At 50.3% G+C, this 71,266-nt stretch overlaps 1 protein-coding gene across 2 annotated transcripts; it reads left to right on the forward strand.

Moving 5' to 3' along the window:
* The first annotated feature begins 26,315 nt into the window (after positions 1 to 26,315).
* On the forward strand, positions 26,316 to 59,272 carry CALY (calcyon neuron specific vesicular protein). 2 transcript variants are annotated; one of them, XM_032796447.2, is made up of 5 exons: positions 26,316 to 26,583; positions 44,412 to 44,564; positions 51,871 to 51,990; positions 56,152 to 56,265; positions 57,996 to 59,272. In XM_032796447.2, the coding sequence occupies exons 2-5, from the start codon at positions 44,427 to 44,429 to the stop codon at positions 58,197 to 58,199; spliced, it is 576 nt and encodes a 191-aa protein (XP_032652338.1). In that variant the 5' UTR covers positions 26,316 to 26,583; positions 44,412 to 44,426; the 3' UTR covers positions 58,200 to 59,272. The 2 variants fall into 2 exon arrangements, with proteins under 2 accessions (XP_032652338.1, XP_032652339.1); XM_032796448.2 differs by having other exon boundaries at positions 44,415 to 44,564.
* The last annotated feature ends 11,994 nt before the right edge of the window (positions 59,273 to 71,266 follow it).

Below are 71,266 nucleotides of genomic sequence, written 5' to 3' on the forward strand. Positions count from 1 at the left end.
CGTCTGTCCACGCTGAGGGGAATGATGTGATGTATAAGGCAGGAGTGCTGCCAGCGTTCAGATGAGCACCTGCTGGGGCAGAGCCAGGCCTTACTGTGACAAGTGCTGGTTTGGTATTAAGTAGAGGGACGGCAGGCGACTGGCACATTCCCGTGCTCTCGACCTAGCACAGAGCCTACAGTCGCTCCACAGTGGTGGTGAATGGCCCTGCTCCCACCGCTTGCGGCTGAGTTGAGGTGAGGAGCTAGCACACCCCCTGCATCCTCTCTGGACTGCAGCACATGAAGTGAGAGGGTCCCAATGCATTGGCTGCACCCACCTTCTCTCTGTGCCCCTCCCCCAGACTTCTGTCCCCTGTCCCCATGACTCACTATCCCAATGAGCTCTCTGAACCCCATGACTCCTTAGAACTCCCTTGCTCCCTTCTCTCTGCACCCTCCAATGGGCAGCCACCCTATCCTGCACCCCCCCACACACACCTCCTTTCGTGAGACATGGCAGCTTTGCAGGCCCCTGACTGCTCCTGCTCCAAGCACATACTGAGCCGCAGCCCCAGAACTCCTCCCTTTTAATTCATCTGCTAGCAGGGCCTGCAGAATGCTTGCTGTGGGAAACTGGGACCAGCAGTAAGTCTGTGGCACAGGAAACGGGGTGGAGGTGATTACAAGGGCCCAGAGCAGGGAGGTTCAGGTGGCACTGGGCATCACAGACTTTTGGACAAATATCTGAGCCAAACCTCCAGCTGTACAGTAGTTAGCCCTCATCCTGCCTCCCATTCTCCTGGGATGGGCACTCATTTTGGAGGGGAAGAACCTGCTTTTGAAGCACTTGCTGCTGAGAGCCAAAATACCTGGCCATTTGCAAGTCTGGTTACAAACTCAACCCTGTGAGGAATCCCCTCCTGATGGGCAGTCTCTTCCGGAGCAGAAGTCATTGGGAAGAGTTTTCTTTCTCCTCCTTTCAGTAAGGAAGTAAAGTAGCTGGGGTACAATTTCCAAACATACCTAAGTGCACATGTATGACTTGCTGTGACACTCTGGTTCCAAAGTGCCTTTTGAAAAACAGGGCTTGATGTTCCTAAGTCAGTTAGGTGCTTTTGAAAACGTTCCTCTTGATCTCCTCCACAGAGGATCCTCACGTCCTTGGCGTCAGGGATCTGTGTTCCTTCCAGAGATTTGCATTATTTGGGGTGTCATTATTTCCACTGGGCAATGAGATGACTTTCTGGTCTCTGAGCTCATTGGCAGCTGGGCTTTTGTGGGAAAAAGAAATGATGCACAAGTAAAGATCAAAGCCCTGATCCAGCAAAGGAAAGACTCCACTGTTGTTCTAACATGATGAACTCCAACCATGTTGATGTCTTCGCCCAGCACTTCCACCTGGGGCCAGAGTTCAGAAGGTCCTAAGAGGGACATTTCTGGGCAGGGACTGCAAGGACTGGCCAACCCATATGGGATCTCATGGTGGGTAACAACTGACCGCAGAGGACACCGCTCCAAAAATCTGTGTCTGCTGAATGAGTTTCCTCTTGCCTTGAGAGCCCATCATGGCTCAAGGTCTCACTCATAAACACCACTGTGCTGTGAAAATTCCCATCAGGGGTTTGGTGGGAGATGGAAAGCTTAAGAGATGAGAAGCGCTCTCTCTTACTGACTAGAATGGGCTAGGTACACTTAATCCTGCCTCAGCATAGAGGAGAGGACTAGGTGACCTCTTGAGTCCCTTCCAGCCCTACATTTTGATGATTCCACTAGGAAGGTACCTTGCATTCATGACTTGCTAGGGAACTCAGCTTCACCCTACGCAGAGAAAATTTCTGTTTCTTTTGGTGTCTCTTTGTGGTCTCCTATCTGTCCATTGAACCCCTGGCTGCAAAGCCTGGAGTTTTCTGTTGTGCAGACTGTGTGGGGAGTGCATAAAACCTAAGTGGTACCATGTCCCAGATAATGGATGGACTTGATTCTGTGCACTCCTAAAACCTTAAAGAACAGGCACCTAATAGATTTAGAAATGGCAGTGTTAATTCTAGTGCTTAACTGACGCTGTTGGTTTTGTTTTCCTCAATCAACAAACCTCACTGCTTTGCTGAGCTGCTATCTCCTCTGTGAGTGGCGAGGAGATGTTTGCCCTGAATATTCCGGTGTTGTGGAGACAGGCTCATGTGCACTGGCTACATGATTTCACTACCTCCCAATGTCGAGCAACATGACCCACTATTACTGGGCTCCATATCTGTGGGACTGTCATGATTTTACTCTGCACCACACGGTTACACTGATAGGTGTCTGCTGTTTGCAGGGGCTACAGCCATTTGGTGGGGCAGGGTCAGTGCAGCCTGTTGCTGAGCACAGTTGCACTGTGTTGTATTTCAGAACCACATTTTCAGCTACCACAGCTATCTCTGCACCTCATACTGGGGGACTCAGCCGTCTGGCTAGCAGACAATGCCATTTGTGACACAGGTACTCTAATGTCACGCTGGAAACTAGTTTCTAACCAAGTTTGATACTGGTATAAGAATGAGGAGGAATATTTTTGTTTAATTTGTAAGGACTTGTCTACACTACCGTGTGGGGTTGATCTAAGATGTGCAACTTCAGCTACGTGAATAGCATAGCTGAAGTCGATGTACTTAGATCTACTTACCGCGGTGTATTCACTGTGATAAGTTGACAGCTGATGCTCTCCCGTTGACTCCGCTTGCACTTCTCATTCTGGGGAGTACCAGAGTCAATGGGAGAGTGCTCAGCGGTCATTTTATTGTGTCTATATTCGACGTGATAAATTGACCCTCCACTGGATCAATCGCTGCCTGCCAATCTGGCCAGTAGTGTAGACCAGCCCTAAGTCAGGGTATGATGAGGTGGACTAGGCCCAGATGCCCCCTGCTGGAGGCCTCAGGGTCCTGCCATATCCATCCCAGGAAAGGAGCAGTAGAGGAGTCTTCCAGGCAGCCTAGAGTGGTGGTAGGGGAAGCAGCCAATCAGAGCCCAAGAGGGCCATATAAAAAGGAGCTGCAGTGCAGTGCATAGGCAGTTTGTTGCTGGAGTTAGTGGAATGCAGGAAGTGCTCCTGGCTGGCCAAAGGGAACTGCATGACCAGGGACAGCTCAGTTCTGACAGGGATGGGGGTATGGGAAAGAAGACCTTCTGGCTGGCTGCTGGGCTTGACACATAAGAGCCCTGAGGTAAGGGAGAAACACTGAAGAAGGCTCAGGCTGTGGGGAAGTGGCCTAGGGAACTGAAAGCAGTTTTTTAAAAGGACATGGTGGCACATAGCTGCTATTCTTAGGGCCCTTGGGCTGGGACCCCCATAGGCCACTGGGGAAGTGTCCTATAATTGGACAGCATAAACCCCTAGAAGGGGATATGAACTAATCAGTGGACCAGCTGAAGAGATGGGGCCAGAAGGGCCCAGAGAGGGCAAAACCATTGCCTCCAGTGAGGAAGTCCTGGGGGTGAGGCCTGGATACCAGGGCTGGGAGTGAGACTGTTTAAAGACTGCAAACACACCCAACCAGAAGGGGCACTTGCTGTTACACAGGTTCCCAGGCTGGTGTCTCTCTGGGCCAAGTACACTGATGGTTCAAGTAACGCATGGGGCATGATTCTCATTTGCACCATGGACCCTTACTGCTCTGGCTGTGTAATGGGGTCTTTCAGCGGGTGTATGTTACCTTTACATGCACTGTAAGGCCCAGTGAAGGGGCTTCCGTGTAAATGAGAATCTCCCCCACTGGATGTTAGTGGGGGGACTAGGGAAGGTGTGTTGCTCATACATTCAGTGGGTGAGCAAGGGGCAAGGGCCAGGAGAAGCAGCTACCAGTGGGCTGTTATTCAGCAGTCATCCTGCCCACCTTCCCTGGTTAGGAGAACTCCCCTCCAGTTTCAGCTTCCCAGACTCTGGCATGGGCAGGATGCTGCTGCCCCTTCACACACACAAATGTGGACCTGGGACCACATTTGTGCCTTCTGCATGCAGTGCCCCTGGCTCCCCACTCACTGCAGGATCCTCTGCAAAACTGCTTCTGGTTTCTCACTCCTCTTTGTTTGCTGTGGGCCTTTGGTTAGGAAATTCTAACCGTGCAGAAGCTGCCCTTGTTTGCAGTATAGTGTCAGAGGGGCTTTGTCTCACAGGACAGCGAGTGCCAATGGGCTGGCAAAGAACAGTAGGCCCAAACCAAAGCGCTGTTGCTAAAAATGCTAGGGTGGATTGAAAGCGGAACCCAGATCATAACTTCACATGTGGTTCCTACCGCTCCAGTGGGTGGAACCAAGCACTTGGGCCTGAACCGTGGGGACATTTCATTCTGGGTTCAAACTTTGCAGCTTGCCTTCATCTAGGGTGACCAGCCATCTCTAATTGGGCAGGACAGTCCCAAAATGTACATTTCAGTCCCAGTCCCGGACTGAATGACTTCAGGACAGCATTTGTCCTGGATTCCCTGTGGTGCTGCTCTACATCTGCCCAAGGTGGTGCCAGCCTCTTCCTGGTGGGGGACTGAGGAGGGCCTTAGCCCCCCTCGCATGAGGCCTCACTCCATGCTCCTTCTCTTCCCCTCAAGGCCCCGCCCCTGGCCAGGCCAGAAGTCACAGCCAAGCAATAGTAAGAGCCACCCAGGGAGCCTGGGCTGCTATGGGGAGCTGTGGATCCTCCACCTGCCCTGGGCAGCAAGCCCCGGGGCGCAGGGAGGGGAGTGAGGCTCATAGCTGCTCTGACGGGCTGGAGCATTGGTGGTAATATTACAAGTGAATTCAGCAAGGGGGGTCTTGCCCACATGCTCAGGGTCTAAACAATCACCATATTTGGCACTAGGAAGGAATTTCCCCCAGGTCTGACTGATAGAGACCCTGTGGGGTTTTCACCTTCCTCTGCAGCATGGGTCACTTGCAGGTTTGCACTAGTGTAAATGGTGGATTCTCTGTAAATTGAAATCTTTAAATCAAGACTTCATTAACTCAGCCAGAGGTTAGGAGCCTAATACAGGTGAGGGTGAGCGAGGTTCTGTGGCCTGTGATATGCAGGAGGTCAGACAAGATGATCATGACAGTCTCTTCTGGCCTGACAGTCTATGAGAGCAAGAGCTAAGGTCGTTCTGCTTCTCACAGCTGCCTTGAGCCCTGCTCTGCAAGGCAGTGCAGGCTGGGGCCCTGTGACTCTCAGCACTCTCACACATGCTTGGTAATTCAGAGTGACAGAGGTGTTAAGGGGAGCATCAAGCATTCAGTGGTGCACTGCTTGCACAACATGCTTCAGCAGAATTATTTGAGCTGAACTACAAATGCACTATGGATGTCAGCATTGGCTGTGGGGCCCTCAGAGCAGGAAAGGGGTGACCAATGTTGCCTTCCCACGTGAACCAGGGGATGTATCAGTGCAGGATCCTATTAGGGTTTGGCACAGAGGATATTATTATAGCCACTGCATCACCTTGAGCCAGCTAGATGGAGAATGAATTGCAGATCCTCCTGAGCTATTGTGTGGGCTTGAAGGGAAGTTCCTGCAAAGCAGTGCCCATGCCTATTGCAAGCACATGGAAGGGCCATGATCATGGAGTGCAACAGACAGAACTGAGAGGAGTTTGGTGCAGACCTACCTGGGATGTGCTGTCAACTCGCAGAAGAACAGCCAAGCTGATACCAGTGAGGAGCCTGGAAGGAAAAGATTAATTTTGAAAAACAAATCCATTGGTGCTGCACCTGCCGTAAGACTGTGTCTATCTGTGTGCTCCACTGGCTTCCACTAAACAGGTTCAGAAGTTCTAGGGCTATTGCTATTTCAAGCAGAGCTCCCCAGGATGGCTGGCACCAGTAATATATAATTCTCCACGTGTGTCTGCGGAGACTGCCTGTCACTGAGAGAGGTTCGCTATATGCGCAACTCCAAAGTGAAGGTTGTGTTGACTTTCCATTTTAAACCGGGGCTGACCCTCTTTGTGTTTATAGTCTGGGAGGGAAGATGGACTCTAAATAACTTTGCCGTAACTCTAGTAAGTGGTGAGTTGCTATTCCTCTGAAATGGACCCTTTGGGAAAACTGTCCTGGTGCATCAGCCCACTTTTGTGTCATGCTAGCTAAAAAAGCATAGCCATGCCCCCTCCTACCCATAGTGTGTGAACTGCTCAGACACAGGACCACCACCCTGAGGGAAGTTTAGCGTGAGCACTCAGGGGAGCAGTTTGTGGAGAGTACCATGGGGGACAACCCAGGGGACAGAGGCAGGAGCTTAGCAGTGGCGACTGAAGGTACAACAGTGTAAAATTGTTGCTGCTGCCCCAAGGGAGGTGGGGTCAGAGGGGCAGGGTGGAGGCTGGCTGCCCTATGCAATACCACTAACCACATGGCTGGCAAGAGATCACATTGCTGCTGCTGCTAAAGGCTCTGGGCCACCCAACAGCTTGACAGAGGGAGTCCAGAGGCTGAGGGACACTCTGGCCATGAGCTCCATGCCATGGGAGGTGGCAGTGTTTCTAATGAGAGCTTTCTGTCTGAAAGAGGGGAGAGGAAGCCTTTGCCATGGGCATGGCTGTGTGTGTGCTCACACCTGCCCTTTGTAACTGCAGACGCAATGGGACGCCAGTCACCAGATCAAAGTGCTAAAGCAACTGGCTGGGTAAGGGTGGAGGCACGCCCACGGCTCAGGTATGCAGCTCCTGTCTCTGCTGTAGGAATGGCTGCAGGGCCTGCCAATGGCTGCATAGCCCGGCTGCCAGACAGGGACGTTGGATGGCAAATAGCGCTTGCCAGCACCTCGCCACTGGTTGCCTTGCAGATTCAGGGACACTCATCTGGCCAGGTGCTAATGACTCTCACACTGTTAGGGAGATGGGTCCAAGCAGCAAAGTACCCCCAGTTCAGGGCCCCTCTCCAATTACCACCAGGGCAACTGCCTGTCCATGTGCCATCAGGGCAGGCAGACCATGCTGTCCCCTGCTGGGGCTGGGGGTGGGGAGGGTTGGGGGTGGGCAGAGATGCACATTCCCACTGAGCCTGGCCCCAAATGCTGCATGGGACTGAGCCTGGGGGGAGGGATGGTGACACAGCAATAGAGGCTCTGAATCTCCAGGACACCGGGCACCAGCAGCTCCAGAAATTGGCAGGTAACTAAGTGCTGCTCAGCTGTCAGTATCGGCTCATCCCATCTTCCCTCCACAGACTGAGACACCTCCCCAGGGGGGCAGGTCTGGGGCATGGCAGCATGGGGGCATGGAGTCTAGTGTGAGTGGTCTTGGCTCCCTGGGCTGAGCCCCCTCCCTCCACAGGAGAGCCAAGCCCCCTGAGGGAGCAACTTCCCTGTCCCAGCATGGGTCTGGCGTCACAGACCCAGAGAGGTTAGGACCAGAAGAGCCCATTCTGATCATCCTGTGTGAGCTCCTGCAAGATAGGGCTGGCTGCAGGGGTCATGGGGTGGGCTCGTGGGAGGACTGCTGTCACCCAGGCACGGAACCACCCCATTGTGGAACCCAGCTCTAAGCAGGGCTACAGGCAAGGCAGGAGTGGGGCTGGGAGGCCCTGGATTAACTCTAGTGGGGCTGGGGGGGAAGGCACTGAATTAAGGTGGGGCTGGCGGCTGGGCAGGCCTGGGCACAGCTGGACTCAGGGACACCCTGACACCATCCACAGGGCTGTACCCCACTGGGTGTCAGTTGATCTCAGGTGAGGGGCCGAGATCGCATCCTCCGCTGCACAGGGGGAACTGGCGATGTTGTGACCATCACTCACACTGGGGTGGAGGGCAGGGGGTCAACAAGGAGGAGACTCCAACCCCCCTGATTTCATCATTAACAAATAAATCTCCTGATTTTGGAGTCTGGCTTGTGATTTCTGAGTACTTGAGGGGGTGGGGAGGCTGCTATGGTCATGGGGGAATTATGGCTCATGAGGCCAAGGGCCCCCAGACCCGGATGCCACCTAGTAAGCAAGGGAAGGATCTTACCAGGTCATGTCTGTTTTCCCTACAGCAGCATGGGCAGAGAACTCCTGTGGCTGGGGCTGATGTGCTGTGGCCACTTCCTGCCTTTTATGGTGCTGAGGCCTGTGCAGACTGTCCAGAGTCCAGGAGCTGATTACAGGCCCTGATCTGTGTGCGCTGAGCTCCCTTTGCTCCCAGGAAGGGCATGGGGGCTGAAGGTGCAGAAGCCTCTTCACAGGCACATAGCACCATGCAGGATCCGGCCTGCTACTTTGCCCCGTAGACTGGGCTCTGCATAGGGGCCCAATCTGATCCCTATGGATATTCTCCCTGCCCTGCCTTCCTGACACCCTGAGCAGCTGCTTGCCCCTTCGCTCACAACCACTCCTTTGCAGAGTCAGCTGTGCAGCACAAAGCAGTCCAAGGCAAATCTCCCAGCTGGGGAGGGTAGTGGCTGGCTCCCAAGGAGGCAGCTGTCTCTTCAGAGCGCCCCAGCTGAAATGGAAGGGCCCATTCTGACTGTCAGACCAGCCTGGGCACAGGGAGCTCCCGCCCATGCACAGCTCCCACTCAGAACAGGACACTGGCCTGGGGATCTGCTGCCTGGCTCTAAGAGCAGAGCTGGGCCTGGGCACCTGGCTATGTTATGTGAAGATGGGAGGGAGATGCAGTTTTGCTTCCATTAATTATTCCACAATTAATTTGCATCTGTTCTTGAAGAGCAATTTCTCATCTTACAAGAAGTGAGGTGTAGATTTTTCTGGCTGTCCAGTTAGCAGTTCACACACTGCAGGGCAAGATGGAGCACAGGTTTGAAAGGGGCCAACGGTCACATTGTCATGGAATAATCTGATCCAGGGGCAGGATCTGGGGATCGGGATGTGGGGGATAGAAGATGTGTAGGAGAGGAAAGAGGGCAGAAGCAGAGTAGAAGGGGAGGGGCAGGCGCCTGGGGGAGTGGATAGTAGCAGGAGTGGGGGTGGGCAGGTGCTGGGGAGATAGGAGCGGAAGGCAACTGGGGCAAAAGGGAAAGAATAGCATGTGATCATATAATTACAGACTATCTCATAATGCAGCTGCCCAAGGGGGCAGAGTTAAGGTTGCAGCACTGGGCAGTTGCTAATGGGGCATGGCTGCTCCAGGTGATAGCATGGACTGGGACGGTGGAGGCGGGATTTGATGACCAGTCAGGGCCTCTCTTTGTTTCCTCTACTCATTCTCCCCTCACCCTCGCCATGTGAGCATGGCTTTGCTGATTGACATGGACAGTCTTGGGGGGATTATCTAACATTCTTGGGGAGGGCCTCTCGTCACCATGGGACCACGCATTCAAATGGACATTAGAATCCAACAAGCCACAGAGTTGGAGATGGTAAGGCCAGAGGGGACAGTTCTGCTCATCCAATCTGAGCTCCTGCCTAGCACAGGCCAGAGAGCTCCCTGACTCTGCATGGGCCGGAATACATCACGTTTGGCCCGTACGTGATGCTGCTCAGCTACAGCTCTCCAAAGCAGGGAGCTTTTCAGCAGTGGCCACTAGGGGGAGTGTTCCCTGTCTCTGGGCCTGTAGCCCAGTATCTCGACCCAGGCACAAAGTGGATGCTACTGAGAACTTTGGCTTCAGTGACTTGTTGTCCAAGGTCACACAGTGAGTCAGCAGGACTGAAGACTAGGGCAGGGAATCTTGGTGTCCCGGCTCTCACGCTGACGTACTCCCTGCTGTGAGCGCTGCAAGGCAGCTGTCCTGTGATATTTCTGCCTGCTGGGACAAATCGTGTGCAAAAGTTCATGACATCCGGCGCCACTGAACCCTGACACCAAGTCGAATCATCACATTTAACCCTAATGTGGCTACAGAGCCCTCTCCCCCTTGCCTCCCATCTCGCCTTGTCATTCCAACACCTCAGGGTTAATTCCTGGGCACAAGTGCCCCTTGCAGGGGAGCTCCTGCAGGGTGGGGATAGCTGGCATTTGAGGAAGCAGCACATTTCCTTATACGCAGATGACCTCACCTCGGCCTTCTCTCATAACAAGCTGCTTTTGAGATTTTCAGCCAGAGCTGGGTCAGGGACTAGAGGGTTTGGATTCAGAATAGTGGTTCTCCCCCTTATGGAGATACTGTTAGATCCATTCCAAATGTTGCCGCTAAATTCACCTGAGCCAGTAGCTGCAGGCAGCATTTGCAAAGAGGTGGACTCCGGCGTAAGCTACCATGTTCAGGTTCATGTACCCCTGGGGAGCTCCAGGCATGGAGAGATCAGGTGATAAGCTCAAGGTCATGTGGCAAGTCAGTGTCAGAGATAGGAACTGAACACAGAGCCCCTGGTGCCCAGCTAGCCCTGTGCAGGGGCTGGAATTTCCATCCTGTGGAAAATTTCACACTTCCACATTTAGCAACAAAACATTGGCAATATGAAATTTTCCATGGAGGAGGAATTTTCGAAGAAGGCAGGTGTTTTGGTCAAGCGCAGTATGGTGTGGTGGGGTGTGACAGAGCATAGTGGTGTGTAACTAGTGCGATGGAGTGCAGCAGCCTGATATCGTGTATGGTATCAGAGGGTGGGATAGAGCGCAATAGGGTTTGAGAGGGTGTGATGAGGTGCACAGATTCTTGATTATTCCAACAACAGGAAACTGCGGATCGACAGTGTTGGAGGTTTGGCCCAGCCAGCTCTTTGTTATGGATTGCTTTCTTGCTGAAAAGCCCTGGTTTTCCAGCCCAGGAGCAGAGACAAGGCAACCAATTAGACATCAAGAGAGGGAATGATGGGCAATCACAGCAAGCGACTAGCCAGCTATTCCTGAGTGACTGTTAGCCTGAGGGCTTGTCTACACTTACAGTTTTGCAGCGCTGGCCGTTACAGCTGTGGTCGTACAGCTGTGTACGGCCAGCGCTGCAGTGTGTCCACACTGACAGCGACCAGCGCTGCAGTGTGTCCACACTTGCACCAGTTGCAGCGCTGTTTGGAGTGGTGCATTTGGGCAGCTATCCCACAGAGCACCTCGTCCCAATTTGCTGCTGGGGGTTTGGAAGGGGACAAAGGGTGCGGTCATTCCGCTTCCTGTTCCAACGACCCGTGGTGCATCGCTTCCCTTTTCAGCGATTTGGTGCCCATTGTGATTTTTCTGCTGCGCTGTATTTCAGAAGAATGGAGCCCGAGCTGACTTTAGGATGTTGCTGCTGAATGTTGCCAGCACAATCCCGTCTGGCAGTTGATCTATTCCTTATGCTCCAAAGTGACAGTTGAGACTCAGATGATGAATTAGATGCTGCTGACACTGCTACACTAGATTGCTTGTGGCGAGTAACGCGTTGCTCTGCACGTTGGAACGCGCCTTTGGCCTCGGGAAACAAGTACTGAGTGTGGGATCACATCGTCCTGCAGTCTAGGATGACGAGCTGGCTGCAGAACTTGTAGGATGCGAAAAGCCACTTTCCTGGACTGTGTGCTGGCTGCCCCAACCCTCGGCGCATGACACGAGACTGAGAGCTGCCCTTCATGGAGAGCGGGTGGCTATTGAACAGTCTGGAAGCTGGCAATTCCAGACAGCTACCTCGGTCGCAACCAGTTTGGAGGGGAAAGCGCACCGTTGGATGTGGTGATGCAAGATGCGAGGCATTTTAATTCGCATCCTGTTCAGACGAAACCGTGATCTGGGGAATGTTGCCAGGACAGTCTGGATGGCTTATTGCCCAAATGGTTTCCCTAACTGTAGGGGCCAATCGAGAACGCATATTCCTTATCCGCGCACCACCCCCTGCGCATCCAGTTACATTAATCGGAAGGGTATTCTCAATGGTTGCTCGCGTTCGTTTGGATCACGTGGGCGTTTCACTGACATTTACACAGGATGCCGAAAGTGCATGATCACGCTCTTTCGAACAGTGGCCTGTTGCAGGAAGCTGCAGGCAGGACTTTTTTCCAGACCGTAAGATCACAGTGGGGACGTCGAAATGCCCATTGTGATCCTTGAGACCCCACTACCCGTTAATTGCTTGGCTCATGAAACCTATACAGGAAGCTGGACAGGAGCAAAACGCTTCAACTACAGGCTGAGGCCGGTGCCAGAATGACTGTGGAGGTGCTTTTGCCGTTTGAAGGGAGATGGAGAAGTCTCTACTGGAAGGCTACACGTGTTGGAAAGCGCATCCATCATTATAACCGCGTGCTGTAGTCCTCCATAATATTTGTAAGGAAGTGAAACCTTCGTGACGAATGGCCTCCGCGGTTAGACTTCCTGGAGCTGAATTTGCCAGGCAGAGAGCAGGGCTAATAGAAGCCAGCACAGTGCTTTAAGATAAGGATGCCTAAAGAGACTTTAGGCTGAAGCCAAACAGTATTTGGCCTTCACTGCAGGTTAAGAGCATTGCTCACAGCAGTTACTTCAGTGGTTTCATATTTGCATTCCTATTTTACTTGGTAGTAGATTTACGTTTCTGTAATAATTAAACAGTGAATAAAGACAAGAAGTCCTTTATTAAAAAATTACAATACATAAAACAGGGAAAGGGGGGACGATTTAGCATACACTCACAGGTTTGAATATGTTCTTCCTGAGGCTCCTGCACTGCCGGCTCTGCACTTGGGCACTGCCTGCGAGCCTGCACTTGGGGAATTAAATGCTGCATGGTTGATGGGTGTTGAGTGCAATTTGGAACGTGCGTAGTTTCAGGCTGTGAGGTGAACGTACTGTGTTGGAGCAGTTGTGTAACACAGGATGCTGGAGAAGGGTGTTTTGAGAAACATGGGCACAATGCTGAGTTTTTGGGATGACTAGCGTCACTGTAGTGTCTGCGCTGCATGTCTACCATGTCTGAACACATCTTGAACACGGCTTCGTGGGGAGGGGTCGGCGGTCCCCCCTTCTGGCTTTGTCCAGTACCTGTCTGCCAGGGGTTAAGGCAGACCAGGTGCATGGGGAAAAATCACAGAGGAAATTCACCCAGGCCCCCAGGAGCAGAGCAGCCATTGGCCACTGATCCAGAAAAGCGTTAGGACAGGCTGTTAGCCCACCAGGACACTCAGCAAAGTGCATTGGGGTGGGCGGCAGAAGCCCAGGGCCTTCCCCGGAGTCTCAGGAGACTGACCCCTTCCAGCTGCCCCGCTTTGTTCTCTTTCCCTGGCCAGCAGGGCATCTGGTCTGTTCTCAGCACGTCTGGCTGATCCGCTGCAGTGCAGGGCCCGCATTACCACCCTGCCGCTACAGGCTGTCGTCCTGTTTCTCTTGGCCAGACGTCGCCTCACCCCTGCCCTCTAGGGGTCGCGCACCTTATCCTGACACTAGCTATCGATCCGCACAAGGGAAAAACTGGCACACACCACTATTGCAGAGAAACGTTGGAACATCATTCGTCTTGGGATTGATGCCTCCCCCAGGGGCGGAATTGAAGACATGTTTTGCTGGGGGCACTTGGAGCACTGAAGACTCTGACCACCGAGCCTCCAACCTCCAGGCCCTGCGCAGCCCCCCTGGCAGCTCCGCTTTGGGTTGCCTCAGCTGAGAAAAAGAGGGACTGTCAGCCGGCGCCAAGCACCGGGGCACGCCCTTAGCTGGGAACACCCCCGAACCCAACTGGGATGGAGAAAGCCGTGGGGCTGCTCCACTCTGGGTGGGGCTGCAGCGCGTCAGCCCCGTTAGTCACACTGCTTAGTTGGGGGAGCCCCCGGCCTCCTCGGCTGCTGGAGTGAACCTCAGAGCCGCCGCCCCTGCAACAGTCCAGCTGGACGGCACCTGGGGCGAGACTGAGTGACCACAGCCTACTGAGGCACCCTGGTGTCACGGGCAAGAAAGTTACAGCCTGGGTCCTCGGGTCACTTCGAGCCCAGAGCTCGCTCGACCCCCACTTGAGCCCCATCCGTGAGCTCGGCAAGCCCCGCTCTCCGGCCTCTCCCGCCGGAGCTGCGGCAAGCCCCGCTCTCCGCCGGAGCTGCGGCAAGCCCCGCTCTTCCTGCGGAGCTCCGTCAAAACCCCTCTCCCGCTCTTCTGCCGGAGCTTTGTCAGCAACCCCGCTCTCCCCGCTTCCCAGCCAGGGCCGCAAGCCCCCATCTCCGGCCGGAGCTGGCAAGCCCCGCTCTCCCCGCTCTCCCGCTGGGCTCGGCAACGCCGCTCTCCCGCTCTCCCGGCCGGAGTGCGGCAACCCCTCTCCCCGCGTCCTTGGCCGGAGCTCCGCAAACCCCGCTCTCCCCGTCTCGCCGGCCGAGCTCCGGCAAGCCCCGCGCTTCCCGCCGCGAGCTCCGACAAGCCCCGCTCTTCCCCGCTCTCCCGGCGTGCGAGCTGGCCAAAGCCCCGCTCCTCCTAGCCGGAGCTGCTGGCAAGCCCCCTTCCCCGGCTCTCCCGACCGGAGCTGCGGACAACCTGCTCTCCCGGCCGGCTGACCGCAAGCCCCGCTCTCCTCCGCCTCTCCTGGCCGGAGCTCCGGCCAACCCGCTCTCCCGCTCTCCCGGCCGGAGCTGCGGCAGCCGCCGCTCTCCCCGTCTCCCGGCCGCGAGCTGCGGCAAGCCCCCTCTCCCGCTCTCCCGCGGAGCTGCGGCAAGCCCCGCTCTCCGGCCGAGCTCCGCAAGCCCGTCTCCCCGTCTCCCGTCCGGACTCCGGCAACCCGCTCTCCCGGCCGGAGCTGCGCAAGCCCCCTCTCGCCGGCGAGCTCCGGCAAGCCCCGCTTGCCCGCTCTCCCGCCGCGAGCTCCGGCAAGCCCCGCTCTCCCTCCTCTCCAGCTCTGAGCCCAGGGCAGTGGGTGCTAAGCCTTGACAGAGGGCTGAAAACGGAAGCTGGATAATCCTAATCCTGGAGGCCAAAAAACGCTGTGACGTTCCACACCTGATGACCGCACGTGCATCACCAGCCTGCGTCTCGCTACACTGGAAGCAGACCCAGGTGTACAGCCAGCGCTGCAAACAGGGAGTTGCAGCGCTGGCTGATCTTTTAAGTGTAGACACCTGCTAAGTTGCAGCGCTGTAACCCCCTCACCAGCGCTGCAACTTGCAAGTGTAGACAAGGCCTGATAGTCATCCATCTGAGCTGAATGAATGGACTGCCAGCAAATAGGCCTGGCTAGCACATGATCTGGGATCCCCAGGCCAGACAGAATCCTTCAGGTAGTTTGCTCATTTGCCAGCTCCTCTCAAGGGGCACAGGCGGAACCAACGCAGTCAGTTTTAGCTGGTTGTTAGCCATGCTGAGCAGGGACTGCTCAGCATCAGGAATGAGCCCTAGTTTGGGATCTAAGGCTGAGATGAACAACGTCTCTGCTTTTGTGGCCTGCCTTGCTGCGTGTTGCACATGTCGTGTTGGGCGTTCAATGACCTCGCCGTTTGATTGCTCTGCACTGGCTTCCTACATAGAGAGCATCACTTATTGTCAATTACATTCCCCAGCCAGGATTCCATCTTTCTAGTTACAAGATGCCCCTATGAATACTTTATGAGCTTCACTAACCAAAGGGGATAGAGGCATTAACTTGAAAGCTTGAGAACTTGATCAAAGAATATCATATGCCTGTGACCGTACTTCAAACACGACCTGACCCCAGGGTAGCTGCGCATAAATATGTGCACAGAAATCCCAGTTCCTGTTTACTGCACATTTCAATATTTATATTTAGCTGCTAACAGCCGTAACGTTTGAGGATTTAAAAATACTTTGCATTCTGGAGAGATGAATGACTGTAAAAGAGTTGCAGTTATGAAATGCTATTGGTATTTTTATCTATTCTAGAGGCATCATAAGTGGCTCCATAGTTAAGGTTGAATTGAGGTTTGCACTTGAAGCAGGAGATAACTGTCTTTATTTTGTGCAACAAATACAGTGTATTTCCCCCAAATTCACAGCACATAATCGGAGAGTAAAGACTACATTTTCTAAGGCTACTCAAGTGAATCTGTTAATTAGTTTCTGAGTAAAAATTAAATAAAAAGGGCCCTTTAAGACTTATTTTTGGGCTGTTTTTTAACAGTCCCTAAAGAGGCAAAAATTCACCATCTGTGATGAACAGCCAGGCCAAGATTCTACAAAGATCTATGAACGCAGTTAATTTTACACTCTATGATAGTCCCATTGATTTCAATAGGACAGCTCATGGGGTGAAGTCCTGCCCCACTGAAGTCGGTGACGAAACTCCCGTGGTTTGTGGTGTGTAAAGTTACACACATGCATAAGTCTTTGCAGGAGCAGATACACAGTCATTGCTGGCACAAGCCATAAGTTTCCTTTGAAGAAAATAGGCTGTAATTAAAGCTGGTTGGAAAACAACATTTGTAATGAAAAATATTGAAATTTCACATTTATTTCCATTCCACTAGGTAGGAAGCACTTAGAGGAGAGGAAAGTTATCAGGAACAGTCAGCATGGATTCACCAAGGGCAAGTCATGCCTGACTAACCTAATTGCCTTCTATGAGGAGATAACTGGTTGATCATATAGCTTGTGGACGCACAAAGCACCACGAATCCCGTGCCAGTACCCATCCAAAGCAGCTCATGTTCTCAGTGGTGTTGAATTTAGACACACAGAGGAATGTGCCAAAAAAGGGAGTACTCTCCAATTGTACCTGAGCTGAATCACCCCTAATAGCAGTCAATCATTAGACATTTTTCCAAGACATGTGGAACATTCTTGAATCACTACCTCTCACAAAAGCTACTGGCAAACCTCCCACGCTAGGTACGTCCCACAAACTTATAAGTGATGACTACCCTATTATCTAAATCATGGAAGATATTTGAACAGAACCGGACCCAGAATTCGATCCCGTGCGTACCCACATAACGCGTTATGACCTTCCAGCAAGTGCAACGTGAACCCACGACAACTACGCTTGGGAACAGGTCCTACCAGGATTAGCATCCACCTGTACGTAGCTCTATCTAGTGCATTCTCGTATGTGGATAAGAGGCGCATTGAGACACGACCACACTTACGAAGTCAAGATAACACATCTACCAACTCCTCCCACCTCACAATGGCTTTACCGTCAAAGCGAAAAAAGAAAAGCCATAATGTTGACACAAAATTTGTTTTTGACAAGTGATGCGACTGTTACTTAATCGCTATAGCTACCAGAGGTGGTTAGCAACACGCTGATGCCAATCATTTGACCTCCACTATCTCGTACGAGGAGAAATTGACAGCTGACTAGGTCTGTATTCCCTGTGTGTACGCACATTTTCCCTGTTCTAGATAGGACCGCCCATCTACATGCCATTTCCAATCTCGGAATCCTGTCTCATGACTTTTCAAGAATCATTTCGCTGATGGCGCAGACTCTCCCAGCTCTTCAGTATCAGGATCATTCAAGCTCTGGTGGATTGAAACATCTGAGAATGTCTACCTGACACCAGGCCAGGCCCAACAAATGAGAAGATTAACAAGAACGCACCGGAATCCTAACCCCGACAACAAACTACGTCACGCTGGCTATCCAATAAAGGGATCTACAACCTATCCTGAGATGACCACTCATCTAACAGATTTGGAGGACAAGCCATTCTCACTTATCAGGATAGCGCCGCCCACAACGAGACGCAAAGAGATACTCGAGCAGCAACGACACGATGCCAGTACACAAAACACAAACACAAACCAGAGGCACCATAACTTGGCAACAAAGCCATTCGCAGACGCGCTCAACCCATGATACAAGTGCAAGAACACCAGCGATAGACGATCTCAATTCACATCAGCCACACATCAGAGCCATGCACCTGCAGACATTCTATCAAGCTGCGATACTGCCTCGATGTCCACAAATGCCCCACAGCCACGTATCAGGCGATGAGTGTGAACAGATGGAAGTATGGGCGGATAATTGGAATCAGGCCGGGGGACACTATGAGGAGGTGGAGATCACTGAAGTCTGGCCTGTAGAGTTGAGGGTGTCTCAAGCAGAAGGATAGTCCTCCAACAGGGTAAGTGATGTACACGCCGACATCAGGATTGTTGGGAAAGGGTCACGTGCCGGAGGGTTGAGTAGTGGGTTCTGGTCTAATCCCAGATTGTTCAGCACTACGCCGGTAGTGCCCAAGGGGTTCGAAGGTCTCTTTTGTTGGTGTAGGACACCACCTTTTGTTCAGCCAGCTTATTGGTCCATTACACATTAGCCTAATTATGATAGACTGCCAGAAGGGAGAACGTGGGCTGGGTATAGGACCCCCTGGACAAACTCCCACTCAAGCCAGAAGTTTGCGATGACAACCTAGCTAAACTGGGAGGAAGCGATGTAAGACTAATTGGGTTAGCAGAAACCCACAGGCAAGGGGAAGCCAAACATAGGGATAAATGAAAGGTGGAATGCTAGATCCGCCAATAAGCATAGGGGACTTTTCAAAAAAAAAAAAATTTAAGCGACGCCTGAAGGAACACTGGGAGTCAAACAGATAACTTGAGATGTTCAACATAGACATTCCCCAGTTACAGTCCAGTCCCATTGTGGCGCTCCAACAATGTAGAACTTTCGAGAAACACGAGAGGGCCCCGCCGGTTTTCTGCAACCCAGCTTCATCAATTTTCCATTCACTTTACAGACTAGGGCGACTGAATGGCTAGGCGGAGGTTACTGCAAGAAAGGACCTGAGGGGGTGTACAGTTGGACTGAGAAGCTGGATATGAGTCAAACAGTGTGAACAGCCACTTGGGCTGTATAAGGAGGGGCATTGCAGCAGATCAAAGAGATGTGGATCGTTCCCCTATGGTTCGGAACACATGTGTGAGGCCTAATCTAGAGTACTGTGTTTCTATGGGTTGGGCCCCACACTAGCAAAAAGTGATGTGCGAAAAATCGCGCAAAGAGTCCAGACAGGAGGGCAACAACAAATGATTAGACCGGCTGGTAGTCACATGACTTAATGAGGAGTCAGGGCGCAGGGAACTGGGCGTTATTTGCTCCTGCACACAAGAGAAGACATGTGGGAGGATTATATAGCCTGCTTCGCAAAACTACCCTGAAAGTATCGGGTTACAAAGAGGATGGACCTAGATGTTCTCAGTATACGTGAGACAGAACAAAGGAGTAATGGTCTCAAGTTTGCCAGTGCGGGGAGTTTTTAGGTTGTGTACTATTAGGAAAAACTTTTCCACGTCAGAAAGTGGTGAAGCACTGAAGTTGTTACCTGTAGGAGGTTTGGGAGTTTTAAGGGGGAATCCTTTCACTTCCTAGAGGTTTTAGGTCAGCTTGACAAAGCCCTGGCTGGGATGATTTAGTTGGGAATTGGTCCTGCTTTGAGAAGGGGGTTGGACTAGATGACCTCCTGAGGTCCCTTCCAACCCTGATATTCTATGATTCTATGAAACAGAGCTGGCCTTTGTTTTTTCAAAATTGTAGTGAATTTTTTAAAATAAAAATATTTATTGAAATAACAAAAACAACGAGGAGTCTGGTGGCAGCTTAAAGACTAAAAGATTTATTTGGGCATAAGCTTTCATGGGAAAAAAACCCACTTTGTCAGATGCATGGAGTGAAAATTACAGATACAGGCATAAATATCATATTATCATAAATTATCATAAAATATCATAATTATCAAATATTTATGCCTGTATCTGTAATTTTCACTCCATGCATCTGACAAAGTGGGTTTTTTACCCACAAAAGCTTATGCCCAAATAAATCTGTTAGTCTTTAAGGTGTCACCGGACTCCTCGTTGTTTTTGTGGATACAGACTAACATGGCTACCCCTCTGATTATTGAAATAACGTTGTTTACTGGAAAAATGTGGCTTTCAATAAATAAGACATGTCAATAACCATGTAGAGAATGTTTTTGTACAAAAATTTCAATAAAAATATAATGAAAAATTTATTTTTTTTTAAAAAGCCATTTGCGCGTAAGCAATTCCCAATAGTCTGTTGTAACCAAGCCAATCTATTAATGATTCTTGTATGTGGTTGTTGTGATTATAATCAGGGCTAGGTCAATAGTTCAGGTCATTCTTAAGCAGTGTCATTGCTTGTGACATCAGAAGTCACTCAGCCAAACCTCGCAGTTCTTCTCTAGTTAATTTACATGCTCTCCTTTTCACTCGCTTGTATGCTGCAGGGGGGTGCGGGAAGGAGAGGCCCCGTGACAAGCCAAAGTACCCAAAGTTCCAAACTCATCTAGGAGCTACTGAACTCACTGGCACCGGACAACAGCCCTTTCTGCAATCGCTTTAACGTCAGCTACACTTTCACAGCATTGTGATCAACGTAATGATGATTTCACAGTGCAAATGGAACCAGACATCATGGGTTAAACATTCATATGCCCAGTGGCATAATGTGTAAAATGTGGAGCAATGAAAATATGAAAAAAATCTGGCCTTTATGATTTTGCAGATCACTCCTCCCTCCCCATGTGTAGAGCCAGGGGCCAGCTGCAAACCAGCCACAGCAACCACCAGCTTTATCTGGCCTAAAGTCACAGCAGACCCAGACCACTATGTATTTCAGCACACGCTCCACTGTCTCGCCTTGACTGGTAACATTTCCAGTGTTCCTTTCACAATTCCTTAGTCCCTCTAAGCCCACACCTATTTTTTCCTCCTATTTAACAAATTTTCCCTCTCTGTGTCTCAGCCATTGTATGCAGTGTACATTCTCATTGTTCCTGCAGACTGGGGGCATCTGGATCTGACTCTGTTTGGATAAGGACAAAAAAATGGATGGAACAGAATGGAATGCTCATATTTCAATATCAAAGGCTGGCTAGCAACCCCTGTCCTTAGCTAACCAAGGCCTGTCAGTAGTTTACTCATGGGACATCTTTAGTTTAGAGTGTGCATTTGTTTGTCTTTATCATTAACTTTACCTAGTGTCCTTCCAATTAGAACATTTAGAACATTAACCTTTGAGCATGTGGGAGGCCTACGTTGCAATGACATGGAACTTTCCAGTCTGAAATTCATAATGACACAATGAATACCAGGCTGCTGTTTCAACTCCAGCATTAATTATTTCATTTTAGAAATGATCAATTTTCAAATGAAATGTCTGAAGTAACATCAAGCTTCCATGCAACAAACTCTCCCAGTGCCTGACCTCTTGCATCACAACGTCCACTGCCCTGTGTGACTAATGGGAGGTTGGTGTCCTGCTGGGTTGTCTCACTAGTCAGCTCCCAGTGCACCATTGCATCCAAACCTGGCCCCCCTCGTCCAGCCTGTTGCCTAGACATGAAGCCCCAGCGTACACATGGTGCTGATCCACATGCGGGTATTTGTCCTTTTGTTGCTTTCTCATCATATCGCCCAGGATGTTACTTTCCATTCTGGTTCCTAGTCCTGTTGCTTGCGGCATGACTGGAAGATGCTCCAATATTACAGCGCTGAGGAGAATGGAGACTAAATTAGCCTGTGATAAACGGAGCATGTAGTTTTGCGAATAAACATACTGAACTTAGTTCAGATCCAGAAAGTTCCCCGAATTTGTACCAAAAGTTCATTTTTTGTTGTTGTTGCTCTTCTCCTGTTTCAAACAGAATTGAGGAAGCAGATGCAATATCACGTGAGCTGGGTAACCAATTGTACGACAGCAGTCTAAACGAGGGATACTCAGTGTGACCCGTTTACAAACAGTTACTGTCTGGTGAAAGTGACTGGATGAAACTTCCTGGGGAATCCTCACAAATGATGAAGCTGGTTGCAGAAACCAGGGCCGTCTCCTGAATCATTTGGAGCCCAAGAAAGGGACTCCTGTCAGGCGGGTTATTTTTTGAAACATGTATTGGGATCAGCTCCATTTCTGTGCTTCCTTTGCCTGTGGTTTGTCCATGTGTTATGCTGTGATTGTGGGGTTCACCGTCCCTGTCTAGAGCTTTTGGCCAAGCTGGGGTGTCTAAAAAAATTCAGTAGGCATTGGATACCTACCTACCCCCTGACTTCCCAACAATTCCTGATGTCGCAGGACTATTCTGCTTAGACCCCCACAGCTCCTCTGTCCCGGCTGAAGTACAACATTTCCTGCACTCTGGCCTGGATTAACCAATCCACATTCAGTGCACTTGCACGAGGCCCATGTTTCAGGGGGCCTGCGACCACCAGATTTGGGTGGGAGGTGGTGTGATGGCCAATCCTGAGTGGTGCTGTGACCCCATATGCCAGGTCACAATGCCACTCACTCAGATTTGATCTGGCTGCCCCTCCGTGTGGGGCGGGTGATGGGAGCAAGTGGAGCTGCTGGGTCGGGCATAGAAGAAAATTATCTTGAATGTATATGTATCAGAGTTATCAGTGTCTCAGAAACAACCCCCATTGATGCTGTATGCAAAGGGACCTCCATGGTGCCAATTTACAATGCTTAGTTTACATGGCTGATCGAAAGACAGGTGAATATACACCTTTTGTCTGGCAGAAACCTGTTTGTTCTGTATCTGAAGATAACTTGTTACACAGTATCTGTACATACCTGTCACAACATTAATGGCCAGCATGACCCCAGCTTTCATTTGAGACCTCAACCACATTCTGTGGTGAGCCAGCATATACAGACAGAGATCAGGGCATTCCTGTAACCCCCTTGCTAGCAGGCATTGGGGGCTTCTCAGGGTCACATACAGGGACAGGTCTGAGACAGACACATAGCCCTGAACAGCCCCAATGTTGGGTGTGTGAGAGTGGGCACAGGCATATGTGCCTGTGTATATAAGCAGGTATTTGCATATATTTGTGTGTGCTCGTGTGTGTGTGTGTGTGTGTAGGTGTATATCTACTCCACCAGGACCCAGCCCAGGGCCCTAATAGCGGCAGATGGTTCCACCACTGAGTCAGCGGGGATCCCACCAAAACACACTGACTCGTTTTCTGGCAGCACAACCAGACTGAAGCCTGGTTTCCCTGGACTACTTCCATCTGGGATCAGGGCTCCTTAGTCCAAGGGTCTGCCATCTCCTTAGGCTACACTGCTGGTGGCAGTCCTGGCAACTCCTCTCCATGGACGGTCTCCTCCGGGGGCAGAGTGTTGCACAGCGCAATTTTGTCCCCAGAGTTCTGCAGCAGGCTAGAGATGTCTACTTTCTTCCCAGGCTCCAACTCGACTGAGCTGCAGGGCCTGCCTTTTATACTTCTTGCCATGCCCCTCTGCTTTCGCATAGGGGGCAGGGCTGGTTTGGCTCTACCCATCAGGGGAAGTGGCATGGTCCCTCCCTGTCAGGCTCAGATGGAGGCCACTCTGCCTCACTACAGGAGGTCTTGGTTTTAAAAAAAATAGCATTTATTTTAAAGTTGAAAGTTTATTGATTAAACATAAGAAATTAAAAGAGGCTTTTATACTGAAATAGAATAAAAAATCATGAATAGGTTTTAATGAAATTTGTTTTGCATAATCACTTTGTTTTATTTTTGGAGGCAAAATATTAAAGGTTTTTATGTTATTAACAACTTTTTGTGATGAACAGGAAAGAGTTAATTTTCCTGCCAGTCCTGATGTCTCTTGTTTCTACACCCAGACTGACACAAGGTGGAAGAGATACAGGATAGAGAAGTAGGGGCAGCAGGGCTTCCGGGGATGTTGTTGGAGTCCTGGGCTGTTATACATGGACACTCTGGCTGCTGGGTCAGCTAAGACACCTACTGCTTTGACCCTGATTCGTGTTCCAACCAGGGATGTTCTTGGGTTGGTTTTCTGGGTTTTTTTAAGACAGGGTAGGAGTGTGGTCCTCTCAGCTGGCTGTGCTGATGCAGTGCAGTTGATTTCAGGAGATGCTGAAAAGGCAAGAGAGTGAGAGAGAGGCTGGGAGGAAGGAAGGTGGGGGGCAGAAAGTAACCCAAGGGAAGGGAGGCAGAACAGGCTCTCAGTGTCTCTGCAGTGCTGGCACTTACGGTTCCCCAGTGGGTGCGAACTGGATGCCATGATCATATGATGACTCTTACAGTTCACAGGTGAAAAACCAAGTTCCTTGAAGAAGAGCAAGGCCTGATGGCATTCCTCTCTGGAAGAAAGTCCTCTAGCCTATTGCTCCTTCTGTCCGGAGTCAGGGAAGATGAAGCAGGAGAAGATGAGCTGGGATGCACTGGGAAGATGAGAAAAGATGTTTTTTCACAGTCTCCTTGTTAAGAACCCCCCAAAGGGACCAACCACATAGTTCATCCCCTGGCTACTTTGTCCAGTACCCGCTGGTTGGAAAATGGATGTTGTTTAGCAGAACATTTTGACAAAAATGAAAAAAAAAAACCTGTTTGTCAAAATTGCTCATGGAAAATATTTGTCTCTCATATGGTGGGACCAACATAGCTACATCAACCCTGCAAACAACATGGGAAATCTTAGCTTTTCAGCAAAAAAATGAATGCCCATGTTTTTATTTGCAAATCCCACTGTAGTGGGTCATGGGAGTTGTAGTTCCTGCATTCTCTTCTGCGGGCTAGGCTCCCCAGCCAGACTACATATCCCATATGGCACAGTGATCTCTGCTCATGGTTTGTCACCGGAGTGAATCATGGAAGTGCGGTAGCCATGGCGCATAGTGCCATGTTCTTGTACTTCTTACGTCTCAAGTGTGTGCTGTGGCTCATGCTCAGCATTTTTGAGCTTGTGCTGTGTGGCATTATGACACATTTTCCACTGTACGGAAAAGTCTCCTAGCATGCTATGCCTAGAGGTGCCTTGCTGTGTCTTGCACCATCCATCCAGAATGACTCCCTAAGAGAGGGTCATTTTAGGGTTCATGGTTGAGCTGGTTCCATTCTGTTTCAGAGATGGGCAGCACTTGGGTCAGATCAAATCAGACAGGGCTAAGGAATCTGAATTAAAAACATTTATAACTGGACACTCACAGTGCATGTTTTGGGGGGTGTTAGTGCGTGGGGGTGACAGGTCAGAGGTGGGGAGATGAAGGTGGAGAGAAAGTACTAAGGTGGAGAGAAAATGGTCTAGTGCATGATAGGCAAAGGAGAGATTCATAGACGCTAAGGCCAGAAGGATCCATTCTGATCACTCAGGGTACATCTACACTGCAATTACACACCCATGGCTGGCCCGTGACAGCTTACTCAGGCTTGCGGGGCTCAGGCTAAGGGGTTGTGTAGCTGTGATGCAGATGTTCTGGCTCGAGGTGGAGCCCAGGCTCTAGGACCCTGTGAGGTGGGAAGGTCCCAGAGTTCAGGCTGCAGCCCAAGCCCAAATAGCTACACCACAATTAAACAGCCCAAGCCCCATGAGCCAGAGTCAGCTGGAAGGGCTAGCCATGGGTGTCTAGTTGCAGTGAAGACATATCCTTAGTCTCACCTCCTCGCTAGGACAGGCCAGAAGGCCCCACCCTTGGACACCTGCATCCCATCCAAGCACTCATGGCTGAGCTAAAGCACGCATTTTAATGAGCCACTCCATCTAAGCATTGTCAGACATATTGCTAGCTAGATGTCGCTAAGGTTAGCAGCATCCATTCAGTGAGCTCTGCTGAGGTTTGGAAGCCCTTCCAGCCCTGCTCTCTGCCTTGCTTCCACCCTGAGCAGTGAGCAGGGGTACTGCTTTGGCTCAAGAGGTAGCAGTGTGTGCTGGGGTGATGAAGAGCTGGGTGTGAACCCCTTGGGTGGCACAGGGAGGGGCAGTGAGAGGGGGATGGGGCCATCACACATGATGGAATTTCTTGGGGGGTTCAGTTTAGTTTTATTTTACAAATCTAGGAAATTCCCCCCAAAGAATTATGTTAAAAACATTGTTAAGGTTGCCAAGTCTGGCCCCAACCACTGCTTCCAGGGAAGTCTGGCTGCTCTGCAGCCCTCAGTTCAGCCCCTGATTGAGAGCCCCAGGGGGCTTCATTTGCCTTATTTCTGGCATAGGTTCAATTTTCTTCTGAGCCCCGGGAATAAAGGAATAAAGCGCGCTGGGAAGAGACAGAGCTGTATGCCCTGGCCCCAGTCACACAGCAGGGTCAATCCCTTCATCCCAGGACCAACGAGGCCCATCTTTGTGGGCCCCAGGTGCACAGTCAGCTCCCTGGGGAGCTGCGCTGCAGCAGGACCCCAGTTCAGCAAGGCAGTGGATTGTGCACTCAGCTACCAGCAACCAGTGAGCGGGGCTGCGCCTGTGCTGAGGCCCTTTGCGAGGTCGGAGGAAGAGAAGGGGACCATGGAGCAGCATAATCACAAAGGGCCAGAGGGCACAGTGAAGGCCCCGGATTGGTGCTGCCGGGCAGTGAGGGCTCATGTTGCCACCCTCTGGAAGCATGTTGCCACCCGCAACCTCCCTGGACCCAGGCTCAGCGGGTGCACAGAACTGTCATTCAGGCCCTGCAGTGCCGCAGCCCAGCTCCTGCCCAGCCCTGTCCAGGAAAGGGCAGGCTGCATTTGCCTGTGCCAGGGGTGCAGAGGGATGAGGGTGGTGCTTTGTACCCGGTGGGAGCTGCCCAGTCGTCAGTCAGAGCTACCAGAACCCTGCAGGGAAGGGCAGGAAGGTAGCATCCAGCCCTGGGGTCCCTGTACCTGCCCCTGAATGATGCAGGAGCCCAGTCACACCTGGGAGCGACAGCTGTTTGGGGCTCTCACAGGCCTCATGCTTCAGGTCCTCAGCTGGCAGGGAGCCAGCAGGGGCTGTGAGCAGCTGTGCTCTTAAAGTGCCAGGCTGGCTCCTTGACGCTTCCGAATTCTTCCCACAGCCCTGGAATACATCACCTAGGTAACCAGTCTTAACCAGCCAGCCTGCCTTCACTCCAGCAGAGCATTTACAGGCAGAATCCTTGCAGGGAGAACAGCAGCAGTTTCCACCACGTAAGTGATTTCTGAATCCTTCCTAGCAGGCCGGCGGGGCTGGCGGGAATGGTCCCTGTGGAACCGGGGCGCTGTGTTGGTTGCATGTTAATTACATAGATGGGGACTGTCATGGTACCCCGGCAGCTTTCTCTGTCCTTTGCCTTTGCATCTAGCCGGAGGAGACAGGAGTGGTGTGTGGCTGGGTTTCAGGGCTGGGAGGGAGGCAGTGTAGATCCAGGCAGCAGACCGAGCAGCATAGGCTCAGGGCTGGGAAATGATGTTGACACATCCAAGGGTTCGGTAGGTGAAGTTTGGAGGAACTGCAGCACCATTGCCTAGCAAGGATTGAAGGGAATTGCCTTTCTCCAAAAGCAAGCTGCTTTTGCAACAACACATGGGAACACAAGAAGATTTGGAAATAGCCCACAGCAGAATATTTGCTCTTTCTTTCTACTGTACTGGCTGGTGTTTTCACAGTGCCACTCCATGGGATTATAAACATCCTCTGTCAAACTTCTCTGTGCATGGGTGTCCTACACACTGTGCTTTCAGCCTCCGCCCTTGCAGAGCTCAGAGACACAAAGTGCTGGGGATGCTGGAAATTGATCAAATGAACCTGGATTTTCCTTCTCAGTGGCAGTCCACACTGAGACACCGTCTGGCTGATATTTCCGCTATCCATGGCAGACTCCATCTCTGAGCAGCAGCCACTTTGCTAAAGGCAATGAAATTGATGCTATTTGCCCCTCCTTAGCCAAAGGTTCAACCCCTCCCCCGTTTAATGGTTCTGGGATGCAGGACTGCGGCATGCGCTGGTGTGTGTGGCTCACTCAGGCTGTGTACGCCTAGCTGATGAAATGCAGCATGCTGACATGGGCTTTGTGTGTTTGTGCAGGAAAAGGCATTCACTTTGCTTGACTTCTACCTCTTCCCCTCTGCAATAACAGCCACTGGTGCTCTGTCTCCCCACCAGAATAGCTAAGGCTGGAGAGCATTTTCATCACTTCATGTCGTTATCAGCAAACCGTGATTCCTATTTTTAGGTGCTCTGCTTCCCTGCCCCTCCTTTCGCTAGAGTGGTGGGTCTCAGAAATAACCCAAGCCTCGTTTGCGTCATGGGCATGGGGCTCGGCCGTACTCACACAGCTGACATAGGACGTTCGGCTAAAGCAGCAGATCTAGCTTGTTTCCACCCAGTGACTCACAAAGGAGCCAGTATGAGTGGTGTCGAGCCCAGGCTGCCAGCCCAAAGCAAGGTTGCTAGGAATTCTATCTCTGTTCTGTTCCTTTACAGTCATTGTATTAAGTTTGGACAAGTGCTTTGGTCGCATCAACTGGGAAAAAACAAGCAAGCATTGTGCAGCCAGCATTATCGCAGGTGCATGGAACTCTAGCATTATAACCGCTGCTCTCGGGGTTCCCCCAGCAGTCGTGTTCTGTGCCCATTCTCACTGGCTCAGCATTGGAAGTAGGCCAGTAACTGTTTCCCATGTGTTTTAGAGAAAACTGCCTGTATGTCTTCCAGAGGACAGATGTCACATACAGGTGGATACAAACTTTCAATGTATTCATGAGATTTTGGAAAATCCTTTGGCCTGGCCGGAGGCTCCACGATCCAGGGTGTGTTGGATAATGGTGCATCACTGCTCACCTCTGAGCGGCCCACGTTGGCTGGCCAATCAGATACCTGGACACGCCAGGCCCCCTGTCGCCTGGAAGCCACCACAGCCAGCATTATTCACAAGCATGTTCTATGCACAGTAACTGATGCCTGTCTTGATGGAAAGGATGCCCCTAGGCCAGGCCTTTCCTGCTGGGACAGTTAGGGAGCAGACTTGCCTGATGCCAAAGCAACTGATCACGCTGGGCTCCTTTCTAAGGAAAATTACTATTGGACCAATTTCATCCCAGGTGTAACTCCTTTGAAACCTACCTGTGGCTTTCCCCAGGGAGGAGGGCTTGTAGAATATCCAAGGATATCAGCCAGGGCAGCTTTGAATTGGCTGGAAAGCATGGCAGTGCCCTAAAGAATGCCAGTTTCCCAGGGCATGTCCTCTGCTCACCCTTCCGGGGGGTTCCCAGCTCATTGCAATCAGCTCCCTGCACTGCTGCCTTACTAATGTTGCAAGCGAGCCTTAACTGGCAAAAACCAGCAGTGGTGTGGCATTTTATCTGTAACTGTACCCCTGCTTGGCCACTGTTACCTTTGCTCACCACTCACGTCCCGTCACCTGGGCAAGAGCTCTGCTGCCCTGACCCACGGACTTTGCTGCTGCTGAGCACTTGCACCCAGAGAAGCTGGTTGTGCCAGTCGAGCGGGCGAGAGATATGAAGGGAAGCAAAGTAGTCTATATTAGACCACACAGCTTACATGCTACAGCCAGGGCTCCCAATCCTGCCTCTGTCACTCACTCTGGCTTTGGCCAGATCACTGACTGCCCCCAGTTGCTCATATATAAATGAATATGCAGGGCAGGATTTCCAATTAGGCACAGTAGGCCCATGCCTTGGGGTGCCAGCATTCTAGGGGCGCCTAAAAGTTAAAAGTGGGTTAAAAGTTAAAAAGTGACTACATACAGCTCCCTTGTGGGCAGGTGGCCTCCTGGCATGGGCCAACTTTCTAATTGCACAAAACCAAACACCCCCGCTCCGCCCCCACCCCTTTCCTGAGGCCCTTCGCCTGCCCCGCCCCTTCTCCAAGGCCCCACCCCTGCTCGCTCCATTCCCCCCTCCCTCTGTCACTCTCCCCCATCCTCACTCACTTTCACCGGGCTGGGGCAGGGAGTTGGGGGGCAAGAGGGGTGAGGACACCGGCTGGGAGTGCAGCTCTGGGGTGAGACCAGGAATGTGGGGTTTGGGGTGCAGGAGGGAGCTCTGGGCTGGGGCAAGGAGTTTGGGTGTGTTGGGGGGTGAGGGCTCCTGCTGGGGGTGTGGGCTCTGGGGTGGGGCTGGGGATGAGGAGTTTGGAGTGCAGGAGGGGGCTCAGGGCTGGGGCAGAGTGTTGGGGTGTTGGGGGGATGAGGGTTCTGGGAGGGAGTTTAGATGTGGAAGGGGACTCCGGGCTGGGTCAGGGGGTTGGGGTATGGGACAGGGTGCGAGGTTAAGGTCCCAGCAATGCTTACAGCAGCTCCCAGGAAGCAGCAGCCAGGTCCTTGCAGCTCCTAGGCAGAGGCGTGGCCAGGCGGCTCTCTGTGGTGCTCGCTACCCTTCCCCCCACCAATGGGAGCTGTGGAACCAGCTGTAGGGGCAAGGGTCAAAGCCTCCCTAGATGCCCAGGCACATAGTGGCCACAGGGATCTGGAGGACACTGCTGGGAGCAGTGCAGAGCCAGGGCAGGTAGGGAGCCTGCCTTAGCCCTGGTCCCTGCTGTGCTGCTGAACAGACTTTTAATGGCCCGGAACCTCCAGGGTCCCTTTTCGACCAGGCATTCCTGTTGAAAACCGGACACCTGGAAACTCTATGTCCGCCCAGCATTTGGGGCTGGAACAGGGTAAGTGTCTGAGCCAGCCCACCTGGGGGCGCTGTGAGCCACGGCTGGGGGAGGGGGGCGGCTGCTGAAGGTGTAGGGAGCATTACAGCACCTTCCCAATCTCGATCGTCCCACTGCCTCCGCCCTGTGCTGGGAAGGGGTGTGGCCGGAACACCATTCACTTGCATGGGCAGTGTTGCGACACAGCTGTTGTGCCAGGCTGCAGGAGGGACAGAAGACACCTGAGGACCACTCACTGTGGGGAGAGGTACAGTCTCTGCCCCTTGCACCTCACCTGGGGTGGGTGGGCTGTGCTCCAACTCGGGCTGGGAGGGCTGTGCATGGTGGAGGGTCTTGTGCCTTCCCAGATGGCTGTGATTATATTTCTTTTACTTTCATTTTTTACGGAAGACACAAAAGTCAGCTGTAGACAGGGGGGCGCTGAAGATGCGGTGCCTCGGGGTACATAAGGCGTAAATCCAGCCCTGCCATTATGGTACATATCTGGCTAATAGATTGGGCCAGCTGACTTGGGCGAAGGGGCTGTTTAATTGTGGTGAACATGTTCCAGCAAGGGCTGCAGTCTGAACTCCAGGACCCTGCCACCTAGCAGGGTCCTAGAGCTGGACTCTAGTCTGAGCCCAAACATCTACACTGCAACTGAACAGCCCCTTAGCCCGAGTCAACTGGCACAGGCCCAGCCACGGGTTGTTAATTGCAGTGTAGATGTACCTTGGGGGCCAAATTCCCAAAGGTCATTTGGGCACCTGAAGATGCAGACAGACACCAAAACACCTGTAAAAATCGGGCCCTGGGAGCCTGCCCAGTGATTCCGCCAGAAGTGACAGGAAAACCCACCTGGACCCTCAGAGCAACTCAACTCACTGCAAACACAGAAGCTGATCCTCAGAAGTGGGAAATCACCATTGCTCCATTGAAATCAATAGGCTGTGGACATTTCAGCGCTGAGGATTTGGCCCATGGTTTATAGCTGATCATTGGGACTAGCTATAATAATAAATAAGGCAGATCCCAACAGTTCTTTCTCAGCATCAGATCAGCACCTGAATTTCTCCCAGGTTTAGCCCAGCAATGACAGCTACTGGAGAGTTCACTGACTCAATGTACCAGAGCCCATTTCTGTCCTGACTAATGCTCTGGGGATCCCCACTGAAGTCAGAAATGGGTGGGTGGGATTTTGCTTTCAGTTTCACAGGGGTAAACCCAGAATAGTTCTACTGGGTTCTCTTCCTGAAAGAAATGCTCCAGCTCAGCCACAAGATAGAGGCTGGATGCAGGAATCACTGGGTGAAATTCTTTGGCCTGTGCTATGCAGGAGCCCATACAACAGGACCACAAGCCTTGCTGCTGGCCTTAAATCTGCAACTTCAGTGGAGTTATTCCAGATTTGCACTAGAGAGCAAAATCTAGTGGGGTGTGCGTGGAGAGAAAGCATACAGCAGTGCATGCGAGTGGATGTACCCAAACTTGCTCTGAAACGGAAGGGGTGATTTCCCATTGTACATAGCTGCTTCTCTTTGGGGGTGCTAATGGGGGGGGATGAGCCATGTTCTTTGGAAATGTCAGCCAACCATTGTCAGAGGGTGGTTGCTTGTGGGGGGTGTCATTGCTAAGCAGCCCCAGGGACTGCACCACCTTGTGTGGTTGATAAGGGAATCAGTTTCTCCTCTCTGGCTGGGGAGGGCCAGCCACACAGGGAAGCATCATTAACAGATTGCCTTGCTCTGCACAAGCAGATTAATACCCCAAGATTTCGAGGTGATCGATGGGAGCCTAATGAAGTACTTTGAGTATGAGCATAGGCACCATACAGTTAGCCCCAGTGAGTGGGGAGTTGCTGCTGGAATCTTTGTAATGAGCTGCGATTTCAGCATTGGTGCCCCACATCTGGAAACCCCAGGGAGGGAACTGCCTGGCCGTTACTTCCTTGGTGGCATTCAATGTTTTCAATCAATAATTGCAATCATCTTTAAACATCGCTCTCTGGCCTTAGTTACATATGAATCCTTCCTGATTCCCCCCAGGAGCTGGTTGCTAAAAGAGCAAGGGACGGTCACACTCGTATCTTGAGACACAGGAGTGACGGGTGGAATGCATTTCAGTGGTACCATATTCAAAGTGTGCTGGATGCTGCACAGACTAGCGTGGTGCACCCACTGGCCCTCTCCGGGGATGCCAGTGGAGGAGCCCCACAGGCATCAGTGGGGTGAATGCTACACATATGTGCAGAACTGAGCCCTTGGCCATGGTCTACCACCTACGTCTGTGCCCCCCAGTGATCGTGCTGGATTCTTGCAGGCAGACCATTGCCTCAGGACTCTGAAACCTGCCCTACGTGCCAGATTGTCTCCGGGGCCCAGCGGCCGGGTGTCCCGTCCCCTCATCATGCCATGGCACTGGCAGTTGGCTGGTGAATCCCGGGTCTAAGCCTAGAGCTGGCCTCTTCAGCGAAGTGTTCTCAGTGGTGACGGTTGCTTCCCTGTGGCACTGTGCATTCCCCCCCGCCCCAGGGCTCTCTGCACAGCTCACCCCTGTTGAGTGGGGGTGGGCACACATGAGAGTCTGAGCACAGAGGAGTAGCCTTGCAGAGGGGCTTTTGTGTGGGCCTTGGCCTAGTTGCCTCGTTTCTGGATAGTTCTTAGTAGGTTTTGTATCTGCGCCTGGACCTTTGCCTGGGCAAAGCTGAGATCAGTCCAGACAAATGAATACATAAAGAAGATCAAATGGTGCTAAGACCCCCCACAGCAGCTACTGCACTCGCCGGCCAGCACCACACTACGTGACACCATGCAGCCCTGGCTAATGCTTGTCACACCTACAGAATATTTTATTATTAGGAGCAAGGCTCTGTGTTCTCCCTCACCTTCCTGCACAGTCCTTGGCCTCAGTGGGGCAGGTGAAATCAGAATCCAGCCCCATTCAAATGCTTTTAAGACAGAACTCTGCCCAGCTTCCAGCGCTCCCAGTGGAGACCCATGCGCACAGGGGAAGCGGGGTCTCAGTGCTGATTTGTGCTATGAGGAGCTGAGGGCAGAACGTGCCCACACGTTGAAGCCCTGCCCTCCAGGCACTCCTGTCTGGGCTATCCAGCAGCAGCAGAAGGCTGCCATCACTGCTAGTGCAGCTGACTAGGAAGCCAGCTCTAAGCAGGAAGGAAGGGGTGAGTGGCCCACAGGTTATGCAATATCTTCATCAGGATCACCAGCAGGCAGCCTTCAGCCTAAGAGTGGCTCCTGCAGCGTGCCAGCCCACCCCCCAGTGCTGGTGCAGAGCTGGTTCTCACTGCCAGGAGCCAGGTCGGGGCGACTTTGTTTAAATGCGTTTGATAAATGCAGAGCATTGATCTGAACTGGATTTGCCTTCCGCTGCATTCAGACCACAGCCTGCTGCAGGGAGCTGGGAAAGCAGAGCTGTTCTCCACATGGGCTCGGGCTCAGTGGCTGAAGCCAAGGTTCATTTCAAGAAGGTTTTTCCGGGGCAGCCTGGGAACACAATGTAGTAAAACCGCATCCCATGAGCAAGTTAGTGAGAGGAAGCTCAGGAAGGTGTCCTTAGAACAGTAAAAATCTACACAATCATCATTTCAGTGGTGTCACCCTCTGCAGTGTGGCAGGGGAAACTCGTTCCTCCCCCGCAGACCTTCTGGCTCCCAGTACCAGGTCCTCCAGTTGGTGGAAATGTTGACAATACAATGACATTGGAAATGGGTCCAGCTGGGTATCATTTGAAAACCCTTTCTCCCATGAACACAGTGGTACCAAACATGACATCCTAGAACAATTATGTAGATATGCATTTGAGAAAATGTTTAAAATCAACATTTATTTAATCACGCTTTAACACAGGGATGTGTTGCTTCTCAGAAAAAGCACTGCTCTTTGGTAATCCTTGAGTAATTAGCCTTGACATGTAGGACTGAAAATGTGTGTTCATCAAAGTCATCATCAGTGTTGTGTTGTCTCTGCCTAGGGCACCACTGCTAGACACTCATACTGGTCCTCATCTGAGCCGAACTTGTATATTTCCATGCAAGGCAGGCTGCAGGTCAAACATTTGTAGGGTGATGAGCATCTGGTCTTTGCGCATGAGCGTTTGATTAGCGGAAGGATTGATTTGGAAACCTCCATATTTCACACATAACTGATGTAATCCATCCATCCTCCAAGCCCCATCCATGTCCAGTAGAGAAGGGTAGTTTGGTTGCACTCAGTCATCCCAGAGCCATTCCATTGCTTGATAATTTGCCCTCCTGAGAGCAGGTATAAATGCACCCTTTGTCAGTGGCAATTCTTTTCCATTTTTTTGTTTCTTGGAAAACATCCACCAGTGTAGCTTTGCAAGTGTCGTACTGTTGATCTTCAAATGGTAAACTTGCCATAAGAACACCTCCAGTGCATTTATGATCATCCATGACTGTCCATTCCATGCACCTTCAGAGCAAGGAGAGAGACTTTGGAGGCTGAATCAAATGCCTTTCAGTAAGATAATTTGGTCTTTCCAGCCAGCCTTCCAGTGGTGTGACATCCTGAAAGAACATGGGGACCTGGCAGTGCAGTGGCTTTTAATGTTCTAAATGATAGGAACACATCTCAGAGGGATATACAGCAATTCTGTTCCCCAGCAGTAGGCACAAAAGCAGAATCGTGCAGAAGTCTTGGGTAGCATCTCACAGAGAACTCTAGAAAAACCTGTGTCTTGTGCAAAAATCTGGAGGTTAGTAGCTCCTCTCTGTGTGCACTGATGGCATGCAAATAATTTTAGTGTCTGCCTCCTCATGGGAACTACAGAGAAACTCCACTGAACAGTGTATGGCAGCAGTTTCATTATAGATGCCTTCAGGCTTTTGCGGAGGAAGTAGGTGTTCTCAAAATTCATGCCATGGGACCTAGTATGAGGCGAGTCTCACCAACATCTGGCACTTGTCCCGGTATCTTCAATTTTTTCCTGACGCTCAATGCTCTTCCTCTCCTACTTTGCCAAATTCAGTTTATAGGTGCACTTCTTATTGCATCTAAGGTGCCACCAAGGGTTATGTTTAACTAGGTCCTCCGAGATGGTTTTCTCCAAAGGTTCAGCTACTAGTCAGTACTCTTTGTCTCCATATTGATGCCTGAAAATGATCAAGCTGAAAGTAAAAATAAGGATTTTGTAGTAAATTACTTTGGGACTTTGCATTACAAAATGAATTAATGTATATTATGTAACCATGTGCATGCTGTTTGTGGATGGACTCCAGAAATTTCTGGCTGGATGCTGATGTTTTAACCATTTGTCTCATCACAACTCTTGGCACAATAAACAAAGCCAATAATCAATACCACTGAACCGCTTCTTTTTTGGCCAATAATGGCAAATCAACTTGAAGAGCTCCTTCCTTCCATTTATGGTAATCTGTAACTTACAAAAATTAATCAGTTCTCATGTTCTGAGCATTAACTTAACTCCAGTCATCCCTGGCCGGTGGAGAGGCCCTTAGTGGCTTGCTCAGAGCAGCTTTGCCATCTTAACCAAATCAGTCTGGGCTAAGAGAGAGTGGGAAAGTGGCTTAGAACTGCTCCCACTCCCCATGCCTTTCTCGGGTCCTGCAGTGAGTGCAGTTTGCCTGCACCTAGCCATTAGCCGCTGACCCATTAGCCACTGTCATTTTGCAATTCCTAGCAAATGGGAAAATGGTGCACGTTTTTAACAGTGAGGAGAACTACCCATTGGAAGAGCTCACCTTGTGACACTGTGGATTCCCCATCACTTGGAGTCTTTCAATCAAGATTGTACATCTCTTTCTAAAAAATATTCTCTAGCTCACCCAGAAGTGAGGGGGTCAGTGCAGGGATTCTGGGGTGAGGTTCTCTGCTCTGTGTTATGCAGAAGCTAGGTGATCTAATGGTCAATTCTGTCCTTAGACGCAATCAAGGTCTGAATTATTCGTCGCAAACATATCCTCCCTGTTTTGTTCTCAAACTGGTCATGAGCTGACCCCGATTTCTGAGGGGCTTGCTCGCTCCTCGCAATCCTCTGCAGAAGAGCTAAACTGCACCATTTTCAGAGGCTCGTGAGCTGTTCTCTTTGACTCTTTCTCATTTGTTACTCTGGGTGTGGGACGGATTACCTAAGTCACATGGTGGTGTTTCTACACTTTGGAAACAGTAAACTTGTTTGAATGAGAAAATAATGAACAAACTTGGCAGTCTCAGTCACAAAAATGTTTGCTGATCCATTTTTGTCATAGTAGACAAGCTTTAGAAATATATTTAGAAAATGTTAGGACAGTTTGGATCTTTTCCTGATCTCTTTGCACAAAAAATAGCTTTATATTTCGCCCTATATGAGGACCTCAGATTTTAAAATAGCTGGGTTCCTTCCTTGCTGGTGGACAGAGAACAAGTATGTATTTGCTTTTGAATAGATTTTACATTCCGTTTCCTCTTATCCCATTCCCCCCAAGGAAGTGAGCGGCGGTGGGAGGGGGAGAATAAGGGTGGCCAGGAATCACTCCCAGCACAAGTACACCAGTTCACACATCAGCATGCTCATTTGCACACACATCTGCTCATTCAGAAATGAAAGCTCCTTGCCAAATATCTGTGCAAACAGAATGTTCACAGAAAGCAACCCAAAAGGGGTCTGACAATATTCAGAGCAAATCCCTCATGGAACTGAGCAAACAGGTCTGTGACAACCCCACTCCTCTAGTCAGCCAACTGGAAGGTATTATCCCTCAGCTTCTTCTAGTGTGGTTTCTGTTGCTGGTTTGATTCTGCAGCCGGCTGCACCTTGTTGTTGAGCAGATGTAGAATCTTCAGGCAGGGGGTAGCTTGCAAAATTGATTTCCTCTGGTTTTGTGTGTGTGTGTTCCTTTTTGCATAAAAGCTCTGCAGTCAGTGAGCAGTTCTGCCTTCACTGAGCAAAGACTCCTGGACAGCCTGAGGGACTTGCCTCATGTTTTCTCATTTCAGAGCAATTCTAGATTTGGTCCTTGCCCTCCCTGTTCATAACTGTCATAACAGGACTAAAAAGCCAGGATCTACTATAAAAGGAGAGAGCTTAGTTCAGTGGTCCTCAACCTTTTCGTCTGGTGGGCGTCAGATGAAGGACTGTGGCGGCGGTGGAGCACCCACCAAAATGCCGCTGAATTTCTACGGCATTTCGGCAGTGACACCTCTCGATGACGTCGCTTGTCGGCAGCAAATGGCGTCATCAAGAGCTGTCACCGCCGAATTTCTGCAGCATTTTGGAGGTGACACCTCTCAATGACATCACTTGCCACTGACAAGTGACGTCATCGAGAGGCACTGCCGTCGAAATGCCGCAGAAATTTGGCGTCATTTCGGCAGATGCTCCGCCGCCGGCCAGGACGTGGGCGCATTTAGATGGCTTAGTTGCTTGGTTTAAGTTGCTCTTAAATAGACACATATTAACCTTTGGTGCTGAAAGACACGTCTGTGTCCAGAAGACATTGTCTACATCCAAAGGCTGTACCATTTTAACTCAAATGAAGGTTTAAATTGCTGTCGTGAAGCTGGTACAACCATCAGTGCAGACACACTCAGCTCAGAAACAACCAGCTCATATCCATGGAGCTTCACTTGTTCAGTTGGATTTCAGTGTGTCCATGTGATGAACTAGGAATATTCTTAATGTTTTCTCTGAATACTGTGTTGGTGCCTCAGTGTCCCCTAGGCAGTTCTTAAGTATCTGGCAGAGCAAAGGGCCAGTGCAACTAAATGCCTGGCACTCTGTCTCCTAGTAACTGATGGCCTGGGCCTCTTCTCTGCAAAGGTGCCAACTGAAGGTGTTGGAGACAAAGAGATCAGGTGACCTCCTGGCCCAGGGAAAAAAGCTAAGCAGAGAGGAGGGGCTGGAGGGGGTTGCTAGTATGGAGCTGGCTGGGGATGAGGAGTGAAGTGCAGATGTGGGGGTCTAGCTCACTGCCCCCCAGAATGGACCCGGCCGAGCAGTCTGGTTCACTGTATCTACAAGCTCTGTTTTAGACCCTGTTCCTGTCATCTAATAAACCTCTGTGTTACTGGCTGGCTGAGAGTCACGTCTGACTGAAAAGTGGGGGTGTGGGACCCTTTGGCTTCCCCAGGACCCCGCTGGGGCGGGCTCGCTGTGGAAAGCGCACGGAGGGGCAGAGGATGCTGAATGCTCCAAGGAGAGACCCAGGAGGTGAAGACGTGCAAGCTTCTTACCCTGAACAAGTCTACTCCAAGGGAGAGGAGGCTCCCCAAAGTCCTGCCTGGCTTGGTGGGGAGCAGTTCCAGAGCATCGCCCAGGGACTCCGTGACAGTCCAGGGATTCATCTACAGCTGGTCCTGTTCCCATGGCAGGGCTGAGACACTTGCTATCAGTGCTGAGATCAGAGTCCTGCTGTGCAGATTCTTCTCTGTCCTGTTGCCACCTGTCAGTTCTGGGAACAGCTGGAGGCCTTGCAGGCTGGCTCTCTCTAGTGCAGGTTCTGCTGAGCCTCCAGCTCCGTCTGAGCCTTGCTTCAGGGGTAGCCTTAGCTAGGCCTCTGGAGCAGGCAGCAGCTTCTCTCCTGGAGCTAGGCACTGTTCACGTAGGCCCATATTCATGAACACGTGCTTCAGTCCATCCCTAAAGAACATAACATGTCTGGTTACAGCTAAGCACCTAGTACAATGCTTTGGTGAATCAAGGGCCCTGGTCCTGCCCAGATACTAGGGCGACTGGTGCCAAGTAAATAAAAACACCAATGAAGGCTGTGTGGAGTGACAGTACAGGTGGCATCAGGACTTGCCTGCAGCTGAACCCCTAACAGCAGGGAAATCTTGAGGGAAGGAAAAGTCTCCTTCATTCCTTGCCACCTTCACATACACACCCCACTGTCAATGCTGCTCACACCCAACAACACTGTCAGTGTGCTCCCACACTCCAGTCACACCCAACCATACTGTTAGTGCTCTCAGACACTCCAGTCACACCCAGCAACACTGTCAGTGCTGCCCAAACTCAAGTCACACCTGGCAACACTGTTGGTGCTCTGACACTCCGTTCATGCCCTGACAACACCCTGAGAATGCTGTCAGCCCACTCCAACACTCCAGTCACACCCAACAACACGGGCAGGGCACTCTAACAGCCCAGTTATACCCTGACAACACTGTCAGTGCTCTGTAACACTCCATTCACATCCTAACAACACTGTCTGTGCTCTCTGACACTCCAGTCACACCAGACAACACTGTCAGTGCTCTCTGACACTCCAGTAATGCCCCAACAGCACTGTCAGTGTTCTGTGACATTCCGGTCATACTCGACAACACTGTTAGTGGTCTGTGATAACTTGGTCACACCCCAAGAATGCTGTCAGTGTTTTTGATATTCCAGTCACACCACGACAACACTGTCAGTGCTCTGTGACAGTCCAGTCACACCCAGACCATACCGTGAATGCTGCCCATACTCCACTCACACCCAACAACATGGTCAGTGCTCGCTGACACTCCAGTCACACCCCAGCAATGCTGAGAGTGCACTTCAACACTTCAGTCTCACCTGACAACACACGGACCCTAACTACACTTTAAGCACTCTCTGACATTCCAGTCACACCCCACAACACTATCAATGTTCTCTGACGGCATACCCCAATAATGCTGTCAGTGCACTTGGACACTGCAATCACACACAGCCCACACTGTCAGTGCTCTCTGACAGTCCAGTCGCACCCCAACAAGGCTGTCATTGCACTCGGACAGTCTAGTCACACTCTGAGAACACTGCAGTGTACTCAGATACTCCAAACACACGCAAACCACACTATCAGTGCACCCGGGCACTCCAGTCACACCCAGACCATACTGTCAGTGCTCTCTGAAATGAAAATCTGAAACATTTTGTTTAAAAAATATCACACCAAAATGTTCCAACTTTTCCAAAATATATTTTCCTCCATTGTCATTGGGCCAAAAGTATTCATCAAATGGGACCCATATTCACAAATAGTTTAATTTGACCAAAAAATGTATTTTTCAGGAATGCTATTCACAAAGAAAGAAAGAAAGAAAGAAAGAAAGGAAGAAAGAACATTCCCCAGCTCTGGTTGGCGATTAGGCCTAACTGGTGGATAAAATAATGAGGTACTAGCCAAGGACCTGGGGTTTAGAACCCCAGACTGTAGAGCCTTGGATAATGAGGGGTCCCTGTTCCCGGTGCCCCTGTTTGTGGCTGGGATCCCAGCTGGTACATACCCAATGCTAGGTCACAGGGAGCACACATCCATCACTTTCCGACTACAGAGGATGTGTGGCTTGTTGGGTTACTGCTGAGCTTCATGGGTTGGAGTAGTTCTGAGTGCTGGATGTGACCCTGGATGCTAAATAGCCGTCCCACCCATGCCCTTGTCCCACCTTCCTGTCTTGCTGTACACTAGAGCCAGTAGCCGGGATTTGTTATCTAACATCCCATAAGGCCTTGTAAGGAATCAGGGGGAAGGAGCATAAACAGATGAATGACTCTGCCTGGCACAAGCCGTCCTCTTTCTCCTAGAGTGGAATCTGATTCTGGACGGACCCTGTGACACTGCCCCAATCACAAAGGAGAAGGAAATGGGCAGAAAGACAGGAAGGGCCGCTGGGACCCTGAGTCAATGGAATGAGAGGGTTGGGGGCCCTGAGCACTGCTCAGGCAGGAGAAATATATGGAGATTGCCTGTCAACAAATAACTGACAAAAGCAATTATGACAGAGCTCTGAACTGGGGGCTGTTCTGTGCCCTGACCACCCCCACTTTGATCTCTTAAGCCCTTCCCAGGGAGAGGAAGTGTTCTGTGGGAGTGAGGGTCTGAGAGTGCATATTAGTAGTTTAAGGATGAACACTTCCCCGAGGACGTTACAATTATTCCCTAAATAAGAATCGGAAACCCTGAGCATTCAGAGCTAGTCTTAAATGTGAAAGAATCTCAGAAGAGCAGGAAATGTGTTGTGAAGGTGCTCAAACGGCCATAAATGTGCCTTGCACTGGCCTCTGGTCCTCCTTTTTTTGTTCTTTTCTTATTTAAGCACTGACCCTATGACTGATGGTTTGTACTATTGGAGGTGGGAGTGGACAGCTTTCATTTAGGGCTTTAAGAACTTGTGAACGATGGCAGGCCACAGCCTGAGGCCAGGTGTAGCCTGGAAGCTTTTGCCAGTATAGTAATGATGGTCTAGCTAGTGGGTAAAAAGCAACAAAGAGTCCTGTGGCACCTTAAAGACTAACAGATGTATTGGAGCATAAGCTTTCATGGGTGAATGCCCACTTTGTCAGACGAATGGTATAGCTACATGGCAATACCCTCTCTAGTGTGGACATGGGGGGTGGAGGGTTGGATAATCAGCTGAATATGAGCACAGTCCAATGCTGTGACCAAAAGGGCTAATGCCATCTTTGGATGCAAGAACAGGGGAATCTCAAGTAGGTGTAACAAGGTTATTTTACCTCCATATTTGACACTGGTGCAACTGATGCTGGAATACTGTATCCTGTTCTGGAGTCTACAGTTAAAGAAGGGTGTTAATAAATGGAGAGGGTTCAGAGAAGAGCCACGAGAATGATTAAAAGATTAAAAAAACTGCCTTATAGTGATAGTCTCAAGGAGCTCAATCTATTTAGCTTAACAAAAAGGTTAGGGGTGATGCAATTACAGTCTGTAAGTACCTACATGGGGAACAAATATTAATAATGGACTCCTCAATCTAACAGAGAAAGGTATAACATGATCCAATGGCTGGAAGTTGGAGCTACACAAATTCAGGCTGGAAATAAGGCGTACACAGGGCCAGTGCAACCATTTAGGTGACCTAGGCGGTCGGCTAGGGTGCTAGGATTTGGGGGGCGTCATTATCTTTGGCAGCGACTGCGGCAGCCGGATCTTCAGCTGCCCCGGTCGCCACCGGCATTTAGGCGGAGGGAGCTGGGGCAGGGGGTGCGTGGAGGGCTGCCTGCAGCAAGTAAGAGGGGAAGCATGCAAGGGAACTCCTCGCCCCAGCTCACCCCTGCCCCGCCTCTCCTCAAGCACACCGTGGCTGCTTCACTTCTCCCGCCTCCCAGGCTTGTGGTGCCTAAGCTGATTGGGGCGGGGGGGTGCCTCAGACGAAGGTGAGAGTGGGAGTCGCGGGGGGGGCACTCAGGGCTGGTGGAGAGCTGCGCGGGGGGGGGGGGGACGCCTTGGGGTGGGGGCGTGGGCGGGAGAGGGTGCAAGGTGGAAGTTTCGCCTAAGGCGCGAAACATCCTTGCACCGGCCCTGGGCGTACATTGTTAACAGTGAGGATAACTAACCATTGAAACAATGTACCAAGGGCCACTGTGGATTCTCCATCACTGGCAATTTTTAAATCAAGATTGGATGTTTTTCTAAAAGCTCTGCTCTAGGAATTATTTTGGGGTAGTTCTCTGGCCTGTGTTATGCAGGAGGTCAGACTAGATGGTCACAGTGGTCCCTTATAGCCTTGGAATCTAGGAATAATTGTCCCATGACCCAGCCCCTCCCATCCTCATCTTCTTTTTGACACCTTTTGTCACCATGGCTCTCAGGTGTTTGCATCCTAGGGCTGAAAAGGTCAGGTGTTTTGAAAGAGCTCTTTGGGGCTGATCTTCAGTCCCTTTGAGCTGCTCACATTTCTGAATGTCATAAAACTATGCTGAAAATACAGCCGACACTTGCAAAGCACAGTGCCTAAAGTCAGGATCCAAAGCCCACTGTTGCTTAGACCCATATCTAGCACCTGGGGCCAGATTTTCAGAGTTCAGCATCTAACAGTTCCTATTTAAAGCACCTAAATGGAGCAGACAGTTTTTTGAAAGTGACCAACCCTCAGAAGGGTATATGAAGAATAACAGCAGAGGCTGAGCAGCCTGCAAGCCTGGCCTCTGTATGCAAGTGCTGAAGAGCTTGTGCTTACTAGACTTTTGCATATCCCATGAACTGATTGCCAATTATCCCAAAATACTTAACATCTCCGTATGGGCTGGTTCTGATATAGGGGCCTGGCACTGCCCTCACAGCACCTGCTAAGCTCCTGTCGAAATCCATAGACTTCCCGTCCTGCCAACTTTGGGAATTTTGTCACAAGCCGTGCAGTAGTTGTTGCTTTTCGTAAAGCCCCAGCTTCTGGAGTCAGAGGAATCTCAGCTTTCATTTTTAAAAAAGTTTTAGCCCTTCTGATTGCTGAGGAAAGCATAACCCACGTGTGTCCTAAGGGCAACGAAAACAAACCCAGCATTGACTATTAAAGAAAGCTCCTGGTTTTAACCCAGTCTCCTGACTTTGGGACCTGACTGATGGGTTTTGAATACTTGCCCTTGGAGACACTGGCACATGCATGCATGAGCCCTCGCTCCAGTCAGAGTGGTTCTGAGCTGTAATTTGTCTCTGGCTAGTTCAGGAGAACTGGGGCTGGGCTCAGGCTGTGCTGTGTGTGTTTTTATGGCTTTGAGAGAGATTTTGGGAGGCCTGGGCAGCTGACCAGTAGCACATTCATAATGTTATGGCAGGAATCACCGGAGGTGCTGTTACATACAGCCTGCAATGTCCTGTTCGCCTGCCAGCTGTGTTCAGTCTTGGAAGGAAGACTGTGTAGTCATTCCATCAGTGGTGCAGTTTCTTTGTAGGGGAGCTGTCCAAGCAGCAAGGGGCAGAGGGATTGCTCTGTCCCAGTCACTCCAACAAGACCCCTTCCGTGGGCCATGGTTGGTCCCCAGGCACTGGGCGCAGCTAAGAGGCTGGGAAGGGGAGGCTGGCGGTGGGTGGAGTCCTCTTACTGCAGTTTGGCTATGCAATAGGATGACTAGATGTCCCAATTTTATAGGGACAGTCCCGATCTTGTGGACTTTGCGGTATATAGGCACCTATTATCCCCCTCCCCCGTCCCAATTTTTCTCACTTGAGATCTGGTCACCCTAATATGCAAACAGCTGGCAACAGGCATGGTACAAAGTCCCTGATCCACCCAACTCTGAGCCTGGTGGCACTGAGCTGAAATCTGAACATAGGGCCCAGCCTCTCTCTGGCGACACTGCAGGGGAGGGAGTGGCATCTACAGCTGAGACACCAGCTGGGAGCAGAGGAGTTGAGGGTGAGGGATGGGACGGTTTAGTCCATTTCTCAGTGAAGGTAGTTAGAAGGGCTACACAGTGGGATTTCCGGCGGGGAACAGCTTGAACAGCTCCCTTGGTCATGCCAGCGTGCAGCCAACACCCCAGCAGCCCCGTCTGGGGCTCTGGGACTCAGTTTCCTCAGCACAGAGGGACATTGCAGTGATCACAGCCCAAGGAAACTGGATTCTGGGTAACCACCGGCTGTCTCTGGAAACCAAGCAACTGTCTGACCTATTGCCTCTCCCTTCCTCCCTCTCAGCAGCATTATCTGACCATGGTGAAACTGGGCAGCAGTCTCTGTAAGAAGCTGGATAAGGAGCAGGGCACCAGCAGCGGTGATGACAGCTTTGACAACATCCCTTTGTTAACGCCGCTGGATGTCAACCAGCTACAGCAGCCCTTCCCTGACAAGGTAATACCAGCAGTGCCCCTCGGTGGCCAACACCAAGTGCAAATCCCCTCTGCCTCTGCTGGCCCCCTCGCCCTGTCTGATGGCGCAGCAGTGGTGCTTTGCTGCCGCATTTGCCCCTCAAGAGCTATTAACCACTTTCTGGGTCTACTAGGACCATGTGCGGTCTGTGAAACCAGCAGCCAAGCCCAGCATGCTCCCACAATCCCTCTGCTGGGGCTGAGTTTGCTGAAGGGGAACTGGACGGTGCCAGCCAGGATGGGTGCGGCCATGCTCCAATGCGTTCAGGGGAACTCAACGATAGTCAGCACAGCAGAATCCACCCCTGGGCCATGGTTTCCTTCGTGAGTTAAAATTACCTCACGTCATTTTTTTCAAAAAGGAAAAAAACAATGAAGTGAATAAAACTGAGTTTCTTCTGGATTCGGTTATGTGCGGGTGTGATTAGCCAGGGGCACCTCACCTTTTCCTACAGTAGAGCCAGGCTCTCAGATACTGTAAATTGGGGTCTTTGTGCCAGCTGGGACCCTGGCCCAGAATTGCTCTCTGGCCATGGTGTCTGTGCCTCTTTATTTGCTGGTTTGAGAACATGGACAGACGCTGTGCTTAGCCCGTAGCTAAGCTTTGAGACTAAAGCGAATGTTCAGACCTGGCAGCACGCTCATAGCAGCTGCATCACCCCCTCACCACAGGCCCCTCACTCTCCCAAGGTAGGTTCCTGCCCCTGGGGCTCACTGAGCAAACATGCCATCTGCATGCTAGTTAGTTAATGTGCCAGCCAAAGTGTGCAAATAGGTCTCTGGTTCTGTGCAACACTTCTGTTTCCCAGGAATGAGGGATGGACACTTTTGCAGAAACGAGTCAGTTCAGGGAAATCCAAACTTCTTTGTGAACAGTTGGCAAACACAACACTGGACTAGAGCCACCAAACAAGCCATTGGTTGTGGCAGAGGTGAGCAGCCCATCTTTGCCTGGGAAACACGAGGAACAACAAGTCTTGAAGGCTCTGAGCCTGATTCTCGTTTGCACTAAGGCGGCTATACGTTGCTGTGCCACTGTAAAGGGCCTTACAGTGTGCACATGTACCCTGCCAGAGCAAGTGGTGGAAAGGAGCATTGGTGTGAATGAGACTCCACCCCATGTGTTTGCTGGGGCCTCTGTGGAGGGCTAGAGGACAAGGCTGGAGTGAGGCAGGAAGGCAGGAAGCAGGAACAGGTGGAAAGGCAGGGTTCAGCAGTCAGGCAAGTAGGCAGGGTCCGTAGTAGCAGCTAGTCAAGATTCCTCTATTTGCTCAGACAACTTCCTGTGTCTCTTTCTGGTTTATATAGAGCCTCCCAGCCAATCAGTAGGGCTGGACATCTCCCCCAGCAGGAGCTTTGTGGGTGGGGCCATTTGTGAGGTCGAGCTTTACTGGCCCCCTTCTCCAGTCATTCAGATGTCTGGGTCTGAATACTGTCTGGAGATGCCCGGGTTCGAGGCCTGCCATGCTTCACATCATCCCCTCTCTTAGGGCACCCTTTGTGGGAGGGGCAGTTGGGAGTGGTGAGGGAATTGGTCCTGAATGTGGGTGGGAACATCCATGAGTGTCTGCCAGGAATGCATGTTAAACAGTTTTTGACCAGAATAAACCAGATGGGACTCAGGCTCCCATATCGGCCTTATCAAAATGCTCATGCAGTTGGCTTTTTCCAACCAAAAAACATTGTCGAAAAAATTGCCAACCAGCTGTTGGCTGAGCACCTTCTGCCCAATAGGCAGAGCTGGGGCCCTTGGGTTGGGGACTTGGAGCTGCCCCATGTGATGCTGTCTCTATGGTCTCTCTCCTTAAGCCCAATTTCTCAGCTCTGTGTTTTGGATGGACAGTCTTTGCTCCTCTCTGCTCACCTGGGGTCAGTCACTAGGGGGGAGCGAATCTCTCTGCATTTCAGTCTTCCCTGGCCCTAGGTCCTCCATCACTCCTTTTGCTTTGTGGGCCCCATTCTCTGCTGCATCAGAGCAGTGCTTGGACATAGCAGAGAGTGGGTCTGCAGAGACCCAATGGCAGCTTCCTGCCCCTTGGCTGCCCAGCCCTGGAGAAGGTTAGACCAGAGGGGACTTACTGTAATGTCACCAGAATAAGCCTGGGCCCACAACACCCTGGCCCACTCACACCTCCCATTGATGTGGGGAGAGAGTGTGGAAAGTGGCTATGCCATCAGAGAGTCCGCAGCATGGGGAGCTCTGCTGGGAATTTCTAGCTGCTCCACGTTGCATAAGAGGCTGTATCAGACCAGAGAATCTGGCCCAATGTCTCCGGTGTCCCACTTCTCCCTTGGCATATGGTGAGAGTTTTGCTTGGCTTTGTACACATCTCTGATGGTGGTCCGATGCCAGACTGCCAGTTGTGGGCAGGGAACCATGGTTTGCAGTTGCCTTGTCTCTGTTGGTGCCAATCACTCATGTACTGGTCTCCAGTGTCATTGGTTCTGGAGATGGAGAGGAGGTGAGTTTTGGGGTGCAGCTGTACAGAAATGAATGAGGGCTCGCTCTGGAGTGAGCGTGTGGCTTTGGGTTGGGCGGGGTGGGCTGCCGGGATGGTACCAAGGGGCTGGTGTCCTCGTGCAGTGTTGGTCAGGGATCATAGCTGTTATTACCATGAGTTCAGGGCACAGACTTCGTTGGCACAGTTGCTTTTGGGAGTTTTCTCCCAGTTAGGACGATCAGCTGTTACCATTGGGCCCAGAGCTCACTCCTTATCAGAGAAGGAGTTGAGTGACGCTGCAGAAGGGCAATAACCAAGAGCTGTGTTCATCCAGTGGTTTCTTATGGCACAGGAGGTCTGTAGGTCTTCTCTGGCACTGTAACAGAAAATCTGCAGCTCCTTGGCCATGTCCACACTACAAAATTATGGAGACCTAACCTATGTCACATACAGCCACCGCGGTTATTAAATCGCTTGTGCGTGTGCACGCTCAGCTTCTTGTGTCAGCCATGTGCATCCTCACCAGGAGTGCTTGTGTCGATTGCATTGTCAGCGTGGGGCATTGTGGGATGGCTGTAAGAGGCCAGTAACAATCGAAGTAAGCAACACACTGTCTACACTGACACCACGTAAACTGAATGACATTGACTATGACTCCATGCAGCTCGGAGAGGTGGCATTACTAAATCGGCATTGAGAGGCACTGACGTGGGCGGGAGCCAAATTGAAGTGAAGACACTTCCACAACTAGGTCAATGCAAGGCAGAGTACACCCACCTAACCTTGTAACGTAGACCAGGCCTCCATCCATCTGGTGAAGCGTGCATGTAGCACACGTTGTGTTCAGCAGCTGGTGGGTGCCTGCCAGCAGAGAGGACTTTGGTCAGGACACGGGGACCCTTCAGGGCTTGACTTGGAACTGTCCTGGGATTTATTTTCCAGGTTATCCCTCGTTGGCACATTCTCCTGTGGTCTGTCATGAGAGGACACTAGTGTAACCTGCTGGGGAGTGGGTGTGACAGGTCCCCACCGTGCTGATCTGCAATAGCTATGTGCCTGCTACAGCCCCAGCTACGCAGCCTTGTGCTTTTTGCCCTGGAGGTCCTCACTTCAATCCACAGGGTGCTGACTGTCACAACAGCAGGACCCCATCACCAGCATCCTGCAGATTCGCTGGCTGGTGCCCCGAGTGAAGGGAGGGTAGAGTGCTCACCCCCAGTTCGCGCTGGGGTTTGACCACCTCAGGTGCAGGGAAGGCTTTTGGGCTGGTTTCTAAGCTTCACTCCATCCCATTTACATTGCTCCTGCAGAGCTTTAGGGACAGAAAACTGCCCTGCCAGGCCAGCAGGCTATTTCCTTTGCACAGCGACTCCCTGGCAGGTGTGGACCTGGGTATGCCGGACGGATTTCATTTCCTCTTGGCCTTCTCGGAAATAAGGTGCACACTTTTAACAGCAAGGATAATTAACCATTGGATCAACTGACCAAATGCTGTGGTGGATTCTTCATCACTGTCAATTTTTAAATCGGACTTGGATGTTTTCCTACAAGATCTGCTCTAGGGGCAGGGGCAGGTCTCCAGCCTGTGCTGCACAGGTGGTCAGACTAGATGATCACAGTGATCCCTTTCTGGCCTTGGGATCTATGACACTGTGAACATGAATCCCCTGGTTGTGACGCAGTGCCCAGGGCTGTCAGCCTATGCAGGCTCTGCTTTGCCTCTGCAAGCTAGCGATGGGCACCCTCCAGCCACTGAGCCCTCCAAACGTCTCCTGGAGGGTCCAGCCCCTGGTCCACTGGACACTCACAGTATTCACAGATACACTGCTCCCAGAGGAACAGTGACTCCAGCCTACCAGTTCCATCCCAGATCACAGTTCTGCTTAACACACACCACCTTGATCTGACTATCGTGAAAACAAGTACAAGTGTATTGAACAAGGTGTAGAGAGTCAAGGAGCAGCGAGCCAAAGTATTGGAAAAAAATGGTTACATGTAAAATCAAATCAAAACGCACCTCTAGAGTTCAGATTGAATTAACAAGATGCTGTTCTATCTAATTCATTGTACCTCACACAATCTTTGCAGCATATTCCAGCCAGGCTGGCTCTGACCCCCACTCCCCTTTCCTAAAATGGAAGATGCTGAGGGTTTGGCTCCTTGGCGAAGGATGCTGGCTGTACCTCAATACTCCCAGTTACACCCCAAGAATCCATTGTCTTTGCGTGTTAACAGGTCACCCCCTGCTGGTTTTGTATTTTCCTGCAGCGTTCCTCTCATAGGTTTTGCACTCTTTTGATTAGCATCAGGCTCGGTAATGCAGGGAGGCCTCCAAAGCGATACATACAATGCATGGGACACACTTGACCAGCCAGAGAGATAAGTGTCTTTTGCCCCTGCCTGAACAGAATCTGTCCAAGCCCTGTCACTTCCTGCTTTTAATGTCGAGGCTTTAAGGACATAATTCCCACTATAAATGCATAACTTCTTAACTATTACCCATATGTGCATTTCACTATGACTAGGAGGACCAGTGGGCTACTGGCTCTCTGAAGAGACCTCACATGCCACTCTTGGTGAATTATTAGAGATGTATCTCACCCAGGGGATCCCTGTAAAGCTCCATGCATCCCCTCTGCCAGCTGGTATCAAGAGGCGCCTGGGTCACTCTTGGTGTAGGGAACATCCACCATTAAACTCTTCTGTTGGTGTCTCGCTACTTGCATCATATCCTAGTATTTTTGAAGTGGGTGGGAGAGGCATGGGGCCTTGTGCTCCAGTCATCACCAGCCAGTGGCATGGTCCCCAGGAGGCTGTTACCACTGTGTAAATAGCAATCACAGGGCTCTCTAATTTATGCTGTGCTCCTGGCTACCCCTAGAGTAAAGGGAGATGGCTGAGAGCTGCCTTTGCTCCATTCCCTCCAGTTCTGAGCCAAGCACAGCTCAGCCAGACCTGAGGTTCTGGCCCCTTAAATTTGAGTTGTTTTGCAGGGGCCCAGGCAGAGGAATCTGTTCCATGAGGGTCAGTCAGGTCTCAGTGTACGTAGTGGAAAGAGCAGGGCTGAGGTTAGCTCCCTGACTGGTGTGCGTGGTTTGTGTTTGCACTATACCATTCTGAATCGGTTCATGAATTTAATCAGCTCGTATGTTTTCCCATAGATTCAATGTTGTAGTGGTTTTAAGATTCAGGTTTCGGTGCTGGAATGACTCCTTCCTGCTGGAGCAGGGTGCTGTGTTGTAATGAGCCTATCTAGTGGTCCTCCCTGCTGGAAGGTTCCAAGGTTTTCTTCATCTGTGGCAGTGTCTAAACAATCATTTTACCGTTCAAAGCATGATCCTTCCTCACTGGCTGTGTGGCTGGGGATTGCCTGGCTGCTCTGCTGGGGACTCTGTGTTGCTGTAAGGTGCCTTGTGCCTTACTGTGCATTCAGAAAGGTCTTTTGGGTGCCTGGTTTTAGATGTGAATTGCTACCCCTCCATGCCACGGGCTGCAGTCATGGCTGTGAGGGACTCCCTACCCCCTGCTCCCCACAGAACTACACCCCTTGCACTGGGGCCTTGCAGAGAAGGGGGTAGGGCATTCAGTTATTACTTCTGGTGCAGTGGTGCATCAACATCAAGAGATTGTACTCATGGCTGGCAGGCCCATTGTGTTCCCACTGGCGCTGCTCGCTAACCATCCCTCTCCATTGATGATTTCCAGGACATTCTCTCTCAGCTGGCAAGTACAGAAAGGATGGTCCAAGATTGCACAGGTGACTAGTCACTCTGAGTGCCTCCCTTCTGGGCCCTGGAGATGCCTTGCAGAAACCTGATTTCCGGAGAGCTACTGCTCAGAATTTGCTGAAAACCAGCCCCTCTGAAAGGGCCTCAAGTCAGGCTCCCCAAGTCATCTGTGACAATAATGACCATGGTTTCTGTGTCCTGCTAGCCCCAGCTCAGCCTGACTCCTGATGGCCACGGTGTGTTTTCTCTGCACCACACACCATGTCTGCAGCCAACCACAGCTCGCACTGTGGAATCTGAACATAGGCTGGCACTGGCAAACATAGGGACCAGAATTTAGGCTCCTAAATCCATATCCAGTCATGTGAGTCAGAGATTGTTAGCAACACTGAATAACTGGCTCCTGCAGGCTTCATTCGGTAGGATCAGGGGGTACGCAGCACCTCTGACAACCAGATGGCTTATGGAGTCAGATACCTAGCTTTAGGCATACATGCTAGCAAATGGTGACTTGCCCTGCATTGCTGCATGAATCCGGCTGGAGGTCAGGTTGCTTTTTGGCTATCGGCCTCACTACCAAATGAGCAGGACTCTTGTGAGGCCACTTATTGCAGTGCCACTGAGAGCAGAACTCCCTTCTGAAATATGCTGAGCCCTCCTGGCATTACCAGCAGCTCTGGGCTGAGGGGATTAGGGCAAGAGGAGGCTACAGGTTGCTCTCTCTTGGTAAGAGCTTTGTTGCCTTACTACTTTTTCTGCCCTTGGCCCCCAAGCAGCTGTGATGATCCATTAGGAAAGCCCCAAATATGGTGTTGGTGAGTCGCTGCTTGTGAGTGGCCCAGGCCCATTCTAGGATGACCAGATGTCCCAATTTTATAGGGACAGTCCCGATTTTTGGGTCTTTTTCTTATATAGGCTCCTATTACCGCCCCCCCTCTGTCCCGATTTTTCACATTTGCTGTCTAGTCAACCTAGCCCATTCCCCCAGGCCGTGGGAGCTGAAATACCAGGCATCTTCCAGCAAAGAGTCTGCTCTGCTTTTTGCCTATCTGAGCAGTTGTTCCACGCAACCTTGTCTGGCCGTATACAGGTCACTGCTCACTGATTCCTCTCCTCACAGGTGATCGTCAAGACCAGAACAGAATACCAGCTCCAGCAGAAGACGAAGAGAAAGTTACATGTCCCTGGAATTAAAAAGCTGAACATAAACCTATACGATGAAGTATCAGAAAAGGTCAAGGTAAAGCATTCTCCTGCCCACACCCGCCTGTCTCAGGAGGGATTGTGGTTTGGGGGATAGTCTCTCACATTGACACTGAAACAGGGTAAGTAAATAATCCAGATTAACTCTTACCAGGCCTGTTTTAGCCAGGAGAGGGGTCAGCGTGTCACCTCCTACTCTCTGTCCTCAGAGAAGAAGCCAGCAGCCTGAAACCAGAGCAACTCAATTTACATTCCTTACAGAACAGTGCATGGGCCGGTTTGTGCTCTCCACAGGCAGGAGACTGGTGGAGATGCCGCCTCTCCCAAGGCTGGTGTGAGGGGGAAAGGGCAGAAAAGAAGGAGAGGTAAGGGGGGGCCTGAGGCTGTAGAACGGTCTGTGCCTGGGGCTGCTTCCTCTACTGGAGAGTGGAAAGGGTTAACAGTCCTACAGACAGGCCAGGAGAAGGTGGCTAGCATGGGATTCCCTGGGGATGGCCAGGAGGCCCTGGTGCTGACCGGCCCCCCAGGAGGTCACTGCAGTGAGTGTGTCAGGAAGGTGCGTAGTCCAACAGCACAGGTGGAGTGGGGGGGCTGCTCCCTGGAACAGGATCTGGTTTTCTTCAGGAAAAGCCACTCCTCTGCATCCCATGGAGGCTCAGGTGGCAATGGAAGAGGGAGAGGGAAATGGGGCCTGCTGAGAAAGGGCTTGTTCGAGGGACGGCAGGGGAGTGGGGCTGTGGGTGAGGGGCAGACTCAGACAAGCTGGGTTTGAATTTTCAGTGCTTGGCCGAACCAAGGGCCAAAGCTGGCACATTTGCCTTTCCCTTGTGCCCCTCCACCTTGGGGTCCCTGGGTATATGGCAGTGCCATGAGCCTGGACACCACAGGTCCCTGTAGTTCATTCACCTTCGGCTCAGAGAAGAGACAGGATGGCGCCTGGGGACGAGGAGTTTGTAGCCATTTCAGCACAAGGGCGTGGCTATTTGGTAACTTCTGCTGTTCCCGCCCCACAGGCTCACACACCCCTGGCTCTGACATGCACTTGGCAGGAACATCTGCAGTGGACACCATGTGGACTGGGCAGTGACAGCAGACTCCCTTCCACATGGCTGACAAGGATTGGCATAATACGCTCCATATGAGCCAGCCTCACTGCTACTGGGTTACTGCTTGTCTGGTGTCTTCTGCCTCCAGACATGCAGATTGTTTGGGGGGCCCAAGGCCAAATGTTCGGCAGTGTCCCGATTTTCCTGGTGCGCTTTGTCTCTGGTCCCTTGAGAAGTCACACTGGCTGTTTCTTGTTCCTCTGATTTTCCTGGGTCATTGTCCTTAGCTGCATGTTCTTTAGGGCCCGTTTTAGGACTATTGTGCATAAATGTAGGGTGACTGCACAGCATCTCTGCAGAGCCGAGTTAAGGTTGTTTGGATGCTTTTCCATATCCTATTACAATGGTAGGATTTCTGTTAAGTTAATTTTCCCTCTGAATTTCCTGGGTTTATAAGACTTATTTGGGGGATAATTGCACCATCCCTATAATGTTTTTACCCCAAATTACTGATGTACTCTTAGACTTAACTCCATCTTGGGGTATCTTTTAGTCTGCAAAAAATCACAACAATTCGATACGTCATCAATAACTGTGTTTAATTATAACCTAATTTCTTCAAATGGTGGCTATGATCTAGATTTCAGTGAGTTTTACCTACATGGGAAGTCTGAAGAGGCTTGGCTTTTCTAATAAGGCCATTTGGGACAAGAACATGTCAGATGCAGTATGCTCCATTTCCTAAAGGACTCATTTGTAGTTTAATTTTAACTTCTAAACTAATGAATGGGTACACTTGTAAATTCCCAGGCAATCTGTTCGATGCTCAAAGTCTGAGTGCTGAGGGTATGGTGTGCTCTTCCAAAGAGAATGTGTCCCTGGTATGAGTGAAAATCTCAACTCAGCCTTAACTCTGGTGTCCTCACCAGCATCTCCCTGGTGTACTGGTGTATTCTGTCCATTGGCCTGGTTCCAGAGGCCCAGTTCTCCCCCAGGGTCCCAGGGGATATGGAAAACTCCCTCTGGCATTGTAAAAACCAGGACCGTGATGTAGTCCCTCTTCCCCTTCTCTTTGATAAGTCATGTACCTAAGTGCAGCATGTGCTGGTAGTGGGGAATTCCTGCTTTCCGCACAGAGCTCTGCAACACATCTCAGCATCAAGGCGAAATAAACAGCCATGGGATCCATGTAGCACTCACCTAGCATTACCTAGGAATCACAATGAAGGGAGTGGGTTGCCTGGCCGCTCCCTGAAAAGACAGAAGGGGCTGGGTTAGAATCCACTGGGTCTGCCGGAGAAGCAAGAGAGGATCTGGGTCTATTAGGGAGTGGTGGGGAGTGGGGGAAGCCCAAGTCTTCTTCAGAAGCTGTGTGACCCTCATAAAGTTTCCCCTGGCTCTGAGCTCCAGCTATGAGTTCCTCATACGTCTGGGAGCTGCAGCACATCCCTCGTTCAGAGCAGGGGCGGAGGGTCAGTCCCAGAGCTGGGTGAAAATTTCTGGCCAGAATTATTTTACTGAAAAAGGCAGATTTAGATCAACCAAAACATTCTGTGAAAATGAAACAAAACATCTAGTTGGACTCAAAACCATTTTGGGGGGAACATTTTGGTTAGGGCAGCGAACTGGAAAATCAGGTGTTTGCAGAGCCCTGACCATGCCCCCATCTACACCGTACAACCCCTGTGGGATCAGGGAGTTTGCACTGGTGCAGGTGATGGAGAGGCCAGAGGCTGAGCCGCCCACAAAGGCTGGCTCTGCACAAGTGACACATTCTGGAATAGGCAGAGATGACCCAAGAGATCCCTGTCTCTGCTGTCTGACTCAGACCTGGGCCCTGGTGCTTTAATGCAGCTGTAAATAGCAGCTCTCACACTATGAGTCACAGCCAAAAATAGAACTTCAGAACCATCAAGCCCCCCCCCCCCCCCCCCCCCCCCCCGGAAGCTTTCTGTTGGAGGAAGCCAGGAGAGCTCTTTGCAGCCACTGGGTGTAAGAGAAATAACATCAGACTTTGTGCCACCCAGAGCCAGCCAGGCAAGGTCTGGAAGTGAAAATGAGCCTGCCCTTGCTGACTTTCTTTCTTCATATCCATGCAGGACTGGGTGCCTGGCCTTAGCCGGTGTGCCTGAGCTGGGCATCGTGACACTGTCCATGCTCTCCAGCACCAGCGGGCATTTCCATCCCACTCTATGGAAGGAGAAGCGGCTTTATTGAGCGATTTATAAATGATGTCACACATGTTCTGTCAGGGCCAGTTCCTGGGCCCGTTCCTCTCCCACCAGGGTATGAGTAACTTGCCAGTGATGTCACTCTATCTACTTATTTTGGGCCTACACGTATTCCCTGCCTCACGGCTGCAGCTGCAATGGCCATTTGCTTCCCTCTGGAATCCATAGAGTCATAGAAGCCAGAAGGGACAGTTCCAGCCATCCAGTCTGTCCTCCTGCCCATTACAGGCTAGTGAGCCCCCCACTCACCAGGGACTCCTGCAGGCAGCCCAGAACATACAGTGGAGTTAGAGCAAATCCCTTAGAAAGAGATATTCTTTCCAGACTCCAAGTGACGGAGAATCCTCCATGTCTCTTGGTGAGGTGTTCCAGGGGCTAACTAACCTCCATTTAAAATGTGCTCCTTATTTCAAGTTTGTCCAGCATTAGCTTCCACCCACTGGATCTTGTTCTGCCCTTTTCTGCAAGATTAAACAACCATCTATTATTGGAAATTTTGGCCCCAAGGAGATGCTTGTAGACCATGATCAAGCCACTTCTTAACCTTCTCCTAGATAAATGAAACAGACTGAGTTTCTTTAGTCTCTCACCGCAAGGCAGGTTTCCAGACCTGAATCATTCATATCGCTCTCTTCCAAATCCTTTTCAGTTGGTCCAGTAGATTAGAAATGCAGACACCAGACCTGGATGTGGTATCCAGTGATGGTCCCACCAGTGTCATATACAGAGGTAACACCGCCCCTCTCATTGTAAGGTCTGTGTGGACACCTGGCCTGGATACAGTGACGGTCTCATCAAGGCAGGGTACCCTCTCTTATTGTTTGTCAATGTCTTCAGGTTTGGGGATTTTTGTGAAAAACACACAAAATGTCTTCATCTGGGCTTATGCCAGTTGTTCTGTTTTGTTCCTTTTCCTTTCAGCTGACGGGGTTGATTCTCATCACGATGGCCTTCCTGGCCTGCCTGCTCATGCTGGTCATGTACAAGGCACTGTGGTACGATCAGCTAAGCTGCCCCGAGGGCTTTGTGTTTAAGGTAAGATGACCCCTGTCTCCCTCCAGCCTGTCTGTTATCACCTTACTGATGGTGGTGCTGGGAAAGGAAGGATGCTGCCATCTCCTCAGTGTCAAATGTTTGCATTATGCTGTGCCCTGGCTTGCATTCGTGGAGCTGGGCTCCCGGACCCTCAATATTGCTGCAGCCAGGAGGAGGAGTCAGAGAGGGAGAGAATGCTCCATTTTCTTACTGGTACGCTACTGCACCTTTTCTTACCGGTGTTCTGTACTGGCCCGTACTGGCTTACTTTCATCTCTGGTCACAGCCCTGATTATTGGCAGTGCTGGGTGCCTCAGCTGCAGTGAACAATCACATGCCTGTTACAAACAAAGGAATTGAGAGCTTGCTTGAGAGGCTCCCCCACAAGTGACAGCACTGTTGGGACAGAGGTGAGGCAGAAGGTCCCCCCTATCCTTTCTTCAACTTATAGCCCCCCTTTCCCTTCCCCCATCTACCACCCAGACCATGTTGCCTCCCACGCTGACACGGCTGAAACTAATAATCTAGGTTTACCCCACTCAGCCAGGCAGGATTTGGTCCATCTAGCACATTAAGGACATCTGAGGCCTTTCCCCACTAGGATTAAAGACATGCTCCCTAGCAGACTTAACTAATATGTTCTCAAACCCTAGGGCAGCCGGGGTAGGCTGCAGTTAGGATTAGCTGGTCAAGATGAACCCTAGCGGGGAGACACCAGCAGACGTGGGTTAAAATACAATCTGCCCTGCCTGCACAAGGGTTTTAAGGGTTTGTTCAAAGGGGCTAGCTGCTGTGTTTAAGCATACGCTTACCGTCCTGGCCTGGAAAGGCCCTATCTGATGTAGGACAGCAGCCGGGATCCTGCTACTAAATCATTTAGAGGCTTTTGAAATTCCCCACCCTGCACCTTCCCAGGGTGGGCCCAGCCTTCCTCTTGTCCTAACTGTGTGTGCTTCCTGTGGGAAGAGCAGCTCCACAAGGTTGGGGACCCTTCAGCAGCTGGAACCAGATCTGCATGAGATGTTTGCGTTAAGCCCCAATCTCGGGAAATAACCTGGCTTCAGGAATTTGGGATGGTCAAAAATTCTCAGTTGAAATGATTTTTGACAGAAAATGGGGGTTTGGGCTTTTCATGAAAAGTGCCTGTTTTCTGTGAAAAAAACAGATACTCCCAAAATGAATATTTCAGTCTGTTGATTCTGATGCAGGGCCTCGTGAGAGTTGTAGGTCAGATGCCTTGGGTTCCAACTGCTTCATGTCCTCTATGGGCCGGGCTTCCTGACCAGATGATATCTCACATAATACAATGCAGCCACAAGCCCCCATGATGTGGCTGCCTTCTGGCACCAAGACGGGGAGCATGGGGGATGTAGGCAGGCCAGGGAATCCAGCACATATAGGGGAATGGTCACTGAGGCAGAACTCGAAGCCCCAGCTTGGACAATTGGACAGGGAGCAGAATTCTGCTTCCTGATGCGAATCCAGAGGAACCCGTGTTGTCAGTGGAGTTATGTCAGTGTAAAGAGACGCCGCCCCAGGGAGTGGATCAGAGGCACTGCAGGTGGTCGAGTTATCTGCATCCTTTCTCTTGCTGCATGGAAGAGCATGACCCAGCACAGTTATTGGTTACAAGGGAGCTTGGAGCCCAGCCAGTGTCACTGCTCCCTCTGCTTTCTAACCAAGGCCTACAGGTCTCTTTTGCTCATGGTGTTTTCTGTTCTTTTCCCCAGCACAAGCACTGCACTCCCTCCACACTGGAGATGTACTATTCGGAGCAGGAAGTGGGACCCCAAGGAAGTCTCTACACAGCCATTAACCACTTAAATCAAGGCAAGAAAACCATCCCTGAACTGCCTTCCCCTTGGTTACCGGTCATTAATGCCTTGAAGAAATCTGAGAAAGGCAAAGAAGATCTGGCTGGCATTCAGCAGTAAGGGACAGGAGCCAGACACACCTGGACTGTGGTTCCAGGAGTGCGTGTATTAACTTCAAGGAGAGTATTAACCCATTCAAAGCTAGTTTTGTGTCCCAAATCAACCAACAAAAAGACAATGCTGAGAGGGTGCCTAGAGCAGGAACAAATTGTTTTCTTTTTAGCACAGAGAAAAGATTTTGCTCCATTCTGAGAGATGCCCCTCCCCCCAATCTCTTGAGCATAAAAACGTCCAACGGTGATTCTTTGCTTTTCTTTATTTCTGTATTTATAATGGGGGCTGCTGGGGGAATCTCTTGGCGCGGCAGCCAAGTAGCCATTAGAACGCCATGCCACGCCAAGGCTGAGATAGTGTTTCTCTGCACTTCCATGGATAATTTGAGATGGACTGAAGTAATGCTCTTCTTCATGCTATATAGGGGTTAGCTTTTGTCTGCACACATTGCATTAACCCCAGAAGGACCTTTTGGTCCCTGTCCAGTAGTGTTTCGTTAATGGTTTTTCGACAGGGTGGTTGCTGAGTGCCCATGACCTTCTTCATGTCAGGAGGGAAGAAAATAGGCTATGGGCAGACCTCAAAAATAGCAACCTTTTAGAGCAGCTAAGTGCTTCACTGTTGCTATCCAGTGCTGTATGGAGGCAAATGTTAACACGCATTGCACTTTAATTTGAGTAAGCTTTTAAATGTCATTTATGCTTCGCTAGTCTCGGTTGCAATTTGATTGCTAATTACCAGGCTAAATCTGACACCATTTAATTACACTGCTGCTGGCTAGGGTACCTTTTTTGTTTGGTCATTAACACATCTTCAAGTCTGTAGGATCTGGTTGGTGTGAAATCACTGTGCCACTCTCATTTGCACTGTGTGTTTTTGTGTGTGTGTGTGTGTGTACTGCTTTTAGGCCCTCGCATTATGGAACATCATTGGCAATTTTACACCAATTTGTACATTTTTATAGAGATTGTGATTTGTCACCTTGCAGCAAAGCACTTCCAAGTGTCTCCAAGTGCCAAAATGAATGTGGTGATCAGCAGCTTTTATGTAAGTAAAAATAAATGTACATCTTCACCATGGCTTATTCATTCTTCTCCCGGTTGTACTTGGTTTTGGGGGGGTTTTTTTGAGTCTTTCTTTGCAAGAGCTCAGCAATGCTGACAGCTGTGCCAAGTCCAGCCACCTAACATCGAAGTGTAAAAAGTGATAATCAAATTCACCGTTACTGGAGCACGGTCCTGCGTCAGGAACCCAATGCAGTAATAGCTCCGGCATGGGGAAAAGTGCCATGGAATTTAATAGCTTTAGAGCATCCTAGATGTTAAGGCCAGATGGGACCATTCTGATCACTCAGACTGACCTCCTGTATAGTACAAGGCAGAGAGCCTCACCCAGCGACTCTTGCAGCCAGCCCAGAACTCCTGGCTGAGCTAGGGCATGTCTGATTTCAAGGAATGCCCCACACAATTGGCCTCCCTGTTGAAACATCTGTGGTGTTAAATATTTTATTTGCATCCACAGCTCTAAGCTCGTCCCCAGGATCTTGGTTTTGGGTTCGAAGCAAAGACTCTGTCCAGACTGAGCCTCAGAATCGGAGCCCAGACCTTGGCCTAATCTAGATTCAAACACTTCCTTACTCCCTTTCTGCTGTGGGAGTTGCTTGTAAAACAGAGTGGTTGGGAAAAGGCCCAAAGAGAACCAACCTCCCCAGCCTTTCTGCAATAGCAACAGGCTCTTGGCACCTCTGAGGCTGCCAGGCACCATAGAGAAGGTTCACAATACTGCAGAGTTGTCAAGGTTTTACAGTGTATGCCGCCGTGTGGGTTGTCTCTCTCACTAACCTCTGGCTTCGTTCGTTATTTTCCACATTTGGCACTAGGACAAAAGTCATCCGTGACTGCGACACACTCCTGGCTCTGATGCTGCACAGCACTGTACAAAGGAGCCCAGTATTGTCACCCTGCTTCACAGAGAGGGAATGTGGCAGAGTTAGAACTCAAACCCACGTCTCTTGCCTTAGCCACTGGCCCATATGCTGCCCGTGTTATCTGGCTGTTCCTTGGAGTAATGGAGAACCCCTAGCTCCATGGCGCTGACTTACGTAACAGTTAATGCAATAACATAAGACCTTTCCAATCATCAGTGTGCCTTCTCAGGCCTAGTACAGTACGGCAGGGAAAGAACAAACACTCCCTCAGCCAGCCGCTAAAGTCACTTCCTGCACCTTTGGAGTTTGTCGGTGGGTTCTCCGTCTGGTTTTCTTCCTTTGCCAAAGACAACAGACCAATCCAATTGCAATCTCTCTCCGTGCGCAGACGGAAAGGCTTTGAGCTGTGCTTGGCAGAGAGACTTTCCGAGTCTTGGTAAAAGAGCCCAGCTTCTTGAATCTGCTTTTGATTTTGCATGTTTTTATTGGTCCCTCCATATCGTAACCTAGAAGAGAGTCCCTCATCATCTTGCCCTGGGCTTGCAGCCAGGGAGAGCCCACTCTGGGCTTCTGGGCCCGTCATTCACCTGGGGGGGAGACACCCTGCTCTCTACAGTGATGAGTGAAGATCAGGATTCCCTGAGAGGCTCTCTGGTCTGCCAGCTGCCTTGGACGTCCCTCCTCAACAGGGTTTGGTATTATTCATGTTTACATGGATAACCCTGCTCCCAGCATCTGCTGAACTCCTTGTCCCCAAAGCAGAGTTCCGCTTGCTTGTGCCAAATGCTGGTCGAGCTGGTATAGTCATGCAGAAGTTGGGAGCAGGGGAGTTTCAGGCAGGTGAGAGATAGGCACAGCTTGCAGAAGTCTCCACTTCGTACTCTCTGAAGAGCACCATGCAGGTGCCGTGAGAAGGGCTGTGACTAGGAAGTGGCTCCCCTTTGGAGTTCCAGGCACAATCCACATGGGTCTGTGCTTTGTCCTCTGGGCTGGCTGGTGAATGAGGAGTAGAGAGCTTTGTTTTCTGCACTGCATACAGATAACCTTGCTGAACCTCAGGGCTGGTGGAGAACCAAGAAGTGATGTATGCTGCTTGCTGCATTTTGTCCTGTATGCAGAGATTATAGCTACAATTCCCAGCAATCTCCCCTTCTTTTTCTCTTCTGCAGAAGTTCCATGAACTTGCTCAAATTTCAGGCCTTCATAAATAAATAATTCACAGTGGAGAGAGCTAAATAGCAGAGTCCCCTGAGGATCTGTACTGGGACCAGGGCTGTTCACCATATTCATAAGTGCTCTGGAAAAAGGGGTAAACAGTGACGTGGCAAAGTTTGTAGATGTCCAAAGCAGACTGTGAAGAGTTACAAAGGAGTCTTACAAAACTAGGTGACTAGACAACAAAGTGGCAGATGAATCACTTGATAAATTGCCCTGTTCTGTTCACTCCTTCTGAAGCCTCTGGCACCAGCCACTATCAGAAGACAGAATACTGGGCTAGATGGACCATTGGTCTGACCCAGTCTGGCTGTTCTTATGTTCCTATTTCTTTCTATGTACAGTTATATTTACATGTAAATAGACAGGAAGTGGCAAGAGGTACCTGATACTGCATGTAATGACATGAGTGCAGTAAGAAACCAATATGAAGTACTCTTCTCAGAAATATTCACTAACAGAATACAATTATAGATGTGAGTACACGGCTCAGTCAGGAATTAGACAGGAGCAAAGGTTCACTTTCAACTGCTGTACATTTCCAAGGGGGCCTTGTAACACTTAAACATCAGGCCTTTTCCCAGGAGTTGTTTCTCTGTCTGTGCCCAGAACCACATCTGTACAAAAGAAATTGAAGTATCTGCCTGAAAATTCCATGTCAGTCTAGGAGAGTGTGGTGGGAGGGTGATTAACAGGCACTGGTTGCCATGAACCAAGTTAAGCCACGGGGTCAAACTTTGGTTTGTAGGATTTTGCAGTAAATACATGTATCAAAAAGAATAACTCAGCAGTAATTACCCTTTGGCTGCCATGTAGATAATGTACCAGGATTCTTACAAATATGTGTTCAATATGAGATCAAAGGAGTAACATTAAGTAATTCAGGCATTAAAGTGACATTTCTTGTTATGTGCAGCCTACACTTGAACTGATTTTCCCCAGTGAACTTTTCAGATCAATTTGTGCCTGACCCTGCACCCCTTACTCTGCCAGGCAGTTCTTACTCATTTCATTGGCCTAGTGGGAAAGCTAAGGTTGCCAACTTTCTAACCACACAAAACTGAACCCCCTAGCCCTGCTCCTGCCCTAAGGCCCTGCCCCCTGCCACACCCCCCAGAACTCCCACCTCTACATTCCCCCTCCCTTGGTGGCTGGCTCTCCTTCACCCTCACTCACTTTCATTGGGCTGGGACAGGGGTTGGGGTGCTGGAGCAGGTGAGGGCTAACTGTGGGTGCGGGATCTGGGGTGGGGCCAGAAATTATGGGTTCAGGGTGCAGGATGGGGGTGGGACACAGCCAATCAGAGCAGCTGCAGGTAGCAGCCAATCTGGGCCCCTATAAAAGGAGCTGCAGGAGAGTGGGTGGTGTGCTGGCTGGCTGAGGAAGCTATAGGACCTGAGAGAAAGCAGTGCTGGCAGAGGCCAGGGAGGGACCTGAAGGCACTCTGGGCTGGCTACTGGGACTCAACCAGGACAAGGCCCTGAGATAAGGATGAAAAATGTGCTGGGGCCATAGGGAAGTGGCCCAGGGAATTGTAGCAGTGATGCTGTTTATTTAAAGACACATAATGGGTGGTTGCTATCAATAGGGTTCCTGGGCTGGGACCCGGAGTAGAAGGAAGGCCTAGGTCCTCCCCACTGGCCACTGGGAAAGTGGCTTGGAATTTGAAGCACCCCAGAAGGGGAATTGAACTCTTTTAGTGGCCTAGCTGAAGAGCTGAGGCCAAAAAGGTCCAAACAGGTGAAGAGTTTCCAGGGAGGGAACTGTGGCGGATGTGGCCCCACACCAGGGCTGGGACTGCTTGCAGAGCAGGGAGAATTTGAGAGATCCCAGAAGGGGCTGAGAAACAGTTCAGACCAGGATACTGTGACAGGTCTTGCTGGACTGATTGAGAGGTGAGCCCAGAGATAGGGCTGAAGATTGAGGGACTTCATAGAAGGTGCTGAAATAGGCCCCCTATTGGATGTATATCCTGGAAGGGGTTTGATTTTTATTTCACATTCAGACTGTGTGACTCATCTGGAGGGCTGAATCATCAAAGACCCACCACAAAAAGAGAGAGAGAGAGTGTGTGCAGGTGCACACACTGAGATGGGGTGTTTGTGAGAGGGGAGTGTACCCCATTACACCACCTAGGTATGTATTATGGTAGTCACTCTTCTTGTCCTATAATTGCCTAAGTGTTAACGGGCCACTCTGCCTGGAATGGTCCCTTACAATGTGTGCTAACTAGTTATGCTAAACAATTTGTTCCAACTTGTACTCCTGGGGGAATTCTGCACACAATATTTGAAATTCTGCAAATTTTATTTGTCAAAATAACACTATATAATCACACCAGTTTCAATTATTTTGGTGTTTTATTTCAGAATACCTGTTAGCAAGTACGTCTGTAGCAATACAGCCACACAAATTCCCTCCACGAGTAGAGTTAAAGGAAGTCCTATGACAACCCAATTCCTGTTTCTCTGCTCCCCTTACCTCTCCAAGCCCAGCCAGGGGGCCAGACACCTGCCCCCGTCCCTCCCAGAGCCCAGCCACAGGGGACCCCCAGCCAATGCACCCCCTTCTGCCCCAGAGACCAGGGATCCAGACGAAGACACAACCTGATGCTCGGTCCCAGGCTTGCATGGAGTTTCTTGCATGCTGCCCTCTCCTTCCCTCAGGGAATGCTGGGAACTGCAGTGGCCAGGAATCCTAGCTTCCTTCCTCCCCCCCCCCCCCCAGCAGTGTCTTCTATGTGTGAGCTGGGATCTGCTGGGTCCAGTGGCCCCTAGTGGTGGCCAGCAACACTGCAGCCCATTTCTGTGGGGGAAGAAAATTCTGCACGCACAGCATTAATTTCTGCAAAATTCTGCATTGCACAGTGGTGCAGAATTCCCCCAGGAGTAATCTTGCTTTTTGCAGAGAAGCTATGTGTTCCTTTCCCAGACCCAGAGAAGATCTATGTGATTAGAAAGCTTGTCTCTCTCACCAACAGAAGCTAGTCCAATAAAAGATACTACCTCACCTATCTTGTCTCTTTCATACCTTGGGACTAACATGGCTACAACTACACTACATACAACAATCACATACTGTTTTTTTTTTCCCATGGGACCCCTGCTTCATTCAGTGCACAGGGTGGATGGTGCTCACTTACTTACTGAACAGCTATTCAACATTTTGTTTTATTCTTATTGTTCAGTGTTTGATTCTAGGCCATATTCATTGCTCACTATTCAAACCCTGCTCTGAAAACAGATTTATTAATTTCTTCATGAGAGTCTACTTAGTAGGAAGACATTTGACATTAGAAATTGATTGTCTGCCCATTTTGGACCTCTATCATTGACCTGCTGAGTGTGAGGCTGCAGTGATGGATTATTCAGTTATAAAATATGCATAAATATGCTGATGCAAAAGGCCAAGCAAATAAGACTAGATTATAGTGCTTGAGCACGGCTGTAGTATACTATGTTAACTCAGCTACCCTATGAAAGTGCAGAACTAGGGCTGCCTCGCAAGCTATTCTTCCAGAGCAGACTCTACTGTACAACTAGCTTGGACTGTGAGGAATAATTCAGTAAAACCTCTAAACAAGGGAAAACGCTTCCAGGTTTTTCAAAGGTTCAGTGTTTTTCTTGGTTCATTTTCTGGCTCAAGCTGTTAGCGTTTTCATAATCCCCAGGAGCTATCTTCCTGCAGGCCAGATAACGAACAGGCCTCTGTGCACTATGAAAGATGATGATTGTGTGAAATGCTTTAGCACTCCTACAATTTACAGAGCTGCACTGTTACGTATATGGATTTTAGAACTCAAAAGATCAATCATTCACTTCATCTTCTGGCTCTCCTGAGGAGATCCACGCTTTGCTGGCAGCCTCTCTGTTCCGTACAAATGCTACCTTTAGGTTTCCTAAGTATAATGCCTCATTTTAAGGTGCAAGGTTTTGAATGCTGAGGTTTATAAATCTGTCTCACAGCATGAACCTCTGCAGCGGAGAGAGCTACAGTTCTCATCTGTTCCAAAAGGCAGAATATTTGTCCCTGGATTGCTGTTGCTATTACTTGGGTTGCTGCTCATTGAAAGAGACCGGAACAACCCTTGCCCAGCCAGTATCTATGGAGCACGTCACAAGCCAAGGATTTCAGACAAACGATGCCCAGAAAATTCAGGGCCAGGCACTGGAGCAGAAGAAATGAGTGGCTGTCAGGAAGCCAGTCACAGGCAAGCTCTGCCTGGTCTCAGCCCCATGTGTAGGTGAAAGCAGCCTGATATTCACTTGTTAACCCACTTGAAATTTAACATATTCAGAATAAGATGCAGACAGGAACAGCTGGCCTAAGGGGTTCATGGGGCTGATCCCCTTCCCCCACCTGCCTGAAACATCCCAGCTGTGTAGAGGCCTGATCTACTGCAGGGTGCACTGCTACCTGCTGCCCCAGGGCAGGAGTGGGAGCTCTCAGACTGCAGCACAGAGAGGAAGCACAGGGCAGTGAATGCCACTCTAAGGGCTGATTCAGGGCATGGAGCACTCTGTTCCCGTAAACTCTCCCAGCCACCTCTGCTTCTGTTTCAGATCTAGCACCCAGGAATGGAGAGGCTCTGCAAGAGGGAGGGGTGTGTGCAAAGTGGGGTGTCCTGGGCAGCTGGTTGGATCAGGGTCCAGAGCTGGGCCTACCTGCAGCCCCACCAGTGCTTTTTTGGCTCAGCTAGTGCTGGAGGCAAAAAGCGGTCCCCCAAGAACCTCAGGGTCACATGCCCTAGCCTGTATGCATAGGCCATAGACTGGAGTCATAACCCAGGATTGACTGTTCCAGGTTGGGGTCAGATCCCACATGGGATGCAGCTCGCAGAAAGAACCAGTCAGATCTGATCAATCCCACCATGGCAGCCAGTCAGTGAGGGTTCCCCCCACCAGTCATCGTGGGAGGGCCAATGACTGCTGCCAGCTGCTTCAAGGATATCATCATCCAATCCAGATGGAGCCTACTTCTTGGCCTAAAGTCAGTGCTCATGCAGAGACCTCAGGTGGAGAGTCAGGGGTTGCCTGCAGGCTCCCCAGCAAAGGGGGCCTGTTCTGAATAGGGATCCAGTATGCCGTGACTGCAGAGGGAGGCACAAAAGGGGCTGGTAGCTGGAACACCAGCTCCCATGGAAATCAAATGCTGCCTTGTCATAGATCCTTCCCCCGACAGGAGCCTGGAATGGAGGAGTGAGCACCAGAACTAGAGATTTGCAGCAATCAGGGCAGATTGGCAGACAACTTGTGAACAGAAAATTGGCTTGAATTTATAACCAGTATTGGGCCTGACTCATCTCTATGTTACTCACTAAATTTCAGCGCAGGTGCATAGGTGTAAAAGTGAAGTAACACACAGTGGTGAATCACAGTGAATAATTTAGCTCGCACCCCCCACCAAGATATTCTTATTGTCTGTCTATTGCCACCCCCACATACAATCAGCAGAATTTCTATACCATAATAACAGATTTAAATGTCTTAATATAGTCTTAAAATTACTAAAAAGTTGGAAGACTGGACTAATCCCACAGTTTGGATTAGTTCATGTAACTTTGGTATTGTGATTGTATTTACATACACATTTGAATCAAACCTATTAGTCTAAGGGCTGGTCTACATTACGGGGGAAAATCGATCTCAGATACACAACTTCAGATACGTGAATAATGTAGCTGAAGTCGAAGTATCTAAGATCGAATTACTCACCGTCCTCACGGCGCGAGATCGATGTCCGCGGCTCCCCATGTCAACTCCGCAACTCCGTTCGGGTTGGTGGAGTTCCGGAATCGATATAAGCGCCTTTGGGGATCGATATATCGCATCTAGATGAGATGCGATATATCGATCCCCGAGCAATCGATTGCTACCCGCCGATATGGCGGGTAGTGAAGACGTAGCCTAAGTGTCTTAACCAGTCAATAGCTGAGGGAAGGGTATTGTGCAAATCATGAAGGAATCTTGCCAATATGTGCAACCTGCAAGAATGTGGCTTATATCTTCTAACCAGGCACAGCAACAAAGGGGAGAATCACAGAAGTCCCACTTAGAGTCATTTGTCATACCTATGATTACTCTACATCTGAAGTGATTGATCTTTGTTCACAGATGGCGTGCAAGGTCAAAACCTGGGGGCTGGACTATCGGGCCTGTCTGAGATAGGCATTGGCTATGTTTGAAGCTTGTTCTTGCCACCTAGTACACCGTCTGGAGATGACTTGAAAACTCTTTACAGGAATTATCCAAATGGAGTGTCTTGCGCTAAGATGGTAGATCAGTGGGTTAGATACATCTATAAACTAGGGTACATGTGGCATGTCCTGGATCTTAAGGAACAGATTCTGCAAGGTTACTTGTCACCTGATGTGAGAAAGGGCAATGCTGGACAGGACTAGCAGCCAGGCCAGGTTCATCAGTCTCTTGGTAACCAAAATGACTAAGGCACAAAATGAGTTGTATCTAGTGAGGGACACAAAAGGCAATAAGATATTCTTTAAATACATTTGAAGCAAGAGAAAGCTGAAGAAACATGTAGGACCTCTACTTATCAGGAAAGGAGAGCTAATAATGGATGACATCAAGAAGGTTCAGGTGTTTAATGCCTATTTTGCTTCAATCTTCATTTAAAAATTGTGACCAGCTACTCAACGTAATTAATATTAACAACAAGGGGGAAGGAATGCAAGCCAAAACACGGAAAGAACAGGCTAAAGAACTTTTAGGTAAGTTAAATGAGTTCAAGTCAGCAGAAGCTGATGAAATTCATCCTGAGGTACTTTAAGAAGTAACTGGTGTAATCTTAGAATCATTAGCAATTATCATTGAGAAATCAAGGAAGATGAGTGAGGGCCTAGAGGACTGGAAAAGGGCGAACATAGTACTTGCCTTTAAAAGGGGGAACAAAGAGGACCCAGTGAATTATAGGCCAGTCAGCCTAACTTTGATATCTGGAAAGATATTGGAACAAATTATTAAAAAATTAGTTTGCAAGCACCTAGATGATGATGATAAGGTGTTAAATAATAGTCAATATGGATTTGTCAAGAACCAATCATGTCAAACCAACCTATTTTCCTTCTTTGACAGGTTTACTGGCCTAGTGGATAGATGAGAAGCAGTAGATGTGATCTATCTGATTTCTAGTGAGGCATTTGACCACAGTCTCACATGATATTCTCATAAGCAAAGTAAGGAATTGTGATCTAATTACTATAAGGTGAGTGGAACACTGAGGTCAATTGGTGATTCATTACTCTGTCAGCAACTCTTGTCAGGCCTGGCACGTGATCTACACTTAACACGCTGTTGTCATGATATATACCACTACGCTATCCAGTCGCTATATATATATATATATATAGCGACTGGATAGCATAGTGGTTAAGAGTGACGCCCTTTGATACGAAAGACCGCCCTTTGATACAAGAGACTGGGGTTCAAATCCCGGTTGGTACCCAACTTTCCAGTAGTGGTCCTTGGGCAAAAAGACCCCCTAACGCTTCACCTGCCTACCTCAAATATGAGAGTGACACGAACTAGGAGAGTCATGCCGGCTCGGACGTCGCCCGGATTAACAAGGTCCGCGCCAGATGTTGAGGAACCAGGACAATCTGATGACAAGTGGGCTACTGGAACAAACCATTCATGGACGAGACAAGAGAACCTGGAATTGATGGAATGCTACTACAACAGTAGACCTAATGAGAGGGGGGACTAGTGGATGGACAAAAGAGCCTGCTCCACACTTACTGAGAACAGCTGGTTACCCAACGCTTCAACATAGTAACAGAGGAGCTGGCTGTCACAGCTTGAGATAGACCAAACTCCACATTACATCCCAGACAGAAGACCTGGAAAACAAGTGGATGTGCGGCCCACACCTGAAAAGCTGAAACTTCACTGCCACGACCCTCACATTGCAGAGCACAGCGCTGATATGAGGCATAAGATCATGGAGAAACTAGCTACAGTCAATCCTCGAGACGATTACCAGGCTCAGTGAGAAGTACCATCAGAATAGTATGCTTAGAAAGAATGGCCAAATAATGAGGCCCTCAATGACAATCCCTACTACCACCATAACTCATACCAATGAACTGGATATGCTACAGCCTCTGTAATCCTGGAGATGCTTGGCTCAGTGCCAAAGTGACAGCAAGCATCGGAAGAAGGAATAATGAGAAGCTGGAGAAGTACCAGGCCTGAAGAGGAACTAGAGAGGATGTTGGAAAGTGAGGCCAAAGTGGTCCAGTGGTGGTAGGAGCATCGGGGCTGTGACTCCTAAGCCTGGGTGAGTGGCTCCAACAGATCCCAGGAACAACATCAGTGCAGTGCTAGGAACAGCTAAGATACTGCGCAGAACCCTCAAACTCCCAGAGGACCCGAGGTTGAGGAAGACACATACCACCCATAGGGGTGAGAGGGGAATTTTTTTTATATATATATATATATATCAAAAGATGGCCTGTAATATATCATTGGAAAACTAATAACTCACTGATCATTAATATTCTTGTGTGGGATGTGTACAAAGTTATGGATCTGTGCTGGAGGCCTCAGGGTCCTTCCACAATTGTCCTACGAAAAGAGTAGAAGAGTCCTCCAAGCTTCATTGAGAGTCTGCGTGGGAAGCGGCCAATCAGAGGCTGCATTCTTGGCCAAGCAGGGCCATATAAAAGGAGCCAGAGTCAGGCAGTTACTGCTTGGAGCCTGAGGAGTAAAGACAGTGCTACTAGTGGGCTGAAGGACTTCAACACCATGGACAGCTCAGTGCTGGCAGGGAGTAGGGGAGTGAGAGCTCCTGGCTCTCTGCTGGGCCTGAATGTAGAACAGCGCTGAGGTAAAGATGAAGCATTGGTGAAAGTTGGAGCCACAGGGAAGTGGCCAGGGATCTGAACGCAGTTGAGTTAAAGGGACATGGTGGCATGTGGCTGCTATTCTTAGGGTCCCTGCACTGGTGGAGTAGTGGGCGGGCCCAGGTTCCTCCCATAGGCCACTTCCCCAGTGGTTTACAACTGGCCATTGATAAACCCCCAAAGGTGATCTGAACTGTTAAGAGGCCCAGGTAGAGAGATGGGCCAGAACAGGCCAGAGTGGGCTAAAAGTCTCCAGGGAGGAAGCCCTGGGAGCACAGCGTCCTACCAGGGTCAGCAGTGCTTAAAGACTTTGTTGAACTAATACTCCAGAAGGGATCTGTTTGAGTTGTGTTCTATACAGACTAATATTGTGACTTGGCCAGAGGGCTGAGACACGAGAAACTGCCAGAAGGGTTCACCACAGACTGAAAGAGGTGCAGACACATACCCAAATAAGAGGGCACTTGCAAGAGGTAGGTGCCACCTCATTACAATGCCCCTGGACAAGAGAATGTGTATTTGCTTGTCTGACCAGCCTGGTCATCAGCCAGAGACCATGAAGGTGTCATTTACGTAAAAGATAAACAAAGCCGTCAAGCTAACTGGGGAGGAGGTAATCACTCAGCTGTTACTAGTAGGGGAGGAACTAGTGTGAAGTCTTCACCAGACCACATGGCATCTCTTCCTAGCAGGAGAAAAGGAACTTTATCTGAGGATACATTTCAAAGGTTTACAGGCCTATAAAGCCAGGGGGTCTGGACCTCAGAGAATAAGCAATTGAATCAACTGATTATATACAATAAACTGTAGTAAAGTGTCTCAAGTAACATCTTTTTCTGAAAGCTGGTGACACATTGGTGATAAATATCTGTGAAATATCAATTTTAATACTTTCAAAGGAATTTTTGAAAAGCATTGACATTATGCTTTGAAATCTGTGACCAAATATAGGTTTCTCCCAGACAAGTGTGGAAGGTAGCATGGTGGAATCAGAAGTGGAAACCCCATTTACATGTGAATCAGCAGGAGGATGGGAAGCCCACAGGAAGGGAAGAACACCAGGAGGTCCTC

Source organism: Chelonoidis abingdonii, chromosome 15, assembly GCF_003597395.2.
Source record: "Chelonoidis abingdonii isolate Lonesome George chromosome 15, CheloAbing_2.0, whole genome shotgun sequence".
Taxonomy (NCBI): Eukaryota; Metazoa; Chordata; order Testudines; family Testudinidae; genus Chelonoidis; species Chelonoidis abingdonii.

Excerpts from the sequence above, each read along its gene's own strand:
- CALY (XM_032796447.2), top strand. The coding sequence starts at position 44,427 with ATGGTGAAACTGGGCAGCAGTCTCTGTAAGAAGCTGGATAAGGAGCAG. Across the intron at positions 51,991-56,151 it reads AAGTATCAGAAAAGGTCAAG|CTGACGGGGTTGATTCTCAT; the intron begins GTAAAGCATTCT and ends TTTTCCTTTCAG. Across the intron at positions 56,266-57,995 it reads CCGAGGGCTTTGTGTTTAAG|CACAAGCACTGCACTCCCTC; the intron begins GTAAGATGACCC and ends TCTTTTCCCCAG.